The following is a 72,089-nucleotide window of genomic DNA, read 5'->3' as shown; positions in this document are numbered from 1 at the left end:
TGTGGGATCTAGTGTTTGAGGGTTGCCAATGTCTGTGTTCCAAACTTCCCTGATAATGCATTCCATGGCCATGCAGATCAGGCTCGTCACACTGATGTGACAGTAGTTCCAGAGATCCAAGGTGGATCTCCCCTTGTGGAGTGGGATAACTGCAGCTGTGCACCACCCAGTCGGCACCAGGCCTGATGCGAATTTATGATTACACATGACAGTCTGGTCCCATGGATGATGTATTCTTGGCTGTGGATAGTGCGGTTTCTGCCTGTATGGCCATGATTACTGGCCAGTGGAACTCTGTTTATATTGCCATTGGCCCTTTTGTGGGTGAGAGGGGGTGACTGTGGCACTAAACCAATCCACCATGGGAGCAATCTATGTAATGCCATTCTGTCATAGCTCAGAGCACATCTCAGCATTGCCTGTTAGATTCAGGACATGACTATAGAATGGTGTGTGGTTGTCTGTGGAATATGTGGTGATTTTAGTTACATGGCCAGCTTTGGAGGATTCCATGGGGGATCTCAACATCTTACTGTGACTGGTAAGGGAGTTGTTTGCATACTTGGAGTATCCTTTTTGCTTCAACAGTGTCTACCTTCTGTTGTATACTCTGTTAATGGCAAGAGACCACCAGAGTCTTTTATGGACAACTGTATATACATTCCTTTCACATGTTCACTTTGGTTAGCATATACTGGGATTATTGTAGTGAAACCTCAGTCTCATGTACTGTTGTGATGGCTTAGTGGTTAGTTACTGTGACTATAATGTACAGTCCTCGGTTCATGACCTGCAAAGGTGGGGTATTTTTGTTCGGCCAGGACAGCGATTAATGCATACAGACTAATTGTGGAAATTAGGTTAGTCACACTTAATATAATTCAAATGCCCAACACTGGCAATCCTGCTGATGTTAATCACTGGGGAGTACACATTTGGGGAAAAGAGTACTCCAGCAATCTCTGCGATGCATGCTATAACAGTGTAATGCTGTAGTGTGACGTAGATCTCTGGTATGGGTTCTTGTCTCATACATGGGAGTTGTGGATTCTTTGGTGTCTGTTCCTATGCCTGTGTAGAGAGTGCTGCATGTTTGGCTAGTCACACTCACTATGATTCATTGGCCCTACTTTGGCAATCTTGCTGATGTCTCCCACCTAGAAATACACCTCTGGGAATGCTGTAACCCAGTAATCTCTGCAGTGCATCCTGTAACTGTGTAATGCTGTAGTGTGATAAACTAGTTTGGTAGGTGTTCTAATCCCAGACTTGCCAACTGTGTGTATGTCTGCCTGCCTGAAAAGGGAACAATGCTTTTTAGAGTACTCACACTCCTTACAATTTATATACTCAACTTTGGCAAGGCTGCTGATGTCACCCACCTAGCAATACACCTCTGGGAATGCTGTGACTCAGTAATCTCTGTAGCGTGTCAAGTAACTGCATACTGCTGTAGTGTGATTTAGAACTGTGATAGGTTTCCATCCACATCCATGGCAGTTATTTATGTTTTGTGTGTGTTTCAATGTCTGTGTAGGGAGCAATGCATTATAGCCTACTCACTCGCAGGACATTTACAATGCCCTACTTTAGTAATCCTGCTGATGTCATTCCTTGTCAAATGCCCCTTTGGGGAAGTCCATTACCTAGTAATCCCCATGGTGCATCCTATAACATGTCCATGCAGTAGTGTAATATAGATCTTGGTCATGGGTTCGATATCCACACATGTCAGTTGTGGATGTTTTGTGTGTGTCTCACTGTCCGTTTTGTGAGCAATGCATTTTAGGTTACTCACTTGCAGGAAATTTGAAATGTCCTACTTTGGTAAACCTGCTGATGTCATTCCTTGTGAAATACACATTTGGAGATGGGGTAGCCCAGTAATCACCGTAGTGTGTGCTATAATTGTGTAATGCTGTAGTGTGATAAACTAGTTAGATAGGAGCTCTATTCCAGGACATGGCAGGTTTGTGTGTTTGTCAGTTATATCCTGTGGGGAGGAGGCTGTGAGTGTCTAACCACTGGACATGTTGAAGAGCAGGTTTTGTTGTTTTCCTGTATGGTGGCCATATTATATGTCACAATGTCCACCCCATGAGGATTACAGATTTAAATCAGCCAAGAGACTGGGTTGGCAAGCCATACCCCTACATCTGGCAAAAGGCCTGGAGAACAAAGTAAGCAACCCTACTTCTTCTTCTTTTGGCTTTTCCCGGTTAGGGGTCACCACAGCAGATCACCTGTCTGCTCATGATTGACAGTAGAGTTTTACAATGTCAAGTTGCCTGCCCAGCACCCAACCTTCCACAGAAGGCACACACACTCACACGCATGCACTCACACCTAGGACCATTTTAGAGTGTCCAATCCACCTGCAGCATGTCTTTGGGATGAAACTGGAGCACCCAGAGGAAACCCACATGACCACAGGGAGGACATGCAGACTCCGCACAGAAGGCACCCCAGCCATGGATCAAACTGGAGAACCTCTTGCTGTGAGGCGATAATGCTAACCACTGCACCACCATGGCCACCCTAAAGTAAGCAACCATAGAATTACCCAGAATACGGTCTGAACCCATGTGTCATACACAAACACACTTGCCTAGAAAATACCTGCTATGTTGCTAGTACCCTGCACATTGCTGACAGATAGTAAGCATGGTGTGATTGCAGTGGGCTGCAGATGGCATGGCACCCTGTCCACCAGCACAATAGGCCATACCTCTCAACCTGGAAACATCAAAAATCTGGACAAGGGGCATGAAAAATAGGTACAAATCTGTACACTGATTAACATATAATTTGCATACATAATTATGCAACCCCACCCACTCTAGTGGAATTGTGGGATACCAACGTTCGAACACAAACCGGAGAACAGGCAACCAAAATATGGCACCAGAGTCCCCTTGCAGCCATTCCAATGTCCCATTACCTGGCTATTTCGCCCCATTTACCATAAACACTAATGTGTGCATACTGCTTTACTTCTACAATGATTATTTGGATTTTATTTTTACATTTTGCAGCACATCAATGCACAAACACTAACAGACATCTGATAAACAAAGCAATACTGTCTCACAATGAAAATAGACTTGGCATTAACATTTCTCTGCCCTTGAAACACACATTCAATGAAACAGCATTGAAACCTACACCACATCCAAAGAAAATGCATCTGGTCAGTGGTGCATAAAGATTACCTTTGGGCTGTTTTCAAATCATTGGCCCCTTGCACACAAAACAAGAAACATACACGTGTTCTTTTCTTTGATACACCTTCCTGACTTTATTAAGTTATATTCCTTGTATAATATAGCATACTTGTTAGACAGAGCACATTTTCTTTATTAAGTTATATTCCTTGTGTAATATAGCATACTTGTTAGACAGAGCACATTTTAAATTTATTGTTTGAACATTTTTCCAGTAGGCTGTACTGTAGGCAATGAAAGAAAATGCATGACCCAATAATTACAAAACTGCTTAATTCAGAACATTTCCATCATAAAAGTCTACTTCGACACCCAAACTATAAACAGAATGACAGTAGTGTAAGCCATAGGCATCTTGCACAGCTTCTCACACTTATTTTCAATTTCAGATTTTTTTTTTGGGGGGGGGACAAAAGGTCAAAAAACAGGGACACATTTTAAACATTGCTTGTATAATTTTGGAGAGTTGTTAGAATAAAATGTTGTTTTACCACCATGTAAGTTACTGGTAAGTCTTGAACCCAGAACACTATACACTACAGTCAGTGCAACATACCACTATGCTATGTTTTACCACCATGCAAGTTGCTGGCAAGTCTTGAACCCAGAACACTATACACTATGGTCAGTGCAACATACCACTATGCTAAATCAGCAGTTTAAAGCAATGGAAACTGGCCAGCTATTCCACTATAACAGAGCACAGTGCCTAGAAGAGGTATATTTGTTGTTCCCAAGCCACTGAGGGAAGCTGTAGGGCAGTGTTTGTGTGTAGGAGCATGTATGTCCAGTGGAGGGGGTAGATTGCCCCCAAAATGATGCAGTTGCTGACTTCAACCACTAGGAGGTGATGTTAAGGCCATAATAATTACAATTCATCCACCGCTGCCACTCAGAATGAAGTGAGCTGTTGACTGGAGAGGCAGGGATTACTTAGTTCTGTTGAGGGACAGAAACTGGTCACAGTTAGCCATCTTCTGGGTTGGTGAGCCACACTTTCCTACATGGGTCAAGAATTCTTCTCTCTAGATAGAGTAATAGAGGAGTTATGAGCAGGTCTCATAACTATCTGAATGATGACCCATGCATCTGGCTCTCACCCCAGTGGATATGCCAGACCCCTAGCATAAGGGAATATGTGTGGGATCAGACAGAACAGAACATAAAAAATAACCAAAAGTAGCACAAACATGATAACAGAAGCAGCTATGTTGATTTACTTTGTTTTCTGTAATACAAGCACTTAATACATATTAGTATTAATGCAATGTCCATGGCAAAGAAAAACATCAGTGTTCTATCACCTTAACAACCAAGGTCCCAAATTACAGCTGCAACCAAACTTTATCATGTCCCTTAGTGCAAAGGAGCAATGGTTCTCAGTGTCACATTTCCGTTAACACACAACTGGTTACACTATATTATCACAATTATATAATTACTGTATTCACAGTTCTTATTAATAAAGGCAGATTAATCACATCACAAATAAAGAACAAATTGTCAAGAAAAGTCAGAAATGGATGTTGTAAGAACATTATTATCTCACACTCTGCCTGACATCTTTATACCTCTACTGAGAGTGGGCATTTCAGAACATTGGTTTTAACAAGCCAGTCTTTTCAGTCAAGAATATAGCACCTTGCTACACTTTGGAAAGCATATTATGCAAATGAAATGTCTGTTTCACAGGCACTTTTCTCCATGATGGCACATGTGTGCACTACATAAATGTGCTGCTTAATCCTTAAGCACAATATTCTAACGCTCGTTTCTTCATTTTATTCATTTCCTTTCCATGACTAAATGTGGCCATTTTGGAATCATAATCCTAGCCTGACAAAGGACACTGTAGTGTGATTAAGCTTACAAGGACCTAGACCTGTTAAATGTCTGGAAACGTGTTTCTCCATCAGCACAAATGACTTTTTATGGGACTTAGCTTCTCTGTAATCAAGCCAATGTTTCGAAGTGCACTTTTCTTACAATAGGCAGACTTCCACATTTTATTAAAATGTTAAACTGAAACAAGGTGTTCATTTTAGCACTTAATTTAATTTTACAAAAAGTAACGAAGCAGTATTTTTGTAATAATAACTACACCAAAAGGTATTACATTTATAGAGCTATTAAGTTCCTAGAAATATCATTGAAATCAAACATAATATAAAAACAGTACTCCTGCCAATGAATAAAAAATAAGTATTTAAATACCCTTTAAAACAAGCAGGTTCTGTTATCTTATTCAGAACATTATGTCAGCTGTACTTACTAGATCTAGCTTATTTTAAGCAAACAATTGACATCTATTTAGTTTAGTCTGAAGATGCCCGATAGATTTATCTTCATCAACCAAAAAATCTGCATCAACCAAAAGTGAAACATGCTATGTACAGCCTCACTTTCAATGAAAAACAGTCTTAAAAACATGTACCTCAAGCAAAATTTTTTCTTCCCCCAATTAGAGCAACAACTAATTCATTTTATGATGCATAATTTATGCATTTCAGGCTCACAGGAAAACTGGAGCCTATTCCAGCAATCAGTTGGTGTAAAGCAGAGAAACTAATCTTAAGATGACACTGTCTTGCATGATAGAGTAGACACACAAATACACACACATGTATGCAAGCACACACGCATATAGATATATGCACATGCACCTGCACTCGCACATATGCACACACATGCTCAATGTACGTACACACACACACGCACACACACACACACACACACACACACACACACACACACACACACACACACACACACAAAGTTTAGATATGGAATAGGCAATAGTGGTTCTGGCTAGTGGGCTAGTGAAGGGTTTTTATCCTATAGCCTAGGCTATAGTTGTCTGTGGGTTTTTTATTTATATGTTGGGTTTGGTTAGGTTCAGTAGTTTTGGGTTGTTATCAATGGTTTGTTATAGTTTAGTTGTTGGATCGAGATATGAGTGTACCATTATTGGATAAGACTGAAAAGTTCATTGGGAAGTGTGATTGGTGAGTAGGAAGAAGAGGAGTTTGTTTTTTTTGGGGGTTCAGAAGGAAGAGGAGGGTGTTTTTTTTTTTTTTCTGTTTATTGAACATTGAGTTAGTAGAGTTGTTAGAGTGATTTATTGATTTATTGAGTGTATTTATGTCTGCACAATTGAGCATTGGAGTTAAGTTTATTGTCGAAGTAGCAGGCACATTGTGCATGAGGAGTTAAAGGAATATATGCCCTAGAAAGGACCTAGGATAGAGGAAAAGGGAAGGGAGATGGGGGTTGTAAAGGAACACCCTAAGGTGTCTGGGAGATTATCAAGGTAGACATAAGGACTGGAACCATTCCTTTCTATAGTCTTCCAGTCCAGAGAGAAGCATTAGAAGTTTGTGGTGTGTGGTGGTTGACCATGTCAAATGCTTTTGAAAAAAGAGTGAAGAGAGATTATTGAGAGAAGATTTTCGTTTTCGCTTTTTTGAGAGGAGTAGGATAGGTTACTGTGGAAAGGCCTGAAGATGCCTTAGTGTGCATTGACCAGATGATCTGGGCTAACTAGGGTGTTGTAACTGTGTGAGTACTGTGTTCTTATTTTAGCTAATGGGAAAAAGCTATAATGGGATGATTAATGTTATGATATTCTGGAATTTGAGTTTTTTCCATGGATGATAGGGAGTAGATATTCTGGAATATTTCATACTATATATATATATATATATATATATATATATATATATATATATATATATATATATATATATATACACACACACACACACACACACACACACACACACACACACACACACACACACACACACACACACACACACACACACACACACACACACACACACACACACACACACACCTTACCTAAGGCAAAGTCCCAACCCAAACTTGGATTTAAACTTGACTTCCAAACGGCAAAGCAGCATTCGTCCCTACTTCCGAAATGGCAGCAAAGTGCAAAGCTGTCCGCAAAGCAGTTTATGTCTGAGCCAGTGAGCCAGCATTCTTAATCCCAAGTCCCTTGTAAATGCCCACAAAACGGCAACAAAAAGTATAATTAAAGCCAATCGGCAAAGCAGTTCCCTTGTAAAACGTCTGAATTTGGAAACAGCATTCTTCCTTCAAATTCACTTCCAGCCTGCTCCCAGCCAGCCAGAAATGATGACGTGAGCTCCTTGAGGCTTGAGCTCAATTCCATCTGGCTGGTAGTGCTGACAGAGCTGACGTCATCTTGCACGTGATGACATCAGCTCTGACAGCGGGAAAATTAAAAAATAAAAAAAAACAAAAGCAAAGAAATCGGAAATAAAGGAGTGCCACTCGGGAATTGTGGCACCCCTTCATTTTCACCTCAAAACTCGGTAAAAACTGAGTAAATCGGGATGGTTGGGAGGTCTGCAATAGGCACATAATTGCGGACAATACACCTTCACTATGTTCCCCACTGGACGCCTGCAACATATGTGTTGCCATCAAATGTGATCCACAAAGGAAATACAATGCCTTACACTCATACCTTGTATGGACAGATGCCACTGACACCAGGGAATATCTGTATCATGCTATCAATGTAGGTGCAGGATCAACCTGCTGTCTATTAGCAGGTCCTGCCACACCAGGCCAAGATTGGCACATCTAATGATAACAGTCTGTGTACATAACATGTGCCAGGCAAACCAGATACACTTAAACATGTCACTGTACATTAATGTGGGACGTGCACATCCCAGGCAACGTCCATGTCAAGGACTATCAAACACAGACATGGCATGCATTGCAAAGCAATGGCCACACACAATAGTAACCAGGATGACAGGATGGTTAATACAGTACCCATCTGTGTGGGACATTGCAGACACTACACCCCTGAACCACACTGCAGACTATTGTCAGTTGGCCTGCTGCTAAGGATTACCCCTAACCCAGTCTTGTACAGCCATATTGCACAGCCAACCACTACACACCCATGAAGCAATGCACACATGCATGTCAGTATTGGCACCGTGTGTCTGAGTGTGGGGTATGATGTTCCCAACCACAGTCACACCCAGTATAACTCCCATTGGCATACTGACTGATGTCAGACACATTCACATGCCCTAGCCCATAGAACTTCAAGATAACCCCTGTCATACATGTAATACCTGTGCATTACTGTAGTGTGGCAAACTAAGTAGTTATGAAGTGTATTTGTGAGCCTGCCAAAATGTGCCAATGTATCTGAGTCCCTTAGAAAGTGTGGCTGTGTTGACAATGACATCTGTTCATGTGGACAGCCATGTGTGCTACACCTCATGTATGTCTACTATATCTCTGTTGCAGATGTCGCTCACCAGCACACATATATGTTCTTACAGCACACCAACATGTCAGCTATGTGGCACATGGAGTAACTGCATGCACTTGCAATAGTAATGGCTAGTCCATCAGGGGTATGAACCCCTGTACTGGTTGGTATGTGACAAAAGATGCTTAAGTTTTAGTCTTCCAGCCCTTATCTGATGTACTTTGCCTCTGTCTGTCCCTCCCACATACTCTCTGGTGGATGTGGAGATGTAAACATGCTCAGCTGCAGCTTGTGTTTGTAAGTGATGGTCATGATCAGGTGATGGCCTCTGCACCTATTGCAGTCTTCCTCTAGCTGATTGCATGTGGAACAGCTGTGGTGACATTCCCATAGCAAATTGCATGGAAACACAGCACAATATCTAGGGACATCATGTTGGTGTTTGCCCATAACAGTTGCTGTGAGTGGAACCTGGATCTGTTGTTTGGTAAACAGCATCACAGATGAAATCTGGATATTCCTCAAATAACATACACTGTGGAAAATGGCCTAAAGACAGGAGGGTGATGTGCCAGATATGACTACAGCATGTAAGTGTAGCTATGCTTCATTCAGACTACTGCCAGTTTAACAGGTTGTGTGTGGTAATGGCTAGTATGCATGTTTTAATAACTGACAACACAGTGCTCTGTTTGTGAGGAAACCCCCATCTGTAGGGTCATCTGTGGACTGGTCAGTGTGTGGAACCATTTGTTTCTTGAGTTACTCACAGAACACCCATCTGTGAACTGCAAAAGCATAGTGTTAGGATTGCAGTCAGTACACGGTGACAGTGATGAGAGTTACTGACATTGCATTCCTGATTGGACATACGTCACATGAAACAGTGGTATGACAGTCACTGTCTGAGGTTATCACAGTGACATGCCAATAATGGGCCACTGTTCATAGCTGCAGTCACAAGTCATCTACTCTTTGGACAGATGTCATGCATTATATATGCATGTGTTGTTCTTCTCTGCAAATGTATGACATCTGTTGTCTTGGGTTAATGGTAATATCTATGCATGCTGTTTTAAGTAATCCTGAATGCTGTTGAGCATTACTAAGCCTTATCTGTGTTAAAACTGCAACACCGTAAGCTGTATGGGATTGGAGGTCCAGGCGGAACCACCTGTCCCACTTCAGCTGGCCATGGCACCAGGCATCAGCACGTCTGGGGCCCAGCCTTGGACCTCCACCTCTGTTGGCTCTGAACCACCTTTAGGTGGAACCACCACTGAGGATGGGGCTTGCCCCCCTGGGAGCAGGTCCAGACAGGAACATGTCAGCCTTCATCCGGTCCAGGCCATGGTGCATAGGGAGCTTAATAAGGGGTTTCGAGGACAGCTACACCAGCTCAAGGGCAGAGAGGCACAATTAGAGGGTGAGCCTGCCCCTCCTAGACAGCCCCCAGCACAGCCACCTTTGGGGTGTGAAGGTGCAGTAGTGGCTGCCCCTGGGTGGGGACATACGTCCCACTGTTTGCATTTGGGGGATCATGGGCTTGTGAATGCCAAACACCCCCCCACATGTGTCATATACCACTCCTGTATGCTGTCTTGTCTGTCTTGTCTGTTATCCTACCCAACCTATCCTCCACGAGCATACCTACTCTCCTTCTCCAACATCCAACTCTCACCTTACAAAAATGGAAACAAAAGGCCAATCTGTTCCCAGAACAATTTTTGCCCCATACATAGCTGTCCGTTTCACACACGTGTCCACTGGACACATGTAACCTTTTTAATTTGCATCACAATATACTACTGTTGTCCTCACCCCTCTTTCAGGCACATGATCCTGGTATGCACATGACTCCTAAAGGTTCCAGGTACACATGATGCAGATGACCCCAGTGTACACACGACACTACCGGTCCCGCTATGGTTACCCCATTTAACTTTTTAATGATGATGATGTTGCACACAGCACCTTGCAAGAGTACAGTTCTCACATAATGATTGGACAGGAACTGTTTTGCTAATGTAAATAAAATGCTCAAAGTAATGTATTTGGGCAATGTACAAATGTTTGTGTGTATTAATGACACATGTCTGTCTGCGGGTGTCTTGATATTACATAGGACAACACCATTACATAATACAGGTGTTGCTGGTGTTTTCCTTTTCATTCTTTTTTAATGCTTTGTTGTCACATGGTATGTTCTTGATATATCTATATATATATATATATATATATATATATATATATATATATATCTATATCTATGTATGTATGTATATATATCTGGACATAAACACACACACATACAGCTACATAATGAAATACATTTCCTATATTGTTGAATGACTGTGCGAATATTTTATCATGCAATTTGGTGTCAGATAATATAGGTCTATAGTTTGGTGCTGCACATGGACTCTTATTCAGTCAACAAAGAACGGCAATAACTAAATGTACAAAGAAGAGGAGCATCTGATTGTCTCAAATATGTCTTAGGGGTAATAAATTAGGAAGGGGGATTGCACATCTTATATGCAATTAAACATGTATACAGCAATCCATTCTACACCAAAGGTTTTCCTTGCTATTTTGCAGAAACCTTTGGCAGGTGCATGCTCTTCAGATATGGCTCAGTGATTTTATCTGTTTGGCATATTATTATAGACAGGCTCTCATGCTACCTTATTTATCCTTAAGCCCTTGGAAATTACTGTGGAATGATATAAATAAATATATAAGCCAACCAGGGAGCAATTCTCCTAGTTGTTTTCCTTGTGCCCTTAAGCAGAGGTTTTTTGAAGTTGGGGATTTCTGGATTTATATAAGAAATTGTTGAAGTGCTTATTCAGTGAAGTATATTGTCTGATTATCTTTTTTACTTTGGAATTTAGATTTTATACTAAGGTCATACAGATATTTAGCAGTAGGCTCGGTTGCAGGTAACCTAACATTCATTTTTTTTTCATGTTACCCAAAGATAAGCACCAAAAACTACATCAAAAGTATGCATTTTCACACTCCAAAGCAAATACAACACAAAAATCCAAAAGTGAATCCCTGTGGTGGAACCCAAATATAAGCAAGCTACATAATAAAAGAACAAAAATGACTACAAATAAAATAACTGTTACTCTTGAGATACAAAAAAGCTCTTGTTAAACTTAAGATGGAACTGTGGATCATATCAACCAAAGTCAGATATGAGACAGAAGTTGCCACCCAGGCAGAAGACAACAGCAAAGCCTTTTTTATGAAGTCTTGGGGACAATGATCAGCATTGTAAATGATATCACATACTCAGAGGGCATAGCCAACCCTCTTATGGAAAAATTTAGCTCTAACTTCACCCATGCCCACCATGCTACATTCCCAGATCTCATACACTTGTCTACACCAATCCCTCAAATATCTTATGAACGAGTCTTCAGGCACTATCCAAGGCCAAGAACACTGTAGTTATGGAGCTGAACAACATAACGGGCTGTTTACTGGATTCAACAGATGCCTGACAAAGGCTATTCAATGTCAGCTTCCAAAGAGGCTTTGAGCTAGATGAATAGAGGACAACAACTGTCATTTTACAAACTTTGGCATAAACAGACCTAGGAAATTATAGACAAGACTCATCTGTAAGGCTCGGGAAAGGATCATTATGGAATTAATAAATAAGGACATAGGTAACCTACAAACTCTTGACCAAAGCAAATTTACATTTATAAGGGGAACGTCATACCTTCTTAACCTGTTTGACTTCATTGAGAAGATTACTGAAACATTGGATGAGGGTATATAACTATACACTACATATCTAGACCTTGCAAAAGTATTCAGCATCATCCCACACATGGGTAGCATAGATAATCTAATTCAAATAAATATAAATCCCTATGTAACTCATTGAATATCAAACTGATTCACAAATAAAATCTAGGAAATTAGAGTGGGCTGCTCTATTTCCTCCAAAAGACCTGGGACTAGTGGCATACCCCAGGGTTTAGTCCATGGGACATTCCTCTTTTGCATTTACTTATTGGAGGTCAAAGCTACTGTTAATGATTTACAGCTGACAGTTTGCAGACGGCTGTAAAACTGGTGCATTCATAAACTTTCCAGAAGATGCCAAGCACCTCCATGAGAACCTTTTACAAACCAATAGCAAATATCAAAACCATGGACAAGAACTGAATACCAACAAATGTATAGTGGCTTCTTGTAACAAATTAAAAAGACAGCCATGAAAAATGATTAGGTAGTTGGGGACCTGGGAACATATGTAGATAACAAACTGTCCTTCCCTCACCATGTACCCTCTATTGCAAGAAAGTGCTTTTTCATTGCATAGCTTACTGCGACGGCTATGGCATTCAGCTGCAAGAAAATGGTCATTCCACTGTATTCTGCACTCATCAGGCCAGTCATTGAGTATAATGCTCCCTTTTGTATGCACTTGTCCAAATGTTTGACCCAATTCAAATGCCCACTATGCTTTCTTACTAAGAAAATAAATCAAGGGCCTAAATCATAAAGACTATGCCAACCTTCTCAAACTCTCTTTTCAGTTTCATACAGGCTACTGAGTGGTGATCTCTGCCTTATGTACAGTGCCTCAACAAAACCTATGTTGTCAACCCTACTGCACCTTTGCAAGTCCAATGGGGACATAAACATTTACTCAAGAGAGCTAAATGTCTTTTGCAGCATACATGGAATGGAAACACTGTATATAATCAAATATTTGTAATCTTGATTGTGTTTAACACCAGTAGAAATTATCAAAACTCATTTGAATGCTTTTTTCTGGAGTTAAGTCCATGCAAGATTGTGCACAGTAGGGATCTGGGAATTTACCTTTCCTCACTGCAGTGCAATCTCGGAGTTGTTATATATAATTATCAGGAAGGTGGGAGTGCATGGGGACTTGCAACCCTACAAAAAAAGTATGTTTTTTTTTTTTTCCGTGGTTTGGCTTTCAGTCTTTCAGTATCAATTGTTAGCCATTCAAGTTTTGTGGACTTAAGTCCATGCAAGATTGTGCACAGCAAAGATCTGGAAATGTACCTTTCCTCACTGCAGTGCAATCTTGGAGTTGTTATATATAATTATCAGGAAGGTGGGGGTGCAAGGGGACTTGCAACCATACAAAAAAAAGTTTCTTTTTTTCCCATAGTTTGGCTTTAAATCTTTCAGTATCAATTGTTAGCCATTCAAGTTCTGTGTATTTTGAGGTTTAGAAGTACATCCCAAAGAACAAGGTGAAGAGATAGTTATACTTCACAGAGAATGCCACTTATTCATAATTATCCTCCTCTCCATATAAAGCAAATTACTTCCCTGACAGTATTCAATGTAATCTATATGAATTGATGTGTAACTACAAATTCACCCCATGTTTAGCATTTTTAATCCTCATGGACAGGGGCAACATGTAACTATTCTGCTCATCTCTGAGTTATTCATACTTAAAATATAAGGGTTAAAAACTTCATGGGAATGTTTGCCTAAGTTTCTAAAGATCCTCACTGAACCTCCTGGTTGATGAATGCTTCCAGCCATGCTACTCATGCAGGTGTATGAAAAGATGTGTACACCTGCAGGTCGCACACATTGGAGTGTGTGTGTGTGTGTGTGTGTGTGTGTGTGTGTGTGTGTGTGTGTGTGTGTGTGTGTGTGTGTGTGTGTATGTGGGTGTCTCTGAGTTTGCCTCAGTCCACCACCTGTGTCTCAGCCTGATTCTGGATTTGGTGGCCACTCTGTTGTTCTGCTTTGACTGTTCCAGCCTTAACAAATACTTTGCTTCTCTCCTCACTGTGTATACATATCCATGCTTTGACCTACGTATGAGGTCCATTTATATTCAGAGTGCATTTGCAACAGTATATCTCCCAAATGGACATTTATTTGTCATGCATTTATGCTGTGTCCTCTGACATAGTGAGTTCTCCCTTCATCAGGGCATTTACCTGTCATGGCCTTGTGCTATCTGACCTCACTTTCATCCTCTCTGTCCATGTTTCTCCCACCCATCATTGATACTCAGTGAAGTGCAGTGGTGCAATACTAGGCATCTTGTTTAACTTCACTATGATTATATCATAGTTCAATGTCTTCCCCAATAAACGCCTGCTTTTTTAATTGCATATATCAATGCAGTGTTCCATAATATGGTGACCAAGTTTTTTATTCAGCTAAGTAGTGCCTTGTAGAATGGTGGCTATGATGGTGACATATTATGAACTGCTGCCATAATAATTCTGATATCAAACCCAGGCAGTGAGAGCATACTTGTCCCTGCCCTTCCCTGGGCTAAGGAGACACGTACAACATGCTCATGCACATAGCCATAACTGCCAGTATCAGCATGACTCTTTGCTACTGAATAATTAGTTTACACACATTTGCTGCCAAGACATAGATACCAAAATGGACAGGACCCAGCACTTAGCACTGAGGGACTCTACTAGTGACCAGTCTCTCTGTGGAGGTAGACTCCCCTATCCTAACTTCCTGGGTCTTATCTGAGCGCCATCTGTCAATCCAGTGTATAACATAGGAGTTTATGCTTAATTCCATGAGTTTATTTACAATGCCCAAGTGGAATATTGCAACAAATGCCTTGGCCAGGTAAAGGTAGACAGTATGCACCATTATGTCCTCATCCAGTGCCTTGGTGATCTTCTCAAAGAAGTCTATCAGACTGAGTAGGAATTATCTTCCCTTGAAAAAACTGAACTGGTTTGGATCCAATATCTGGAATTTTTCAATGTCATTATTAATCATTTACATGATAATTAATTATATGGGTTTGTATATGAGAACAGTCAGGCTAATAGGTCTGTAGTTTTTGGGATCCATAGAAGGCCTGCCCACCTTTATGCAGATGAATGACTAGTGCAGTTCTCCATTTGTGTGGCACTAAGCCTGACTGGATGCTATGGTTAAATAATGACTACAATGGTCCTGATAGATCATATTTCATGTTAACTTAGAGTCATCCTGGGCTCATACATGCAGTGTTCTTGGCCTTGGAGAGTGCATTCATGACCTTTTCCCTAGTGATGGCTGGGAAGGATTATGTTCAGTGGTATTCCTTGAGAGGTGACTGGGGTGGGAGAGGGGGTACCATTGGAGGACAACTTGTCAACCAGTAGATTTGCCATATCTTCCATCTCCATGTATATAGCTCCATTCACAATTAGCTCTACACATGGTTTTGTACTGCCTTTGAGGTTACAGACATAGCTAAAGAAAACCTTGTGGTAGTCCTTTGCCTGGGCGGCTATTTTTACCTCAAATTGGGTTGATAGACCTGATTTTCCCCCTGTGTTTTTATGCTGCTGGGCATTGTATTTCCTGACATTTGCTATGAGTTTCTTCCTTATGGATTTCACCAAGGTGACTTGTTTTTTGAGTTTATTCTGAGCTTATTTCTGGAAGACACAGCCAGTTGTCTCGGTGCATTTATTAACATGAATATATAGAATATATGTGAATAATTCCACATAGGCAACTGTATTCTCAGGATTTGGAAGGGCTTGAAATTTTGTCAGGTTGTTAATAATAGGAAGTTTGCCTTATAATAGCTTGTAAATGCTACATGATTACCTGGAGTCAGAGGTTTTATTTTTATTTTAAAGAAGACAGCTTTATGGTCTTAGCTTACCAGATTGGACATTATACTTGGAGGAAGTGGAGGGTGCAGCATTCTCCCATATGAATGAGGATCAGGTCCAGCATGTTTGCTCCACTAGTGGATGTATGGACTGTCTGTTTGAGGGTGTTTCTGTTTGCAAAGTTCAGGAATGTCTGGGATTGCATGTTTGGAGTTGTAAAACGTGAAAACACAAAAGTGGAAAAGGTGAAACTAAAACCAAAGCACCACTGTAGCACGCCACTAAATCAACAATAATGAACAATGATTCTCGGTTTATAGTGGTGTAGTTAAAGTTGTCCATGAATATGGTATTGGACTGAATGGTGAGTATCTCCTGTAAGTTTAAGTACGAGTTATTGTTTTCCTGGTTCATAGAAGGGATATATGCAAATGACCCTTATGAACATCAAGTGGCAGAGGTGGATACTTGGATCTGTGCCAACTGAAGTATCTCATTCTGAGTCAACAACACTGTCAGGGCTACTTGTTAATAGGGGAATTGAGGCAACCTTGCTAAAGGTAATCTAGAGGGCTCATTAGTGTTCTCTATGGTTACCTCTCAGGAAGGGGGAAGTGACTCCTCTGAGAGTGATGAAAAGGTCCCTTTTGGTTATCCTATATCAGGTGTGGCAGCTAGTTATATACAAACCAATATTTATCTTATATGTTCCCAGAAACAATCAGCCTGATGGACATAACAAGTGCAAGTATGTCTAGAGCATTAAAGTTGCCCCCGTGGAGTCCATGTTCACCTACTCAGTATACTTCATGGATCAAATAAAATAAAATAGCTTTGTTTAAAATGCTCTGCTATGCTCAGCACTGCTCATGCATTTTAGCTAGCTTACATGTAGAATCTAACAGTCACAGACATTACAAGCCTTTCTTTTATTTTGAAATAAAATCAAAAGTATTTCAATGCTTCCACTAATGTTTCGTTATTCTCTGCACCCATTAGTTCACAGCACAGGGTACTTTGACCGTGATGTGATACATGGCTAAATGGTATATCCCAGCAGCTCAGAAGGAGCTCATGCGGGGCGTGGCCAAGGATGAACACAGGATAGCAGCAGATTTCTTCAGCTCCACCAATTTCATTACATTGACAGGAATTAATTACTTAAAAAAATTAATTCTTGAAGTAATTTTCTTTCTAAATATGTTTGTTTTATATAGTTCTTGAACTATATCTAAAAAAGAAAGGAAATCTTAATAATATTCCTGTCAGAAATTACTTTGGAAATTTTCCTGTCAGTTTATCAGTCTGAAATGAGTTCCAGTAAGACAAATTCTCAAGACTCCAGCATCAAGAAAGAACTTCAGTCTCTGATAATTATAGTCCAGCAACTTACTGCTAAGATGGATAAAATGGATACTAAAATAGACACTTTCATAGAAAAAACTACAAAACAAATAGACTTGTTACATATGGACCTGCAACAACAGAAGATCCAGATGACAGGCATAGAAGAAGCTGTGAATGACATGGAAAATAAAATACAAGAACAGGAAATCAACATTGAGTTTCTGCTGAAACAAAATACACATTTACAAACAAAGCTGGATGACCTGGAAAATAGATCTAGGCGCAATAACATTAGGATTTTTGGACTGCCAGAAAATATTGAAGGTAACAATATTACTTCTTTTTTAACAACATGGCTCCCTAAAACTTTAGATTTACCAGAAGCATTCTCTTTTGGTATCGAAGAGCACATAGATCTATAGCTAATACTAACTCTAACAAAAACTATCCTAGATCAATTATAGTTAGATTTCTATCATCTTTTGATAAAGAGATGGTTCTTAAATCTGCTTGGGCTAAAGCTCCTGTTAAGTTTAATGAGACAACTGTGCGTTTTGACAATGACTATTCTTCCATGGTAATTGCTAAAAGAAAAGTTTTTCTGCCACTAATAAGGGAGCTTAAAAGCACAGTTTAAAACATACCTTCTGTTTCCTGCCAAGCTTAAAATCTTCCTTCCTGATGGTCCTAAGGTCTTCGATGATTTAGACTCTGCTTTACTGTTTGTCAAAGAAAAAAGGATTTTGGATAAAATAGAAGAAATGGAATGGGCTAGTTCTTCATTAAAGAGATTGGCAACTGAAGCTTCCTGGAAGACTTCAGAGAAGAAGAATAGACTAAAAACAAATGATTTGTTATATGTTTTTTTCTCTCTCATCATTTTAGTTCATTATTAATCTTTTGAATATAGTTCCTGCATTTCCAGAAAGCCACAAATATTTTGGAAAAGATTTAATCAAAGTTATTCTCTATGTGCAAAGAAATGTTTTGTTTCATAACCAGTCAAAATGCCTGAGGATTTAATGGCAGGCTGTGACTCGATTTGTTTTCTTTCTGAAAAAGTAAGGTTAGTAATTTGATACATTTTTTATCTTTACCTTTTTTTTCCTTCTTCTTTTATTATTTTCTTTGTTTAAACAATGACATTCTATTTAGATTATGTAGTGGGTAAAGGCTGGGGGAGGGCAGGGAGAGAACAGTAATGAAAATATCATTAATAGAATAATAACATATTTATTTCTTGTAAAAGTTTATAAGTTCTTCAAATGCTATTTCTAATTATACTTTCTTGATTATACTGCTTATGCTTGTTTGTAAATAATATGTCATGCTTTAACTAATAATAATCAGAACTAAATAAGAGTAAATAATATGTTTTATTTTAACTCTATTAATATAAACAGTAAGTAACATTCCATTGTATATACTTCTTACAGCTTTCTCTTACATTTTTTATTTCTGCCTCACTCCTTTTATTTTCTACTCTCTTTTCTTTTCTTTATTAATATATAGAAATGCTTTAGACTGTGTGGGCACAGTGAATAATAGTATTTGTATGAAAATTGAGTTGGGAGAAGAATGCTGAGTTTTATTGCTTGTTGGTAATTTTGAGTTTAATTTCACTTGCATAGAGGCTGTGATGATCTGTGGAATACATTGTGGAGGTTCTGTCATGTTTAGATGCATTTACACTGCTAAATGAATGTTTGTCACTAGTTTTTAATAAGTTTCCCACCAAAATGTTAAGAGAGACAATCTGGGATGTGGGCTGTCTTATGCACAATGTCCTTGAGTTACCTCAGAATCTTCAAATCACAGAATTCTCACAGAGAAACTGAAAGCAGTTAGTATAAACATTGACAAGGTTATCACACTGACACACCACAGATTCAGGAAAAATACTCTGTTCATAAAATATGTCAGTTATAATGAGTTTAAATGATGTAGTTTCTTGTAGTAAGTAAATGTCTTATTTTAGAAGGCATAAAAATGAAACATTTATTTAAATGTTTTTGAAAATCTACTTAACAGCAGCATAATAATCTGTATTAAAAATTTGTGTTCCAAACATATACTTTACTATAACTCATTTAATTCATCTGATTGACAAACATAAATAATCTTATAACTCTATTCTGGAAGAAATGTCATGTGATATATTTTAAAGCAGTAGGTTAGCATGATTGTAAAATCTGGTTACCAATATGTGTTTGCTGTGCATTATTTTGTATAAAGCAGACAGATTTATTCTAGGGACAGCAAGTAGGATAGTGCTCTACTAACACACAACTCAGTGAAATCAGATATATATATATATATATATATGTGTGTGTGTGTGTGTGTGTGTGTGTGTGTGTGTGTGTGTGATGGCTTTTTTTCTGAGAATCTGCATAACTATCCAATATGATTTATAATAATTTCTATGAATACAATATTTTACTCTATTGACAAAATGAATGTTTGCCACAAGTTTTAATAAGTTTCCCGCCAAAATGTTAAGGGAGACAATCTGGGATGTGGGCTGTCTCATGCATAGTGTCCATGAGTTTCCTCAGAAGCTTCACTCACAGAATTTTCACAGAGAAACTGAAAGCAGTTAGTATAAACATTGACAAGGTTATCACACTGACACACCACAGATTCAGGAAAAATACTCTATTCATAAAATATGTCAGTTATGATGAGTTTGGATGATGTAGTTTCTTGTAGCAAGTAAATATCTTATTTTAGAAGGCATAGAAAATGAAACATTTATTTAAATGTTTTTGAAAATCTACTTAACAGTAGCATAATAATCTGTGTTAAAAACTTGTGTCCCAAACATATACTTTACTATAACTCATTTAATTCATCTGATTGGCAAGCATAAATAATCTTATAACTCTATTCTGGAAGAAATGTCATGTGATATATTTTAAAGCAGTAGGTTAGCATGATTGTAAAATCTGGTTACTAATATGTGTTTGCTGTGCATTATTTTGTATAAAGCAGACAGATTTATTCTAGGGACAGGAAGTAGGATAGTGCTCTACTAACACACAACTCAGTGAGATCAGATATATATATATATATATGTGTGTGTGTGTGTGTGTGTGTGTGTGTGTGTGTGTGTGTGTGTGTGTGTGTGTGTATATGTGTATGTGTATATGTGTGTGTGTGTGTGTGTGTGTGTGTGTGTGTGTATATGTATATGTGTGTGTCTGTGTTTATGTGTGTGATGGTTTTTTTTTTTTTTTTTTTTTAGGTAATAGCACTAGGTGTTTCTGAGAATCGGCATAACTATGCAATATGATTTATAATAATTTTATGAATACAATATTTTACTCTATTGACAATAATGAGTTTAAGTAAATGCTCATATACAAACAATTCAAGATTTTTTGGAAGTTGTTGATAGAATTCACATGACAGAAAATAGATGCATCTTAATGCATGTAATGTCTGAATCATATTAGCCAAAGTTTTTGATTTAAATGAATGTTAGAACATAATTTTCTCTCCTCTTGATTTCTAACATTAAGATTATTTGAATGCTATTAGAATTCAAGTGTTATATATTACATAGATCTATATAATAGTATGAACAGTTTTAAAAAAAAAAAAAAAAAAAAAAAAAAAAGTTTATTTTAGTTTATATGATGCTGTTTTACCAAATGTGTAGTTTTGTCTTGATAGATAATTGAATTGAAAACTGTTAACCTCAGTTAAATATAACTAGTATTAAATTGATAAGGTGGTAGCTGAAGTACTGCTGCTTAGGGTAGGGGGTTAACTTGAGTAGTAAATACTGCTCTAAGTTGGAGTTTTCAACTCCAGGCGGGATGCAAGGTTTAATCCTTACATTATTTTCACTTGTTCATTGTTATATGTATATAGTTTTGACATCCACAATATATTTTGTACACTCATTGTCACGACAGACAAAATTGAATCCTATACAAAATCCCATAAGAGATTTAATAAATACAGCTATATTTAAAGGTACACCTAAAAGAGGAGATGTAACATTATTTATCTTGTTATTTGTTATTTCGATCATAAGATTCTTGAGTTTTAAAAATGCCAAATGACATCTTTAAAAGGAATTTCTTTAAACATTAATGGATTGAATAATCCGTGTAAAAGGGCAAGCCTAATAAGATACATTAATCTACACAAGGCCAATCTAGTCTTCCTGCAAGAAACCCATCTCTTGAAAAAGATATTGATAAACTAGCCACTAATAAGTATGCAGTATTGGTTAGTTCAGAGCACACTCAGAAAAAGAGGAGTGGCTATTTTATGGAATAAAAGTATGCCCATTCCTAAAACCATTAAGTCTTATCAGGATGACAAAGGAATGTTTTGTATGGTTACAATACAAATTAATGGGAAGACTTACACTTTAATTAATGTATACTGGATACCTGGAATTGGTATTAATACAGTGAAACATCATATTGATAAGATCATATCATTCTCTATAGGGGATATTATTTTAGCTGGTGATTTTAATTTTATACTACATGAAAGTGATACTACCACTATAAAGAAAAGAAGAATTACATCTAATGCAAAACATTTAAATGATTTTGCTAATTCTTATCATTTGAATGATATTAATAATCAGATAGAGTCAAAATCATTACCATACACCTTTTTTCTAACAGATACAAAACTTATTCAAAAATAGATAGGGTCTTTATTTCTAACCAGATGGTAACAGATTTAATTAATTCCAAAATCATTTCATGTCCTATATCTGATCATAACTCAATTGTTTTTGAATTCATGATAAAAATACTCATAATGTTCAGATCAAAAGGATACCAGCATACTTAACTCAGCTAAAAGACTATAAAGAATATGTACTTTCAGAAGTACAACATTTTCTAGACATAAATAATACTCCTGAAGTCTCCATTGTCTATGTTTGGGATGCCTTAAAATCATATCTATATGGACAAAGTATCAGATGGTATAATAACAAAAGGAAATCTTGGGATAAGGAATTGTTAGATATTCAAAGTAAACTAGACTCTTATAAACATAATAATAAAGAAAATATTATGGACAAGAAAGTTATTGAAGAAATAAACAAACTAAATGAGAAATACAAAGAAATTTTAACTCATAAAGTTAAAATAACTTTAGAGAAATACAAGTTTTTGTCTTATTCAATAAGCCCCAAATACTTACATAGACTTAAAAATAAAACAAAAGATTGAATAAACAAAACCATATCAAAGAAATCTTTCTCTAAGGAAAAAGAAGAATGTTTCTAGTATACCAGAAATACTGGATGAATTTAGAAATCACTTTCACAAGATTAACCATAACAACATTAACATGGAACCTAAAGATAAAATAAAGGAGTTTATAACCACAAACATGAATAAAAAGCTTAATAAACAACAGATTAAACTATTGGACAAGAGTATTTCATATACAGAAGTTATTACACAAATAAATAAGCTTAAATCAAACAAAGCACTGGGTAATGATGGTATTATACCAGAGATATATAAAATCCTTTCTAAAACTACATATTCATTAATACATAAGGTTTTATTCTGGCCCAAACTGAGTTAATAACCCCCATCTTGGCAATATACATTTATTTCACCAATTTTAAAACCTAATAAAGATCCAACTAGATGTTCTTCATATCGACCCATCTCATTACTTAATGTTGATTATAAAATGTTTATGAGTATTTTTGCTGATAGATTGAAGACAATTATCCATTATAGACATAGATCAGACGGGCTTCATTGTAAATAGAAATACTTTTGATAATATAAGAAGAACTTTAACATTAATTGATTTTGCAAAAGGAAAAGAAAGATTTAACACTTATTAGTTTTGATATAGGTTCAGCATTTGATTCAGTAAGTTGGGACTATCTGTTTACCTTACTGAAGTGCACAAATTTCTCTGATGCATTTGTAAATTTAATTGAGCATTTATACAAAGGAACGCTGGCTTATATTAAGGTAGGAACATATGTTTCACAAAAATACCCATTCTTAAAGGTACAAAGCAAGGATGTCCACTTTCTCCACTATTATTCACTTTAGTAATGGAGCCTTGGGCTAATTTGATTAGAAACAGTACTGACATAGAGGGTTTTGAAATAGAAGAAAATACAACATCAAAATTCAACTTTTTGCAGATGATGTTCTAATTACATCAGCAGGATCTAATTCTTCTATGCAGTCTTTATTTGATAAAATGATGAATTTTAAAAGTATTTCTGGTTTAATATTCAATGAAGAAAAACTAAAATACTACCTATATATCATTAGTGATTTAACTAAATATGTACCCAACTCAGGTCAGATAACTTATTTAGGTATAATACTATCTAAAGATATTAAATCTATTATATATAATAACTATAATACCTGTTTTCTTAATATACAAAATCTTTTTAATACCTGGAATAATATGTTTTTACTATGGAGGAGAGACTTACAATTATTAAAATGATAATATTCCCCAAGATTTTATACTTAATACAATCAATAATACTTTCACCTACAAAAATAACTATCAAGAAACTGAATACACTAATGTTAAATTTCTTATGGGCACCTAATAGACCTAGGATTGCATTAAAGAAACATACTAATAGCTGGTCTCAAGGGGTATTTTTTTCCAGACTTTAATTTATATTATCTCTTCTATTATAAAAGTTATTACTTTATTAATAGATCGGTCATATGTCGCAAAATGGAAAGATTATTGGGAGCTAATTAGTATGCACTTCATGAAAATCTAACACATAAAAATATGATTATAAATAACTCCATGAAAGGAATTTTGTACTTCACCTATTACACCTAAACATATGGTCTGCTACCCATTAAATATTTATGTCATCTACTTCTGAAGGAGCTCATTTAGCTATAGATAATAATCTAAAGTACTGGTATCAGCTGATATCTGATAATAAAGTTAAAAATCTAGATTTCTTAAAACAAGAATTTGATCTAAGAGAAACTTGCTGGTTAGAGGTTCAGATCTTTAGACAACATCTCATTGATAGAATAGATCTAATGTCTATAACAGTTAAAGAATCTATTCCAAACTGATTGATTACTTGATAATAAATTTACAGCATAAAGTTTCTGATAAAGGTAAACTTTCATATATACATAAAATTATCAGACAAGAAACTTTTTACAATGTAGATTCATACTGGAATTATTTCACCTCTATTAATGGGGACCCACCAACTCAACAAGATAAACAATATATATTGGAATCTGCTTATAGAACTACATCTTCCATTGTCTGGAGACTTTATACATGGACATTTTTACATAGATCTTTTATACACCTTTGATGATGAATAAAATTAATAATAAAGATAATCTATGTAAGAGATGTAATGTAGAAATTAATGCTGACTGGGCTCATATGTTTTATGACTGTATGAAGTTGAAAGAATACTGGAAGTCAATTAATGAATTTTTGCAGGCTCTTTTTACAGATAATTTCATTATTTCTAAGTCTCTTATATTATTCAACACACCTGTACCTCAATGTGTTAAAAAGATTAAGCTTCCCTTGTTATAGTCTATCCTAGCAGTGGCTAGGAAAATAATAACTAGAAATTGGATTTATAGGTTCATAGGTTCATAGGTTAGTACTAGGCTAACTGCCCTTGTGAGCCATTTTAAGCCTAGCCAGTTATCCCCTGTGAGATTCAAACCCTGTACCTTGTGTTTGTAAGGCAAACACCTTAACCATTAGGCCACCCTCCCAACCCATTTCAGATACACCTCCTTCTTTCAATGAATTTAAAAATGTTATGAATATAATGTGTCATATGGAAATAAGCACAATTAGAATGAGAACAACTAGAAAAACATCACATTTTATTGTATGGGATAATTTACAAAATTTGTTAAAAAAATTCTAATTTCAATAGCACAGTATTTTAGTTTAATTAATTGATCTGATTGTAGTGGATGTCTTTGTAAATACTTTAGTTGTTTTGTTGAATATTATAATAATACCTATTTTTAATTATTTGTATAAAATTGTTATGATATTTCTCTTATATGTTAAAACAATAAATTTGTTTTAAAAAAAAAGAAGGAGCTCATGCATACTGAGCGCATGTGAACAGCATGGCTGCCAAAGTCGGATGTCACGAGCTGAGTATTCAATATATATATATATATATATATATATATATATATATATATATATATTCTTCTGCTATTATAAACTACTAGACATAAAATATAATGTCTGCTTTACTACTGAACACAATTGGATTATCATTATGAGATGTTTCTACTTGCTGCAAGAAAATTGGAAGTGTGATGACTATAGATTATTTAACTCAACTAAAGCATATGGAACTGCACTTCTGAGTAGAGTTATGAGGACTGCTAAAAATGGTAAGATAGGCATCATTTGATAGTGTATGCATTATCATATACAAGGAACATGTACAGCTGCACTTAAATATTCCTGAGACCTGTGTGTACCTCTGAGATCTCAAAGGGGTGATAGTTCCCAGGGTCTGCATTCATTCCTCCTTTGTGCAGAGGGGTGAGTGTAGCAGTGCATCCAGGAAGAAAGAGGTCATCATTTCCCTCTACACCATCATTAGACCAATCATTGAGTACAATGCCCCATTTGGCATGTACCTCACTAAACACCTGCAACAACTGGAGAGGTCGCAAAAGTACCTCACAAAGAGGATCCTAGGCCTTAAACATGCTCAAAGTGGTCAAATTCTTTGAGTCAGTCACCAGAGCAGTGGATGAAGGCAAGGTGGTTCATACAGCCTACCTTGATCTGGCCAGTGCCTTTGATACCATTCCCCACTCAGGAATCATAGAAAAACTCACTAAACTAGGCATCGACCCTTTTTTTGTCTGCAGAAACAGCAATGGAGAAATGAAGATCTCCGTTGCTTTTTTTAACATATCTCACTATGTGGTACGAGTTGAAGAACTCATATAACATAGCAAGATATCATAAAAAATGCAATGGAAATCCTCCTGTCAACAGAGAAAGGAAGATCTCTGTTGCTTTCTTAGTATATCTCACTATGTTATACGAGTTCTTCAACTCATATAACATACTGAGATAAGTTAAAAAAGCAATGGAGATCTCCCAATCTCTGTTGCTACCTCTGCACAGCACTGATGTACTGCATAAGTGTGGGAACATGTCCCTTATGCATGTGCAGTACATCAGAAATGCTCCAGGATACCGTAAAAGTATGAAGGCTAGAACAGAGGTATGATACAATGACATTATAGGTTCATAGGTTCATAGCTTCATAGGTAGGTACTAGGCTATTGGCCCTAGGGCTTATATAAGCCTAGCCAAAAGTTACCCTGGCTTTCGCCACCCAAGAAAATCTATATAAGAAAGGTAAGTATTGTTTTTCTTAAATAATGTCATTGTATAATAGCAATAACCCATGGCTGGGTGTGTGCAATGCTGGATTTACCCATGGTTGGCATTGTTTGGTCACAAGGGCGGAGCACTCTTGACCAAACCACACCAACTGTGGGTAAATCCAACATTACCCACACCCACTCCTGGGTTATTGCTTAAATATAACATCATAAGTATAATATGCATAAATGTGCCATACTCAGTCTGTATTCATTAGACCTTGTTCTGCTTAGCAAAAAAATAGTCAGCCCTGCCAAGTCTCAAAACCACGATGCTGTCCTCTACAATCACAGCAACATACCACTAAACCATCCGAGCTGTGAGAATGTGTAGTGCTGTAACGGACATACCCTGCATTCAGGTTATTTAACATTAATAAAATCAAAACAGCAGTCTCAAGTGTTGAGCCCATGACCCTGAACACTATAGTCAGAGGAATGTACCACTACACCAGCTGAGCCATAAGAATTAATGTCGCGTTTTCAAACATATCATGCAATAGAGGCATACAACATTAGGGAGAAAGCGTTGTGGAACCTTTCTTGCATTGTATATAGTCATACACACACACACCCACACACACACACACACACACACACACACACACACACACACACACACACACACACACACACATATATATATGTGTGTGTGTGTGTGTGTGTGTGTGTGTGTGTGTGTGTGTGTATATATATATATATATATATATATATATATATATATATATATATATATATATATACTATTCCCACCATCTGGAAAATCTCCTACATTATCCCCCTACTCAAGGGTGGAAACTCCAGAGAATATTCTAACTATCATCCCATTGCTTTACTTTCCCCATTAGCTAAAATAATGGAAAAGTGCATTCACAGTTACTAGACCACCTAGTCCAGAACAATTTACTGGTCAAATCTCAACATGGCTTCAGGCCTTTCCACAGTACAACCGCTGCACTCCTATCCTTCACTGATAGCATCAATAAAAAACGTAATAACAATCTTCTCTCTTCAGCACTTTTCACTGACCTTTCAAAAGCATTTGACATGGTCAACCACCACTTACTTCTCAATATTCTAAAATGCTTCTCTCTGGACACAAAGACTATAGAATGGTTCCAGTCCTACCTTGATAATAGACAGCAGGCAGTGCTATGGGACAACAACCTCTCATCCCATCTCCCAGTTACCCTAGGTGTTCCTCGGGGCTCTATATTGGGCCCCCTCCTTTTCTCAATATTTATCAATGACCTCAACCTAGCTATTCCTTTAACTAACTGTGCACAATGTGCAGATGATTCGACAATAATGTGCTCAGCTAAATCTCAATCCCAACTACAGACTCTAACTCAATGTTCAATAAAACAGAAAATTGGTTTCTACAACGCTGCCTCCTCTTGAACCCCAAAAAAAAACTCCTCCTCTTCACTCCTACCCGTAAATCACTCCCAATGAACTTTTCAGTCTTATCCAATAATGGTACACTCATATCTCCTGATCCAACAACTAAACTTCTAGGGGTAACCATTCATAACAACCTGAACTTTGAAACCCATATCAACAATACCATAAAAACTGTCAACAGGAAACTAGGCTCCCTCTATAGGATAAAACCCTTTCTCTCCCCACTAGCCAGAACCACTATTGCCTATTCCCACCTTATCTCCACACTTCTCTATGCTTCTTCCATATATACTAACTTGTCAAAAAATAACCTTAACAAGCTAGCCAGTGCTTACAATAGCATTGCCAGATTTGCTACTGCTTCCTCCTTTAGGACCCATCACTGCCATAATCTGAAACAATTAGGCTGGTTAGAGCTTCTGAATCAGATTCACTTTAAACAACTCACCATTGCGCACAAAACCCTTTTCCAACCTACCAATACCCCAATACTTGCTAGTCTCATTACCCAATATAAGAACCTTTCAACTTTACGCTCATCTAATAAACTACTTGTATCAACATGTAAATCTAATAACATGGCAGGAGATGCTCTGTTCTCAAATGCAGTTGGAAAGTATTGGAACCAACTCCCCCATGAACTTACATCACTGTCTTCATTTACACTTTTTAAACACAATCTGAAACTCTATCTTAAAACTCATTGGTTATGTCCCTATACAAATCCAGACTAATCTCATACTATGTCCCAAATACCCTCTCTTAAGACCTAATTCCTGCTCTATCTGTGTCTTTTTATATCAAGGCCTATCATTGGCAAAAACATATCTTATCCTAATAGAGATAATTTAAAATACCTAGTTAAATTCTTCTGCATATAATTCTAAAGCATCCTACCTAAGGCAGGCAACAAGTATTGTTTAAACTGTGAGCATTGCTGAACTGTTGAAACTTGAAGTATGCATTTGTTTAACAATTACTTTCTAGTTACTAATGAAGTCTTGTACATAAAGTCTAAAATATCTTATCTAATGCTTGCAACATGTTTTTGTATAAACTGTGAAGATTCCTGAACTGTTTAAAATTTGTAGTATTTAACTGTATAACAACTAGTACCTGTATGTTAGTAGTCTAGTAATCTCTTGGAGCTTATCTCCCCGGGACTCTACTGAAAATGGACATAAATCCAGTTAGACTATCCCGGTCAACAAATGTAAAATAAAATAAAATAAAATAAAATATATAGATATTATTTTTGGAATTATGAAAGGTGAATATGAAGTCAATTATGTGGTTTATATGTTTTTCTTCTCTATTTTTATATTTATTAGCATATATATATATATATATATATATATATATATATATATATATATATATAAGGTATATTAAAATACATGTTATATGTGTTTATTAGACTATATTATAGGAAAATTGTGGTTGCTTGCTATTATTTTTCTATTTATAATGTATGTGTATGTATAATTATTTGTATGTCCCTTGGTGTTTATAAGTATGCACATATTTTTATTTATTTATATATCAGCAAGCATATTTAATATTTAGTATTTTGAGTGAACTGCAATGCACTTTGTCTCTTTAACTAAAGCTCCAATCTCGTTTGGCTCTGTATATAACTGAAGAGGGATGTTTTGCTATTACACACTGAGGATGCCAGAGGGTGAAACCTTGTTTTTGGTGTTGTTTTCCGCATTTTTTGTTTCACTTGTTCCACTGCTGTGAGGTGATGCAACAGTAAAAATATTATGGAGCTATTTATCTCACTCAAAAGTGTTTCCAGACTCAGTTTATTTGCCTATATGCAGGTTATTATTGAAGAATCTTTGTTGGGTAGAATGCTGATTATTCGTTTTTGGTGTGATGTGTATTGAACTGTGCACCCCCTTTAATACGTGCACCGCTGATTTTAGATTTCTGTGTTATTGGTCATGTGCTGTGTTTCAAAGCATATCATTCTGTGGATGTTGATTCATCTTTTATAAATGAGGGTGGAACGAGTTCGAGTCATGGCAGTTGGTTATGGTGACTTGCGGACATTTATTGGGAATCTTTCTTCAGACAAGGATGACAATTTGTAGTATGAGGGCCAGAGAACACGGGAAACCATTGGGACAGTAACTGCGGTGAATACTGATAATGAAATGGAGCGTGCATTTAAAGATTTGAATTTGTGTTCTAAAAAATTTCGATCTACAATGTGGCTTATTAAATTGCTGAAAGCATATTTAGGGGCTAAGTTAGCTCCATGGGGCTTACGGTCCTACGTTGAACCTGGTGTTGGAAAAGAGGACATTGAATTTATGTCAAAATGGCGGTTGGTACAGAATACCGCTTCTAGAATATTTATAGAGCTTTTGATTTTGCATTATGACAAAACGTTAATAGAGATTAATGTAAAGCTTGATTCTGCCCTGTTGAATGTTCAGCAATATGAAAAACATGGTGGATATAATAAGTTGTATGATAAGTATGTAGAACAAATGAATGCTTTTGATAGTGACCTTAAAATGCGTAAACTTAAAAAATTTAATAGGGACATGAATGATTTTAAAAATGACACAGCATATACATGGAAACAAACAAAAAGGGCGGTTAGATTTTTTTGAACTGTAAATCAATCTAGTCGTCAAAAATGGAAGAGGGGAAATCCATATTAAAAACTAATCGCACTATGTGTTATACAGATTCTAGTGCTTCAGAGATTTCCTCTAATCCACCAAGTATAAACACTGAAAATAACTTTGGGGACACTTTTAAGCAAACTTCACCTGTACCTAAGAGAACTAAAGGGAGAGAGGGCCCTTCAGGACAGGGGGGGGTGCAAACATAGGAAAGCAATTAGATTTCAGAATGGAAGTGGTGAAAAAGGTTTTCAGGGACATGTTAAAAACACCAGTATAATTGAAACGTCTCAGGTTGATTTTATTGTTAATTTAACTGATGTGGAGTAAACAACAAATGAGAAAAGTGTGCTAAATAAAGGGTTGAATTATGTACCCTCTGCTTTTGTCTCTGAGTATATTAATGTTGATGTCAAGAGATTTTGTAGGCTGTTAAATTTGAAACACTTTTTTGCCAAAATAGATGGAAGTGGTGTTCCACTCTCTGAATTTAAAGTTAAACAATATACTTTTAATCCGCCTTATGAAACTAAAGTTAAATTGTTTGAGGAGCTAGTCCTGAGGGACTTACATAGTCAACAAACTACCACTTTTAAAGATCATGGCTCTAACCTTAGCTCTGATGAGAGACAAGCACTTAAAAACCTTAGGGATAATAAGGATGTAGTAGTTGTCAGTGCTGATAAGGGGGGAGCTATCGTCATTTGGAGTACCGTAGAATATACTAATGAAATAGTGAGACAATTAAGTGAAATCAAGTTCTATTGTAAATTAACCCATGATCCCACTAAAGAATTTAAAAGAAAGATAGATGGGATACTTTCTTTTTATAAAGAAAAGAAAGTTATTACTGATGGTTTATGCAAAGAACTTTGGGTGGTTGACCCTAAAAGTCAGAATTTTTATATTCTACCTAAGATCCACAAGACAATAGATTCCCCATCTGGTAGACCTATAGTTTCTGGTAGGGGTTCTTTGACTGAGTCTATTTCTAAATATTTGGAATTCAAGTTAAAGCCTCTACTAGTTTTGGTAAGAGCCAGGTTGAAGGACACTAATGAGTTCCTCCAATTGATGGATAATCTACAGGTTCCAGTCAATTCCTATTTCTGTACCTTAGACATACAATCACTGTATACCAATATCCCACATGCAGGTGGTATTTTGGCAGTTTGGTACTGGCTTAAGGAATATGGGAAATATACTGAAGAATATTGTGAGTTTTTGGTTATGATGGTGAGGTTGGTACTAGAAGACAATGTGTTTTATTTTGGAAATGACTGCTATTTGCAGTTAAGTGGTACAGCAATAGGTACTGTATTTGTCCCTATCTATGCTGATCTTTTTATGGGCTACATTGAATGTGGTTTGATTTATGGAGATCAGAATGTACATATTAAACATCTAAATATGCAACGCCGTTTTCTGGATGATTGCTGGGGAATATGGACTTGAACGTTGGAAGATTGGCATATTTTTGTTAAATATCTGAAATCTAATGAGTTCGGTATGAAGTTCACAGATAGAATTGAACCATGTACTATTGACTTTCTTGATGTAAACGTGACGAAAGTGTTGGAGGGTACTATGGTAACAACATTATATAGGAAACCCTTCACTAAAAATGCCCTTCTTGAAGCCAGCAGTTGACATCATAGACATATGATTACTAACATACCGATTGCCCAGTTCCAGAGATTGCGCCACATTTATAGTAATGATGAGAATTATATAAATGAGGCACATTTAATGAAGGATAGGTTTATTGATAGGGGTTATCATAAAGCCCATATTAATTCTATATGTGATAGGGCCATCCTGTTTAAAAGGGAACCATTGCTGTACACTATACGAACAAATGATACCAATACAAGTACTCATGATGTTCCAAAAATTAGATTTGTGACCACTTATGGTGCCAATATATTTAAAATTAAAGAGGTCATTAACAGACATTGGCACATGTTAAAATCAGATGATTTGTTAGAGAAGTGTCTTGATAATGTATGTTCCTTTTGTACAGACGTGGTAAAAACATTGGTGAACTTTTGTCTTGGTACAAAAAAATGGACAAGGGTTTTGATCATAGACAAGATGGGCCTAAGGGAAGCATCTATTGTGGCAACTGTGTATATTGTAAGGTTATTTCGAAAGTGAAAGTTTTTACCTCAATAAATGCACCCAGAGTATTTGAAATTAGACATCTGATTACATGTTAAACAGAATGGGTGATATACATGGCTATATGCCAATGTGTTGCTTTCTATGTAGGTCAGACGTCTAGAATTGCAACTCATTTGAGTGACATTAATTGTAAGAGACCTAGAAGTGCCCTTTTTAAACACAAACTTGAACATGATACAGCCCATTTTGTATATTTAGGAATTGACATGGTTGTGGGGTTATACCTATCTGATAATACCAAATATAAGATATTGGACAAAAAAGAAAGATTGTGGATTACCAATTTGGGAGCCTTATATAAACCCAGTTTGAATGGGTACTGGGGATGAATTATTATGCTTAAATGTCCTTAACTTTTCATGATTTATAATGATTTAAAATAATTACTTTTAGAAATTAATTTTGGAATTATGAAAGGTGAATATGAAGTCCCTTATGTGGTTTATATGTCTTTTCTTCTCTATTTTTATATTTATTAGCATATATAGAAGGTTTATTAAAATACATGTTATATGTGTTTATTATACTATAATATAGGAAAATTGTGGTTGGTTGCAATTGTTTTTCTATTTATAATGTATGTGTATATATATAATTATTTCTGTGTCCCTTGGTGTTTATAAGTATGCACGTATATTTATTTATTTATATACGAGCAAGCATATTTAAAATTTAGTATTTTGAGTGAACTACAATGCACTTTAACTGAAGCTCCAATCTCGTTTGGTTCTGTATATAACTGAAGGAGGATGTTGTGCTATTACACACTGAGGATGCCAGAGGGTGAAACTGGACACCGGTCTGTGTTGTTGTCCGCATTTTTTGTTTCACTTGTTCCACTGCTGTGAGGTGATGCAACAGCAAAAATATTATGGAGCTATTTAGCTCACTCAAAAGTGTTTCCAGACTCGTTTTTTTTTTTTTTTTTTGCCTATATGCAGGTTATTATTGAAGAAGCTTTGTTGGGTAGAGTGCTGGTTATTCGTTTTTGGTGTCATGTGTATTGACCTGAGCACCCCCTTTAATACGTGCACTGCTGATTTTGGATTTATATATATATATATATATATATATATATATATATATATATATATATATATATATTTGTGTATATCATATATATATATATATATATATATATCTATATATATATATATATATATATATATATATATATATATATGTGTGTGTGTGTGTGTGTGTGTGTGTGTCTGATGAAACATATATATGAAAACAGAGCCATAATATAGATATACATATATATATAAAGGAAGGAAAATTAAACAAAAAAAAAATATATATATATATATATATATATATATATATATATATATATATATATAGGGTGTATATTACGTTATCGAACTTTTAAAAGTTCGAAAGTCAAATGGTCGAAGCTATATGATCAATCTTTTAAAAGTTCAAAAAGCTAAAAAAAAATAAATAAACAACAGAGAAAACCTACCTGACCCTTTTAAGCAGATGGGCAAGCCCCCCTGCATCCCCTACGTGAGGGACTGCACCCCCAACACCCCCCACTCTTTAAATATACCAACTCAGAGATCGCACTACAGTGCAGGAAAGTGAAATCTTCCCATTCTGCACTCTACAGAGATCTCCATTGAAACGTTGGAACTTTTAATAGTTTAATCATATGGTGTCGACCATATGACTTTCGAACTTTTAAAAGTTCGATAATGTAATATACACCCATATATATATATATATATATATATATATATATATATATATATATATATATATATATATATATATATATATATGGTTCCCCTTGAAAACATCGAAATTCTAAAACATCAAAATTCATATGGACAACACCATATCATCGAGTGTTTAGAACATCAATGTTGGCAATGGGAAGAAAAAGGTAAGTAAAAAAGGAAAAAAGCTAGTGTTTCTGCAGGACAGCAAGGTGCCCTGCACACTGTGTCTGTGAATGTGCCATCTCTGTGATGGTACTGCAGACAGGGTACGGGAAATCTCCTGTTTAGCACTTCTGCATATAGCGCTAAAACAGAGATTTTCCTTTACCCCACTGTAGTGTGATCTCAGAGTTGGTATATTAAAGTGGGGGCGTGTGGGGGCATAGCCCCCAACATGATACACTTGTTTTAAAAATTTTTTTTTTTTTTTTTGGTTTAACTTGAAAGCTTCGATGTTCTGAAATATCAATGATATGGTTTCAACCATATGACATTCGATGTTTTGGAATTTCGATGTTTTCAAGTGGAACTATATATATATATATATATATATATATATATATATATATATATATATATATATATATGTGTGTGTGTGTGTGTGTGTGTGTGTGTGTGTGTGTGTGTATGTGTGTGTGTGTGAGTATGTATAACATGCAGAGCAGTTATATCTCAGAACCATCCCTCCCAACCTGTTAGTGCAAGGAACTTGTACAAAGACTGTAAAAGGGTGGGGGGCACAAATACGGACATATTTCAAAAATTGATGTTACAAATGAAGACATGTTACAGCAACAGTGTGTGTTTTAGTGGGCAATTACTGAAGGATATAATGAGGGAAACTGAAATGTCATATCATTTATTTACTGACATAAATCCTTGGATCATCAATGTGATTTACCACACAAATAAAAATACATTGTGGAACTGAACAAAAGTATGGTCCAAACATCTGGACATTCTGTGAAAATTCTGGCAGTGGAGAGGTATGCTCAGAACCCCTTTGTGCAGTGAATCTGGACCAAGCCTGACAAAGTGGGGGGACAAATGCCTGAAAATAGGGACATGTCCAAAATACGTCAGCAGATAAGCTGAGAAAGTTCATGTAGTAACAGTGTATGTCCTAACATATATCGACTGGAATATCATAATTCCAGGACTCAGTTGCTTCTCATTAGTTACTGACCTCAATCCCCACATCATCCCATTGATGTGTCATGCATACATAACAGTCATGGGGACCAGACCAAAGATATTGGCCAGACAACTGGACATCCTATGAATATGTGGACATAACACATTAGGGAAAGTACAATGAGCTTCTGAGCAATGTCCAAACTACAATCAGACTAGCATAACACTACCCAGGTCCAGCTCTGGAGCATTAGAAAATATAACAGGCACTGCAGGGATGTAACACTGGTGGAAAACAGACACTGGTGTGCATGTGCATATCCCTAAATAAGTGCACCACAGTCACAGTGACATACCAGTAAACAAACTGAACATGACAGTATAATACTGTGTGAGCAACCACATACCATTTACCACTCACACATTACCCCTACATATACTGCCCCAAGTCACAGTGTACTGGGAATCCTGAGGTGTTACAGGACATGCCACAGTCAGCCCCCACAAACATATAGACCTGACAGACCACCAGAAGATGTAGCAGCATGAAAAGTCAGACAGGTAAAGGATGTATGGCACTCACATCTGATACTCTCCCTACCCAGCCCAAAAAACATATACACACAACACTGCTACACAATCTTGGCAGTCTGTTCACAATAGCCAGACATACATAACTGTCATATGTGCAGATTTCCACAGAATTACCAGGGTGTGGACCCATAATCATGGCTACTGCTGCATACCATGGACAGGAGTCTGCCAGGTCATTGACATGATAACTGAAGTGCAGTTGGTAATTAATGATATACCATACCTCTGCACCTCATAGTGCAGGACATCTGGACAATGCATGGCATACTTGTAGGACAGGGGGCTGGAAAGAGGGAGATATCACACATAATGGTGTTACAAACTGAAACAGTAGCTGGTGTTACATGCATTGTTGTAACAGAGCATTCCTAAAGGATATGATGTCAGGAACACCAATGGATGTCAGCACTTACTGACTACAATCCTCAAATTATCCTACCGACCCCACAAAAACAGATGTTGTTCGAGGAACAGACCAAGCATAATAAGCAAACATCTGTCCGGTCTGTGGACAACATGACAGTTGAGAAGCATGTCAGAGGCATATCACTGTCAGATGTCAAGTCACCCAGTAAATGCATGTCCCGACAAACCCTGTTAATGTAGCAACCCTCCATGTGTATAACAGCACTAATGACATACAATCTGTACCAAAATCTGGAGTTTTGTCCACCATGTTGTTGGGCTGTCTCCACATGTGCTGTCCTGTAAGGTATTTCCACCTACCGTCTGTGAATCTATAGCCACCACACCTCTGTAATGTCCCCTACACAGCCAAAGAAAATGGCCAAGGTCCACATGAAGGGCATCCCATATGTTGGAACTAGCAGCTGTGTCCAGGCCCACACCACAATACTATGTGGGCACCTACATAGCTTTATGGCCTCAGCAATACTTGACTGGTCAACATCAACCCCCTCAAGGTAGGCTGAACACCTGTGATGGACAGCAGCAATACACAAACCACAAACTTGGTCCCCATATTGGCTGCACAGGGAAAATCAGGAGCACGCACCAACTTGGCAACAAGTCAGCCTTTGTCTAATCAAGCATATAAGGCCACAGGTGGAGTACTGTAAGGCTAACTATGAGAACAAATTGGACACATCCACCAAGGCCAATCAGAAGGCCATCTTCACAAATGTCTGCAATCTCTGAGGCAACAAACCAACCCACCCTGTAATGGTGGCCAATCAGACAACATACACACACAACATAGCTATAGCTAACCTGCTGCAGATAGGATTAGGGCAAACACCACTCACTGGCTCAGCATCACTACACGTGGATATGCATAGCATCTACACCCCTCCGCTCATTACCAGTGAGCAGGTACATATTGCCTACTGAAAGGCAACAAACATAAGTATCCATGGGATGTGATACTATCCCTGTCTGCATCCTACATGAACTCAGGCATGTTCTCCCAGCTCCATTACACACTGTAGTCACACCAAGCATTGGCACCATCCACACCCCATCCACATGGAAGATGGCCAATGTCATCCCTCTACATAGACATGAATGAGGAGTACAGGATTACAGAATCAACTAGCCCTCATTGGGGGGAATGTGACACTCCAGGACCAGCAGTGCAATGCAAGCAGATACAGCACTGATACATTACAGGGGTATGGTGTGGTTGTGAGTGGTGGCTACTGGTATGCAACGTAGCTGTGCAGGTTCTGTACATACTGTTGCCAAATGTATGAGGTCCTGTGATGTGTCTCCCTTTTTATGTCTTCCAGGTGCAATGTTGCATCAGCAAAGGTCAACTTTTTCAGCATCTGAGACAAATATAATCATAGAAGCCATACGACAGAACCATGCTGTAATGTTTGGCTGGAGCCAGTGACATCTGCAGGAGAGGCCCAGCCTGTGGGATGACCTTATCCACAGGGTAAATTATGTCGGCCTACACACATGTACATACAAGCAGGTCCAGCATTGTGAAAGTTACCTCATACACCATGCCTGGAAAAAGGCTGCTGCAGTGGCCAGGGACAGCCCAGCCACAAGTGTGGGTGTCAGAAAAATGTGTATTAATGTGTGTGCTTAATGCTAATTAGAAACTAAATAAGTTAACATGTTTTTCATTCTATTTTATATGCACTGTTTTATATACAGTTGAGTTTCATATGAGACTAAAAGATGCTTTTTGAAACTGCAGTGTGCTTTCTGAAACTTGCAAGATGCCATCTGACTTAGTAATTGCTAGCACAGCAATATTCATGTTTATGCCTTTTGGAAATGTACTTGAGAAGCAGGTGATTATCTGCTAGGTCAGGAAGAAATGAATGAACAATGCTATATTCTGTAAAGTAATGATTTTAAACAATCAGCTCTGTTCGAAGTATGAGAACATGCACAGCTGCAGAAGTTAGAGATAACATAGACAAAGGACTGTTAGAGAAATGAACTGCAATCTATACTTGCTTTGTGCTCGAATTAGCCGTAGTACCTTGAATGGCAACATTGCATATATCTAACCGGTGGTAGCCAAGGCCACGTTGTTTTTCTTAGGAAGTTTCTCACAAAAATTGATAGTACCAGCAGAATATTGTAAAAACAATCACTACAAAATGATGATGACAAAACTTGTGATTTACTACGTCAGCTTGGTAGGCAATGTCTTATTAGAAAATGTATAAAAATGCCTGCATTTCCTGATTCTAGTTAGACAAACTCTGTATTACCATGTTTTTGTCTCCTTGCTGCAAGATTAAAGTGCCTTAACCTGAACCTACCGTGTTTTGATCATTTTTAAAGTATATTTTTCCTTTGACAGTTTGGTCCTTCGGACCGGAAAGTATCTCTCACTCTAGGCTCAGGTCAGAATTGGGCCCAGTGGCATGTACCCATACGGAGAAGTGGCCACATTGGCTCTTCTGTTTTGAAAGACCTCCGACTGAATTGTCGTTCGAAAGTGGCCAGCCACTGTTTCTGATCTGGGATTGGAGGACTAGTCAATGTTCTGGTGGATCAACACATGGAGGGTCAGATAAGGAGGAATTTACCTTATTTCTGTTTTAGATCAGGGACTTGTTACAGTATTGTTTTGTCAGGGAGATTTGCATGTGCAGATCAGGGACAAAAAGATTGCTGTCTTGTCATAGATCAGGGAAACAGAATAGGTAAGCAGTTATTCTAGATAAACTGTGAAAAGGTGTAAAATTGTGGTACCACGTGATAAAAAGGGTTACGTAACAATTTCTAACTTAGCTAAGGCAACATGGGAAATCAGTGCACGAAAAGTTCCCAAGACCCACCCTTAACATAAGACGTGAAATATATGCAATTACAGCATGCCGATAATGTTAAGTATTATACAAAATGGGTTGTTAAATACAAATTTGATGGTAATTTAGATAAACCTTCACTTATTAAACTTGTTAGACAACTTAAAACAGACGAAAAAGGTCAGCTAAAAAAGCAACGACAATTAGGAGTCCCTCAGGCACACAGGTGATTTGAGGAAGCAAACCGCAGGGAACAAAAGATTAAAAATTCAAAAGCAATGTTCTTAGACAAAGAAGACAATAACTTGGTAATAGCGACAGCCCCTCCTCCACCCCCTCCGCTTCCCTTACCAGAATATGAGGCGAGTGGACAAGCTGATCCACCTCCGCTATACCCAGCTGTTCCTGCAAAACCAAAACCGTTTGTCAGAGATCCTATCGAGACCAGGTCTCGAACACGCAACTTAAGAGGAGATATTGAATTATATGAAATGAATAAAAATTCACAAGCTATGAGTGAGGAAGAGATATGTCCACTCATAGAAGTACCAAATCCGCAGGCAGGACAGGCAGGACAGGATCCAACTCTTCTAGTATATAGACCGTGGACACCGGAAGACATCCGGAAAGCCACAGAGGGAATTCCCCATCCAAAAGTTAATTTTAGAAAATTCTTAGAAGACTTACAGGGCATGAGGTTAAGTTACCATTTAAATGGAGAGGAAGTAGAGAAAGTAGTTAGACAAATCATAGGTCCAGATTGGCACATGATCAGTGGCAACTGGAATCCCAGTGACACAGAGCTTGGACCACTCCCACATAGTAATGCAGAACTGGACAACAGAGTGAAAGGTCTGACAGACCAAATCTCTGAGAAATGGAAGCCTAGGGCTGATTGGACTTGCATTAATCAGTGCATACAAGAAGAAGGTGAAACTGTTGATAGATATTATGGCAGATTATTAGAATGTTTTAATAACCATTGTGGAATGCAGGTACCTGAAGACCAAACACGATTCCCCATATGAACAACAGTTAAAGAATGCATTTTTAAAAGGCAGTATTGCACCCATTAGCAGCTTTATTACAAAGCACATGGTAGATCATCGTACAAGTAGATTACAGTCATTACTTGAATATGCAAGACATGCCGAAAGGCATTTTAATAGCAAAAAGAAAAAGAAAACTCAAGTATTTGCAGTAGAAGACGGATCAGAAGTCTTTGTAGTACAAACTGGGAAGAAGGGTAAGAAAAATGCCCAGGGAAACAAACAATCTGATAAACGATCAGAGGACTTTGAAGTAAGAAAGAAAAGGGGTGAATGTTTCAAATGCGGGAAAAAGGGACATTTAGCAAGGGATTACAGGCAAAATAAGAAGGTAACCACAGAAGACAAGGAGGGTGAGGAATGACTATATGATAGTCAAGAATCACTGGATAGGAATAAACAAGAAAAGACAAATGCAAATGTGATAGAAAGGGTAGAGGATGTGATGGAAGAAATAGAGGATGTAAATTAAATCACAGATAATGAAGAAAATGAAATTTTGGACTTAGCATTATTGAGCGTAGAGCTCTACTTAGTAGACACAAAACCGGAAGTTACACTTCTGGTAGAGGGGAGGGAAGTTAAATTCCTGTGTGACTCAGGGGCTTCACGGACCCTGATACATCCTTCCAAACTACCAGACAATTCAGAATCACTTGACTACATATTAGTGAAAGCAGCTAATGGACAGCTGTATCGGGAGCCACTTTCCCACAACATAGCGATAACTGACCCAGTTATAGGGATGACCCAGAAAAGCAAAACTGTTGTTTCTGCAAAATGCCCAGTGAATCTCTTGGGCAGAGACCTAATGCAGATATTTGGCATAGCCGTAGTTCCAACTATGCAGGGTATGGAGGCACAGTGACAAATGGATACTTTTGTAGTGCGACCGGAGGGTGAAACATTTTATTGGTACAGCCAGGACTTAGTTACGACTGGTCCAGGGGCAGTAACCGAAGAACTGATGAACGTAGCCATCAGTAAATCCCCCTCCCTTGACACTGATAAACAGCATTTGTTGCATTGTACTCTATATTACTGTAACAGACCAGGACCTGATAAAGGATATGAGCAAGAACTGTTTAGAAACCATGCTAATAGATTAGTATTACGAAACTTGTACTGGGACACAGAAGGAAACAGTGTAGTAAGCTGTTCATTGCCCCAGGAATTTCTAGCACTTTACAAATCTAATCGATTACCACATGTGAGTTTAACTAAAGATAGAAATTTAAAGTGGGCAGACCTAGGAGAAAAAGTCACAAGGTGGGAAAAGCAGACAGAGTTAGAACTTTCCGAACAGGGAGTACAAAAGCAAAAATTAAATTGGATAATGCAGACACACCCAGCTGTGCACTCACAGGCAAGTGAGGATAGCTGAGTAGCACTCTTACTAGAGGAAGAGGAAAAAGCCTTACGAGACATACCAGAGACTCTCTGGTCAACAGGGAAATCAGATGTAGGACTTATTTGTACAGCAGGACCAGTTATTATCATGCCAAAATCAGCATTTAGACCTCAAAAGAGACAGTATCCCTTAAGAAAGGATGCAGAAATAGGAATCAAACCTATAATAGCAGCCTTACTTAAGGAAGGAGTCTTAATAGAATCTCCTGATTCGCCATGTAAAACACCCTTATTTTCTGTTAGGAAAGCAAACGGAGAATGGCGTATGGTGAAAGATTTACAAGCTGTAAGTGATGCATTTATATCCAGGGCACCTACGGTGCCAGATCCACACACTTTATTGAATGATTTGAAACCTCAACAAAAGTATTTTTTCTGTGGTAGACATTAGCAATGCATATACACCCTGACAGCCAATATTGGTTTGCATTCACATTTCAGGGGAAACGGTATACATATACGAGACTACCACAGGGATATTGTGAAAGTCCAACAATATTTGCACAAGAAATGGCAAGTAACCTGGCGGGATTTATCCCACTGAAAGGCAGTCAGATTTTACTTTATGTAGACGACATTCTGCTGGCAGCCCCCACCCAGCAAGAATGCAGAGAGGATACCATAGCATTATTACAATTTTTAGCCACTCAAGGACACAAGGTAAACAAAAACAAACTGCAACTTTGGAAAAAACAGGTCAAATACCTGGGATATGTAATATCCAAAGAAGGCAGAATATTAGATGAAGACAGAAAAACAGCAATATTACAAGCACCTAAACCAACTACCAAGAAGGAAATGATGTCCTTCCTGGGTACTTCTAACTTTTGTCGGAGTTGGATTCCAAACTATGCTTTGGAATCTGCTCCACTGACTAACCTAATATTCAAAAAGCCGATGGCAGCACAAGATTTATTACAGTGGACACCAGAAGCAGAATCAGCTTTCTGCAAACTGAAACAACTGATAGCTTCTTCCTTAGCTTTAGGATTACCAAACTATCATAAACGATTCTTCCAAACTGTAGATTGTAAGCAAGGTTATAAGACATCAGTGTTAACACAACAGCATGGGGACAAACAACGCCCCATAGCTTACTATTCATCACAGCTAGACCCAGTGGCACAATCCTTGCCCCACTGTGCACAAGCAGTAGTCGCAGCTGCAATGGCAGTGCAGGCTTCAGCCTCAGTAGTATTGTTCCACCCTCTCACATTGAGAGTGCCTCATGCAGTCATGATTATTTTACTGCAAGAAAAAGTAGCATATCTTTCTCCTGCTAGACATCTTTCCTGTATGACTATACTGTTGAGCCAACCTCATATGACAATTGAACGATGTACAACTTTGAATCCGTCAACCTTGCTCCCAACCCCTGCAGATGGCAAACCGCACTGCTGCCTGCAGGAGATTGAGCAAAAGACACTACCTAGAAAAGATCTCACAGATGTTCCCTTGGATGATGCCGAGGTGACATACTATGTGGATGGCTCATGCAAGAGAGGTCCTACTGGACAGAATCTAGTGGGGTATGCAGTAGTTTCTGATACTGAGATTTTAGAAGCAAAGTCTTTACCACACAACTTATCTGCACAAGCAGCAGAATTGATTGCTTTGACAAGGGCATGTACCTTGGCAAAAGGTAAGAGAGTGAACATTTTTACTGACAGTCAGTATGCTTTTTCTACTGTACATGTTTTTGTGCAGCAGTGGAAAAATAGAGGAATGATAACATCTACTGGTAAACCAATTAACCATGCGCAATTTATTTTAGACTTGTTAGACTCTATTCAGTTACCTCAGAAAGTAGCTATTTGCAAATGCGTAGCTCATACCAAGCAACAGGATAGGATTTCAAAAGGTAATGCGAGGGCTGATACAGCTGCAAAACAAGCAGCTTCAGCTTCAGAAGTTTTTCTTTTGAGTGGGGAATTACAACCATCTGAGATCTTTGACCTAGAAATGTTAAAAACAATGCAGACACTTACTACAAATGTAGAAAAACAGAAGTGGATAAAACGAGGAGCAATCCTTGAGAAGGGACTGTACATCTCCAAAGAAAAGAAACCGATTTTGCCATCTAACTTGTTTAGATATGCAGCTTTGTTGAGCCATGGGCAGTGCCATGTCTCAACAGGGGGGATGGTACAGTTAGTGAATCGAGTGTTTATGACGTATGGATTTACAAACTACACAAAAAAATTTTGTGCAGCATGCCATGTTTGTAACAAGCATCATGCACAAGGGGCATTGAAACCTAAGCAAGGGAGTTTCCCTATACCACCGTATCCATTCCATACTATTTGTATGGATTTTATAGAGCTAAACAAATGCGAAAATAAGAAGTACTGCCTTGTCATTATAGATATGTTTTCCAAATGGGTGGAAGCTTTTCCAACTAAAAATCCAGATGCAGCTACTGTTGCAAAAGTCCTTGTTAAAGAAATTATTCCTAGATTTGGCATACCAGAAAAGATTTATAGTGACAATGGCACATACTTTGTAAATCAAACTATACAACAACTTAGCTGTTATTTCAGGATTTCTCTGAAAAATCATTGTGCATACCACCCCCAATCTGCAGGATTAGTAGAGAGGCATAATGGGGTTTTGAAAAATAAGCTTAGAAAATGAATTAGTGAGACACAAAAGAACTGGGTGCACTGTTTACCTCTGGCACTGTTGAGCATGAGAACTGTTCCAAATGCAAGAGGGTTAACTCCTTTTGAAGTTCTGTTTGGGAGGGCATATTATACACCTCAATGGAAACTTCTCATGCCTGCAGAGCAGGAGGCTGACAGTTCACTTGCAGGGTATATGAGGCGATTTTTGAATAACAAACTTTAGCAGTTAAATTCTGTTTCAGATAAAGAGCAAACCAGACCATCGGAAGCAGCAGTAGCCCCAGGCGCGTGGGTCTGGGTGAAGGTGGTGAAAAGAAAAAACTGGAGTTCTCCGAAGTGGGAAGAGCCATACCAGGTACTACTGTCGACACCCACTGCAGTCAAGATCACAGAGCGAGCGTCCTGGATTCATTTGACACACTGTAAACTGGTTAAGAACTTTGAACTGGACAAAAACCTTGTTACTGTTGTACAACGAGAACAAAATGACCAGGTATAGAGCAAACAGAGATGCAGAACAACCTCAGAAAACTTGCATAATTATTTTGATAGCTATACTGATAACATTGATATTTTTGTTGTGGCCTTTCCTTTTCCCAGCCACAAAAGTTGAACTGATTAAACGTGATGAGCCGACCATAGACTGGCACCCGAACTTTAACACTTATCAGGCAATTACACTTGTGTATGCTGGGACTTTTAATGTTTCGAATTGCTGGATTTGCACAGCCATACCAACAGCATACGGGGGGGTTATTAATGACTGCAGTCCCCCTAGGGGTCAATGAGACCTGGGAAAATTTGGTTTATGACACCATAGCTATCAAAGCATATGATAAAGTAGCACTGTATTTGCCTGTGACACAAAAGGGAATTGTATGTTTTTATAAGAATGACACAATTCAAGTGGGTTGGAGCAGGTGCAATGTGACTGTACATTACAAATGTTATACCAAAGCAAACAAAATGGGTACAGTTTGTAATTTGAATTATGACTCATTTCTTGAGTCCATGCATAAGACTGTTGATCAAGTGCAATGTAATCCTGTACTTTTTAAACAACTATCTGTAATAGCTAGGAAAATGTTTCATGCAGAGCAGCCATTTCGTAGCAAAATAACTACTAAAGTAGAGGATTGTTATTTTGTGTGTGGTAAGAAAGCATATAAATGGTTACCTGAGAATTGGTCCAGCAGTTGTTTTTGGGGTACCTGGTTCCGGCCATACGACACACTGCAGTTTTGCGTCAGGGAAATATTCGAAATACCTGAGATGTAGCCAAGAAAGCTGTCAGGAAGCCTAAAAATCCAGTGGGACAGATCGAGGCGGGCTGGAAAGACCATCATACCGTGGGTACCAAGCTGACGCACATGGACTTGAGTGATGCTGTCATATCATGGGCAGGCATATTACCTGCATATGGCGCAGTGAAATCAATTTGGGAGCTGTGAAAACTCTCTAAACTTCTCAAAGTAATGAGTAATGCAACTTTTTCTGCTCTTGAATTGATAACTGATGAACTGAATGCTACGAGAACTGTAGTGCTCCAGAACCGAATGGCTCTTGACTTCACCCTAGCGGCGAGAGGTGGTACGTGCGCTTTAATCAAAGAAGAGTGCTGTGCGTATATATACCTGATCATCAACATGAGATAAACGACCACCTTGTGGTGATACAGCAAGTGTCGGCTATGACCAAACCAGGCCCAAACCCTCTGATGGACTTTTTCCAGAATTTATTTGGGGGGGTGGGGTTCCATCCTAATGAACATCCTGATTGCCATTTCTGTGGGATTACTCCTATTAGGAGCATGTATTTGTTGTGGTATTCCCTGCATGAAAAAGTTAATCAAAGAATTTATAGATATATCAGTTTCTGAAACTTTGTATCAAAGTACTGAAATTGAAGAATTGTTAGAATGTGAAACACTTTCATAAGTTTAAACTGAATGACTCTCTTAACTGCAAATCCTGAATGGAAGAGGTTAGGAGAACAAGCAAACTGTTTATTCTTTTGAAAATAGAATTAAAAAGAATTAACGGGGGGAAATGTCAGAAAAATGTGTATTAATGTGTGTGCTTAATGCTAATTAGAAACTAAATAAGTTAACACCTTTTTCATTCTATTTTATATGCACTGTTTTATATACAGTTGAGTTTCATATTTATTTATTTTTTTTTATATTTTTTATTTATTTATCATTTGTTGACCGGAAAAGTCCGACTAGGTTCCACAGAGCCTGTTTTCAGCGGAGGCCCGGGAAGAAATGCTCCAGATGAGACTCATTTTCCATATGAGACTAAAAGATGCTTTTTGAAACTGCAGTGTGCTTTCTGAAACTTGCAAGATGCCCTCTGACCTAGTAATTGCTAGCACAGCAATATTCATGTTTATGCCTTTTGGAAATGTACTTGAGAAGCAGGTGATTATCTGCTAGGTCAGGAAGAAATGAATGAACAATGCTATATTCTGTAATGTAATGATTTTAAACAATCAGCTCTCTTCGAAGTATGAGAACATGCACAGCTGCAGAAGTTAGAGATAACATAGACAAAGGACTGTTAGAGAAATGAACTGCAATCTATACTTGCTTTGTGCTCGAATTAGCCGTAGTACCTTAAATGGTAACATTGCATATATCTAACCGGTGGTAGCCAAGTCCACGTTGTTTTTCTTAGGAAGTTTCTCACAAAAATTGATAGTACCAGCAGAATATTGTAAAAACAATCACTACAAAATGATGATGACAAAACTTGTGATTTACTACATCAGCTTGGTAGGCAATGTCTTATTAGAAAATGTATAAAAATGCCTGCATTTCCTGATTCTAGTTAGACAAACTCTGGATTAGCACGTTTTTGTCTCCTTGCTGCAAGATTAAAGTGCCTTAACCTGAACCTACCGTGTTTTGATCATTTTTAAAGTATATTTTTCCTTTGACTGTGGGCCTGGCCATGCAGCCCCACTGACAACCACCGGGGAGCCCCTTGGGTAACTTGAGGCACCCATCCCACTACAACATCACAGGACAGACCCCTCCCCACATAATAGCAGTGGGTGGCACCCAGACAATGGATGAGGAGTGTGCAGAGAAGACCCCAGTGTAGATTACTAGACTAGTGTATCAGAGATACTAGTAATTGTAGAGTATCTACGTGCATGTGTCGGGTCAGATTGGAGTTCTTGATGGGGTTTCCTAATGCATTGGCATGCACATCTATGGTGAAGGACAGCAAATTGTGTAGTATTGGGAGTTGTACTGTAAATGTGCAGACATGTTGCATCCATCCTGTACCAATGCCACATGTTTGTCTGCTGATAATGCTTCCATACCACAACTACCTAGGTCCCTCTGGTCTGCATGTGGGATGGCAGCCTGCTGCTAGTGAGTATGCAGTTGTTCTTTTGTGGTTTGCCATTACCCCACGCATGTGAAGGCCATGCAATGTACCATGCACACAACTGTTACTCATATTCATATTGCTTTATGTGCATGTCCACTTGTGTTGTGGTTAACTGCATTGAACCACAGTGGTCACCACAAGGGCCTATCTAATGAGAATGTAACATACCTCATGACCTGTCAGTGCAAGACTTCTGGACAGAGACCAGTAAAATAGGGGGAATAAAAGGCCTAAGGTAGGGACATGTGTGAAACATTACTGTCACATAGTGGCTATAAACAGTGTACATACCCCTGTTAAGATGCCAGGTGTTTGTGATATATATACAAATTGAGACCACAATATGTCAGTCCACATCTTTTCCAAACTTTAATGTGACCTATGACATGAACAATTCACCTGTAAAACCAAACAATCTATTGGGCACCAAATATGGAGTATACAAACCTGACAATAAGCTGGATTCATATGTGTGCACACCAAATGACAGAATTGATCCAAGAAGAACGAGCCAAGAACCAGCAAAGCAATAATACACCTCTTTATTGTGAAAACAACAAATAATCCAATCCACTCGAAAAAAATACTAAATCCAATAGTACAAGGACAAAATTAAGCGCTTTCATCCACTGTAGCATGGACTTCCTCAGAATCAATTTAATTAATTAGATGGTTCATTTTATAGCATTTTTGGCACCAACTTATTGTGGTATTTAAAGACATATTCCTCATACTTTTTCTAAAAGCTATTTTTTAGCTATGAACATAGTTTTAAAAAACAAGTTAGTATACAATACAAATCAAACAATCATAGTCTATGTAATGAAAATATTTAAAATATTGAACATATTAAATGTTAAAATACCCTTATTTTTGTATCTAAAATGTATTCCTTTTCATATCAAACATAGTTCCTAAAAATATGTTGATGTATATAATATATAATGAAATACCAAGCAAGCAATGCCTATGGAAACCTATCACACTAGTTGTGGATATATCGATTTGAAAGAACCAAAGCTTCTAAATAGTCTAAAAGAATATATATAAAATGTATATCAAAACCTAACAAAAGAACTGCATTGATTTAAATAGCCTGTTGTTTGGGCTGAATATAAAAGTGCATTTGTGCATAAAAAATGCAAAATATATAGAGAAATATAAGTAAATTAAATAAAAAAATGTATAAAAATTGAAATTTAAGTGTATTATATAAAAATGGCAAGGTATAAAAGTACATAAATACGAAAAATTTCATAAATAGGAAAACATTTCCAATATATATAACTTCCTATCTAAAATGTGTGTAAAAGTAGTGTAATCAATTTATTATAAATATTAAATTTCCAGTATTTCATAAAAATGAGAAATAATATATAATGATTGAATAATCCATAATATCATATGGAAGCAATATATAATGTTGTGTTATCATATAATATTATTATATAAAATGTATAAAATGTGTATGTAATAGTGTAATGAAATAGTGTAGTCAAATTGTGTAATAAAATTCTGTAATAAAATTCTATGGCAGAGTATAATGAACATATTACACTATCTCTTAAGTATATGAAGGAATCATAATCATGATAATAAAAAAAATAATAATAAAAATTAATAGATGAATGGAAAAATCTTAATCATGAAAAACATGAAGAAACTTCAGAATAAAACACGGAAGCTTTACTTTAAAAATGATCTTAGCGATATATGTTCATTTAAACTGGCTTCGTAGATGCATCAGTTAATATTTGCCATTTTGCCTCCCTGACAGCTAAATAAGCCTTAAGGTTACCTCCTCTAATGTTAGATATCACACGTTCTAAAATGGCAAACTTAAAATAATGTGTATTGTCCGTCTCTTGTATATGTCGACATAAAGCATTACTACTATCATTCTTTTTGACTGCATATAAATGTTCATAAATTCGCCTTCTAAATTTCCGTTCAGTTTTACCAATGTAAAAACAACTACATTGATAACATTTGGCTAAATAAACAATATTCGTGGTATTGCAATTGCCTCTAACAAACTTTACTCTAGTTCTATTTATATTTTCTAGGATCAAATTTTCATCTTCATTAATTACCTTGCAATACTGACAAATTCCACACTTCCTAGTTCCTCTGTTATTTCTTATGTCAATAGTCTGATCTTTGTTCTTTTCAAGTAGGGACTTCAAGTTCATACCCATTTTGTATACAAAGGTGGTTGTCTCTCCCAGTACTTCCATTAATTCAGTATCATTAAAAGATACATTCCAATATTTTTTTAACAATTTCTTTAATATAATTTGTCTGTGGAGTGTAATATATAATGCATGCCCTATTATACTTTTTGTCTGCATTCTGTACTGATGTGTTGCTAACACAAGGATTGCCCAAAACTGGAAAATATTTAGTCCCCCATAGTTCAATCGCATACGTTTTGACCTCATTTATTAAATATTCAGGATATCCCATCTAAAAATAATTTACTAATACATTCCATTTCCTTTTTTCATTTCATTTTCATTTGAAGTCATTCTTGCTGCTCATATGCATTGCCCCTTGAAAATGCTCTTTTTAATTTTCATGGGGTGAAAACTCGTATATTCTAAATAGTTGTTTGAGAGTGTAGTTTTTCTGTGAATACGAGAAAGAAACCCATCTTCTGTACTAGACACAAAGGTATCCAAATATGAGATTCCTGCTCTACTGAAATTGTATGTAAATTTCAGGAATGGACTTGTATTATTCAAGTATTGGACAAATTCGTCCAGTGTCTCTTCATTTCCTTCCCATAAAATAAATAGGAATACATTTTAGATACAAAAATAAGGGTATTTTAATATTTAATATTTTCAATATTTTAAATATTTTCATTACATAGACTATGATTGTTTGATTTGTATTGTATACTAACTTGTTTTTTAAAACTATGTTCATAGCTAGGAAATAGCCTTTAGAAAAAGTATGAGGAATATGTCTTTAAATACCACATGAAGTTGGCGCCAAAAATGATATAAAATGAACCATCTAATTAATTAAATTGATTCTGAGGAAGTCCACGCTACAGTGGATGAAAGCGCTTAATCTGGTCCTTGTACTATTGGATTTAGTATTTTTCTGTGGATTGGATTATTGGATCAATTCTGTCATTTGTTTCGTAAAGACCTTTCTTCGTTTAGTTTTGTTGTCATGGATACCCAAGGAGAGCTGGCCACTAACAGAGGGGAGCTCATGACTCAATCGAGCCTAAATGGACTGGCTTTAGTTCTCACAGGGATAGGTGAACTATCCAGTTCGACTAATCAACCACAGTGCAATGGAAAGGATAACAGCAAATTAACTGAGAGAGATTTCACCTTTGACTTCTCATTGTACAACATTGATGATGAATCTAAACGCACAGGTACTAAATTGAAGCGAGTGATGGCAGGTAAAACTTTTTCTGCTGCCATTACTAGCAGTATGAAAGCTACCACTACAAATGTACAACAAAACTTTAGTCCCAAAGCTAATGTGTCAGCAAATAAAGACATTATTAACCACCACTGTCCTAGTGGTATTAGAGAAAAATTGGACGATTTTTTGGCAGTAGACATTTGTTTTGAAAATACCAAAAGTAGTGTCATTTCAAGCAAAGGGCGTGTTGAACATAGCCAAGGAACATTATAGGAAAGTATATATGCATTGGGTAAATATATGGGTATAATTAGAGGCATTAAAATAGATAATGCCTACTTGAATAAATGCATAACTATGAACATTGTCCCTAAGGGACTTAGATTTTTTTAAGAAACCTATGGGCATTGAATTAAATGTGTGTAACTGTAAAGAATTTGAGAACTTGTTTAATTGTTTTGGTATTGATTTCATTAAATTATTAGTGAAAAAGAATGATGAGAAATTATGTAAATACATTGAAATGGCAGAGAAATTGAACAAAAATATAACTGAGGATTTAGTATTTGACCAATGGGAGAATTTATATCAAAAACAGATCTTGGAAGCAGATAAGAGAGCTAATAGTATTGTGGAAAGAAAGTGTAAAGAAATAGAGAGGGATATGAGGGAATATAAGGATGGAAAGGTATATGAGTGGAATCTAGTAAACCAAGAAAAAAGTAACAAATTTGAAATGAATTTTAACAATAAAAATTATAAAAATAATCATAATTTGAATAGGGAACCTTATAAAAATTATGGAAATCAGGATTTTCAGGAGGGCTACGATCAGGATATGAACAAGTATCAACAAGGAAAATGGAAATGGAGAGGGAATGGGAGAAACATAGGATAGAAATATTGGAACAATCAGAACTGGAGACAAAGACAATGGTAGAGAAGGGCATGATCACTGGTACACCACACAGGGGTAGAGAAAAACTACAGTCTAATTTTGAAGGGGAAAAACCTAGAAAAAACAGTGGTACACCAACATAATGGATTTAACATATTCAATTATACTGACATAACAATTGGAAAGGAATTTTTTTCTCTTTTCTCTAAAGGGATGAAATATGTGCCTAATAAGAATTTTAGGATTGTCGATAGTGTAATTGACATTAAAAAATATAGTAGAAAACTAAATTTAGCCATATATTTTAAAGACGGCACTAGCAATATTGTGAGTAGAGACTTAAAGAAAAATAGTACATTTATACCACCCCCTCACCCACAAGTCTCCTTGTTTGAAAAATTAATAAAACAATACAAGTTAAAACACTTATGGGGTATAGTATTATATGATAACAATGCATATGTCAGTAAAATGTATAACATATTAGTAAAATCAGGGAATTATGAAAGCATTTCGCTAAACCAGATAAACATTGGATATAGACAAATTAACATGTATTTAGAAGATATGTTAATGGATGATAGAATCAATACTGATTTGTACAATTTTATGAAAGTGGTTTAAAAATATACTAGACCCACCCTTTAGACCCATTATATCGGGTAGTCGGTCTAAGACATTCCCCATGGGACAAGTCATTGACAACTGGTTGAAGCACATTTTTTCTAGGATCCCCCATATTATAAAAGACTCATGGATATTTTTGGGTTTATTGACAAAAGATATTTGGAAAACCATTGATGTAATAGATTTATTTTCTTGTATTCCTATGGAACAAGGAATGCCATTTATGAGTACTCTACCTTGGATTGGGAGAAAAGTAAGGTAATTTTGGAACTGATGAGCATAGTATTGGACCACAATTACATTTATTATGAAGGAGAGTATTACAGGAAGATTAGAGGAGTAGCTATGGGGATCTTGTTCTTCTGGATTGGGAAAAGGAAAATGTATTTAAAAGTCAATACTATAACCACATTAGATTATACACCAGATTTCTAGATGATATATTTATTTTATGGGAAGGAAATGAAGAGACACTGGACGAATTTGTCCAATATTTGAATAATACAAGTCCATTCCTGAAATTTACATACAATTTCAGTAGAGCAGGAATCTCATATTTGGATACCTTTGTGTCTAGTACAGAAGATGGATTTTCTTCTCATATTCACAGAAAAACTACATTCTCAAACAACTATTTAGATTGAAAATGAAAAGAGCATTTTCAAGGGCAAAGCAAGAATGACTTCAAATGAAAATGAAATGAAAAGGAAATGGAATTTATTAGTAAATTATTTTTAGACAGGGGATATCCTGAATATTTAATAAATTAGGTCAAAACGTATGTGATTGAACTATGGGGGACTAAATATTTTCCAGTTTTGGGCAATCCTTGTGTTAGCAACACATCAGTACAGAATGCAGACAAAAAAGTATAATAGGGCATGCATTATATATTACACTCCACAGACAAATTATATTAAAGAAATTGTTAAAAAATATTGGAATGTATCTTTTAATGATACTGAATTAATGGAAGTACTGGGAGAGACACCCACCTTTGTATACAAAATGGGTATGAACTTGAAGCCCCTACTTGAAAAGAACAAAGATCAGACTATTGACATAAGAAATAACAGAGGAACTAGGAAGTGTGGAAGCTGTCAGTATTGCAAGGTAATTAATGAAGATGAAAATTTGATCCTAGAAAATATAAATAGGACAAGAGTAAAGTTTGTTAGAGGCAATTGCAATACCACGAATATTGTTTATTTAGCCAAATGTTATCAATGTAGTTGTTTTTACATTGGTAAAACTGAACGGAAACTTAGAAGGCGAATTTATGAACATTTATATGCAGTTAAAAAGAATGATAGTAGTAATGCTTCATATACAAGAGACGGACAATACACATTATTTTAAGTTTGCCATTTTATATCTAACATTAGAGGAGGTAACCTTAAGGCTTATTTAGCTGTCAGGGAGGCAAAATGGCAAATATTAACTGATGCATCTACGAAGCCAGGCTTAAATGAACATATATCGCTAAGATTATTTTTAAAGTAAAGCTTCCATGTTTTATTCTGAAGTTTTTTCATGTTTTTCATGATTAAGATTTTTCCATTCATCTATTCATTTTTATTATTATTATTTTTTATTATCATGATTATGATTCCTTCATATACTTAAGAGATGGTGTAATATGTTCATTATACTCTGCCATAGAATTTTATTACAGAATTTTATTACACAATTTTATTACACAATTTTACTACACTATTTCATTACACTATTACATACACATTTTATACATTTTATATAATAATATTATATGATAACACAACATTATATATTGCTTACATATGATATTATGGATTATTCAATCATCATATATTATTTCTCATTTTTATGAATTACTGGAAATTTAATATTTATAATAAATTGATTACACTACTTTTACACACATTTCAGATAGGAAGTTATATATATTGGAAATTTTTCGTATTTATGAAATTTTTTGTATTTATGTACTTTTATACCTTGCCATTTTTATATAATACACTTAAATTTCAATTTTTATACATTTTTTAATTTAATTTACTTATATTTCTCTATATATTTTGCATTTTTTTATGCATGAATGCACTTTCATATTCAGCCCAAACAACAGGCTATTTAAATCAACGCAGTTCTTTTGTTAGGTTTTGATATACATTTTATATATATTCTTTTAGACTATTTAGAAGCTTTGGTTCTTTCAAATCGATATATCCACAACTAGTGTGATAGGTTTCCATAGGCATTGCTTGCTTGGTATTTCATTATATATTATATACATCAACATATTTTTAGGAACTATGTTTGATATGAAAAGGAATACATTTTAGATACAAAAATAAGGGTATTTTAATATTTAATATTTTCAATATTTTAAATATTTTCATTACATAGACTATGATTGTTTGATTTGTATTGTATACTAACTTGTTTTTTAAAACTATGTTCATAGCTAGGAAATAGCTTTTAGAAAAAGTATGAGGAATATGTCTTTAAATACCACAAGAAGTTGGCGCCAAAAATGCTATAAAATGAACCATCTAATTAATTAAATTGATTCTGAGGAAGTCCACGCTACAGTGGATGAAAGCGCTTAATCTTGTCCTTGTACTGTTGGATTTAGTATTTTTTCGAGTGGATTGGATTATTTGTTGTTTTCACAATAAAGAGGTGTATTATTGCTTTGTTGGGTTCTTGGCTCGTTCTTCTTGGATCAATTCTGTCATTTGGTTCGTAAAGACATTTCTCCGTATATGTGTGCATACCCTTGAAATAATATGTTATCTCAGCAGCTTGTGATTTACCAACAGCAGACAGTCTGCTTGGGTACATGCCTGCCATCAAGTAAAGGCACTCCAAGTAACACCAAATAGTCTGCTATCCAAGTGGGATAATCATGAAATTTGCTAATTTGCCTGCAATAGCAACAGCCATGGCATGCATACAGCTGACAAAGCAGTAAAGGGATCTCATATTTGAAAGGTATTAGTCAAGAGTAGGGTACAACAACATTACCACAGCATTGCATACACTATGGAACACAGCAGAGACAGTTGTCAAATGGTGGATTGAATATGGAACAACAGTGCTGTTGAAAAGAACTTGCCGTCCCTCCAAAAATTATGACAAGACATGTCAAAACCTAGTCAGGGAGGCTGCCAGGGGAAATACAGCAACACTGAGGGAGTTGTAGGATTCTCTTGCTAGTACTGGTGTTGTGCACTACCTGTGGGAACACTCTCCAGTATTCTGCATATGTCTAGCCCATGAGGTAGGGTGAGAAGATGGAAACATTTCGCCACACCAGAAAACATCCAGGGGTGGATACAAATTGCAATACATCCCATCATGTCTCCCAAAGGCATGTATGAAAATCTGTCATGGTGTAATGAGACTATGGATCGACCTCACAGCTACAATAACAAAAGGTATGTGGGGTGCACAAGCAAAACCTCTCATAACCTGAAGACCAGCATCCCCATGGTGAATCACACTGTTGGCAGTGGCCTACTGTTGGGATGCTGTTCCAAAGTCAGAACAGGGCCTGTAGTGTCACAGTGGTGGGAATTCTGGCCATGTCCAAATAACACCCACATCTGCCCAAAATCCATCAGCCATCTGCAAGAATGTTGAGGATGGGGAAGTGTGTCAGCCTTCAACATGTCAAAGACCCAAAGCATACATCCAAAGGTACCTAAGAATGGCTCCACCAGAACACACTCATGGTTATGGATTGGCCCAGCCAGAGCCTACACCTACCCCAGATAGTAAAACACCAGTATGACCTGACGAGGGCTGTGCACATGAGCTGCCCATGCAATCTGACAGAGTTGGGTGACCTTTGCATGGAAGAGTGAGCAAATAATGGCAAGTCAAATATGCCGTGCTGATACACACCTTCACAAGAAGAGTGAATGATGTAAGTCACTTACAAGGTGCTTCAATGAAGTATCATTTTAAGGGTGTGCACAATTATGTAATCATCATATTGTACATATTGCAGTCATTATATTTTGCAGATAACATGTTTGTTTATCAACTGGATTGCACAGGTCATATGTCACATGAATGGTGGGTAACATATTTAAATGCATTACTGTGGTCTAATCTTGTATATTACAAGAACATGGCTTGTTAACAGGGTTGTGTACACTTATCATATCCACTGTAAGCTTAGAAGGTTGGTGGGGTAACAGGAATTGTGTGACTGTACATTCACTGCTGGTTTGGAGGTCTGACACTGAAGTGTATGTCATTAATCAGTGATGTCACTCCTCAGATCATCCCAGTTGTGTATCAGATAAACAAAGGGGTTATGAGAAATAGAGCAAACATATGAGCCAGACTTCTACACATCCTGTGAGGATTTGTACAGTTGTGAGGTATGTGCTTTAGTACTTGCCACTGTGCTGTATAGGTGAACAGTAATGATGTGTACATGTGTGTAGTCTGTGCTGATGAATGGCCATCATATACTAACACTAATCACGTATCCCAGAGCTCTATATTGTTAGTTACATGCAGTAAAATTGGCTGCAATGCATGATATTGAGGGCTATGTGTCATGCATGTCACCATGTGGGCAATGCGTGGTCTGTGTAACAGACTTGTGCCACCTCACCTGTAAATGTGTGTGTGTGTGTGTGTGTGTGTGTGTGTGTGTGTGTGTGTGTGTGTGTGTGTGTGTGTGTGTGTGTGTACCAGCCAACGTCAAAGTGCAGGTATTAATGTACATATGTTGTTTTCCCCTCATAGGTGGCAGTGGGGTTTGGGGTCCTCCTTTTGAAAACTGATGTCACTATCTCTGCAGACTCTGGCAATGATGATAGGAATAGTGAGGTACAGGTTGGGTTGTCAGGGGATGAATCTCTGCCATTGGTTGGCATCCCATTCCTGTCCATACCATCCCCGCACACAGTGACAATGATCACACATACCCCGTCATCAGTGACCACAGGACGATGGACAGTTGGCAGATGGTGGCATTGAACAGGCTAGTGTGGTTACTATGGCAGGTGTGAGTGTAGACACTGGCCATTGCCAGAGTGCAGGTGAGGTCCCACACAAGCGGATGGACAGGGCTGCTTGCAGGAGGAATGCTGCTCATCGGGCCACTGTTGCAAGTGCCACAGAAGGAGTCACCAGACACATTTTTTGGGCTGTCATGGATGCACAGGCACATAGTGAACACCACCACATACAAATACTCAGGGTGATGGATGCAACGCTCCATGATTTACGTGGTGACTTACATGACCTTGTTTTGGCCACATGTCAATATAATGAGGTCATGAATAGACAGTAGGGTGAGACCTTCGCAATCCTCAACCGTGGCATGGCTGTGCTAGAGCAAGTGGTGGGAGATACGCATTGGTCACGTGGACATAGGTCATCTCCAATAACAGCTGAGAGTCTATGGGGCCATACACCATCACACTCCCTTAGTGGCAGTGACACCAGCACTACCAAAATGGAGTAGCTATCCACAGTACACCAGAGCAGACCATGGCCAAGTGGTCCTGTCAAGTCCTGTCAGGGGCACAGATCCAGCAGACAGCAGTCATCATCAGGAAGGAGTACTGCATCTAGCCTTGGGCCTGGTGGTGTCAGTGATACCCTTGGCAGGACCAGTTTCCATGTCTGTGCCCAGAGACGGTGACCTGGACACCCTGCCATATACAGTACACAGCTGTCTGACATACCCCTGTGTAGGCCAGCCACATGATGTGACTGTGTGCATACATACACACACACACACACATCTGTATTACAGGCAGGCCAGTTTCAGACACACACACAGCACCTCTGCATAGCCCATCTATCAGATATCCCTCCAAACACACACACATGATGTCAACCGTATGACCCAGCCTAGGCCTCTGGCAAACCCACACCCTGTACATATGATGATACCTCTGCCACATCCCTGTCATCCACACCATCAATGCAGGGACATGCTAATATGGGTCTGATGCACAGGGTGAATGTAGTACAGTGTAGCTATGTAATACTATGTAAGGTGTTGTCTGCTTGCATTTGTTATGGGTACACATACAGATGTATGTACCATATTAGCCAGGAGGAATTATTGCTTTTAGTACCACTGACTGAATGCAGTCTGACATGCTGTATTCTGTTAGTGTTCCGGTTGTCTGTGTGTCTGCAGGCTGTGGCCCTGCAGACATTCCCAAGAGGGAGTATGGCAGACTGAGAATACAACAACCGTGTCATAGGCAAGGTATAGCTTTATATGTCCATGTACCAGGTGTGTATGCATGTAACAGTATGTGAGGGGACTCTGTTGTCAGACAGCATGACCTTGCATATATACCCCTTGTCACAGACAGGTAACCTTCAAACATGTTAGCTCAGTGTTGTGTACTACCACAGGCTCATACATACAGAACAGATAACTGCGGTACTGTCAGCAGGTCCCTCACAAGTGTAGCCATTACATTAACTGCAACAGATTCACCTGTCAATACCTGATGGCCCTGCCATTTCTTTACCATACACTCAATCCTGATGCAGTTGATGAGGGCATGCATGATACTGTGTATGACAGGTCTGTGTTATGTATAACTGAGTCCACTGGCTGGAACAGGGAGATAAAATGGTATATCATTTGCATACACACAGTAAGGACTGATACATAGGATGTGCACACAGTAACATAAACACAGTTGGCAATACACAGATTAGTAAACCTACATTTCCACCATTATGTACTGTACTACTACATACACATGACATGCCCCACATAGAGTATGTGCATGGGACATAACACACTACCTCCTACAACATGTAATGTTCTTAATGCCTCCATGGATGGTGAGTTAACCCACCAGACATAGGACGTGGGGTCATGTAGTGCTCTTACAAGCCTGCACAAGTGATAGTGTAGCAGACATTGTATTAGCATGATGTTTCAGGTGGGTATGATGCATGATGCTGACATGTGTATCACTCCCCTCACTGTGCCCAATTTGGCAACAATATCACATACATGGGCATTGTTAAGGGTCAAAGACCACATATAGTTTGCTACAAAAAAGGTCTAAACTTATTTCCTGCCTTTCCTGTAACTAGTCTAGTCCAGATACAGCTTTGCTATATCCAGGACTATTTGTAAGCATCTGAGTGGTCTAAACATGTCTGCTCTTCAATTGTTCCCTTAGATCTGCTAGTTTTCTCCTCTCCTGCACTTTTACTAGCTTATTAGTCTACCACTTTACCAGCCTTCTTGTAGCAATTATTGTAGCACACAAAAGTGCTACCAGCACTAAATGTTCTACAAGGAAACAGCTCCAGTACTTATTATTAATACCCTTCCCTCCAGTCATGTCTAAAGGTCAGTTCCTTGTGGTTTCTCCTATTAACCTGGTGCACTTGGGCATCTTGAGGCAAGGTAGCAACTGCCGCGTGTACACCGACAACCTCTCCTCTTACCTCCCAACACTGAGACTTGTGAGAGATGCACTTAAATATCCAAATTGGAAGCCACGTACTCTCCAGCCAAGACTGGAATAGCTGGTCAAGAGGAAAAGGTCAACACTTGTACCACACCACATGGAATACATAGCCCTTCAAAATACACACCAGCACTGCCTTCACATAAAAACACAAACCATACACCAACCTTTGCAGAGGCTCCCATTACAAATCTACCCAAGCAGCAGGGGCCTCCAAGGCAGAAACGCACTTGTCCACCACAACACAACACCAATCATGAAACACATAACTATCCTAAACAGTGTGCCACTCAACCAAAGCCCCTATGGCAAAACAGCATACCCAACACAGTAGTCATAGGTAACTGGATAGTGAGGCACACTGATGTCCAACTCACTAGGTTGAATAAGGAGAATGTAACAGTCAGCTGCCTGTCAGGTGCCAGGATCTGCCACATAATGCATGCACTCAGGTTCCTCAACAACAGGTACAAATATGACACTGCCATTGTACATGTGGGTGTGAATGACCTGAGACATACCTCCCTGGACTACATGAAAAGAGACATGGAGTAGCTCTTGGATTATGTAGCCCAGGCAGGTATGACCCTAGCCCTGAGCAGCATCCTACCATCACCCAAAATGATACCACAGTACAAGCAGTAACTAACTGATTTCAACAATTGGCTAGGTTTCTGGTGTCATTCCAAGGGGATACAGTGTCTGTCTGCCTGGGATGATATGATAGACAGACCTTGATGCTTTACCAGAGATGGCCTGCATCTGTCAACCCTGGGCTTCTAAACACTGGCCAAGACTCTTGCCACCTCTATAGTGCCTTTATAGGCTGTGTTCCAAAGCCAAAATTACCACCATGACAGCTACAAACAAATGCAATCTGAGGGTCATGCTGCTCAATGTTAGAAGTGTAAATCTCAAAATGCACTCGCTCAAAGCACCCCTTAAAATGGAGAACATCGACATTTGTGTTGTAACAGAGACCTGGTTCAAAGCAGCAAAAAGCGCCACTGCACTACAAGGATTTAACTCAGTCCACACCTTTTGACCCAAGAACTTGGACCAAAACTCCAAAGGCAGTCATGTTTACATATTCATAAAGGATGTGCACACCTCCAGACTGGTAGCCCAACATAATGCATCAGGGATACTTCAGCTAACATTGGATAAGACAATGATTCAGATCAGGTCATAGCCTGCTATATGTCCCCAACCATATCCCAAGACACGCACTGCATGTTCCTAAGCACCTTGGAGAATATTAAGGTCCAACCTAACACTATCATACTGGGCAATTTCAACTACCCCTCCATTAACTGGGAAAACTACTCATGCAACAATACACTTGCCCAATGTTTCCTGGAATTCATTAATTCCAATGCCCTGGACCAGCTCGTTTGTATCCCAACTAGAGGTAGCAACATCCCTGACCTGGTCATTACTAACATGGGTGACCATTGCTCTACACCAATAGCCAATACCTCCCTGGTTAGATCTGACCACAAACTAATCACCTTGGAAATTCCCACCTCTCCCACCCCTCTGCAAAGGTAACCACCATGAAAACCTTCCCCAAAGCTAACCCTGGGCTCCTAAAACAGAGGTGGCTAACTTCATGGCACCAATACAAATGGAGAATAATTGCATGACCACTGGATCATACACCAACCCACTGTACGAACACGTACACAAATGCATGGATCTCACCATACCCAATAGAATCAAAATGTTCTCCTTCAAAAAAGGAAGCCAATCTGGCGGTCCCCTGCCATAAACGAACTCTACAACAGAAAAAAGAAACTGATGTGGAATACGGTGGAGTCTTAAGGTTGAAAAAACACCCTTATCAGCCTCAACAAAAGGTTGGGATGCTCACCAACTACTCTACAGCTAGCTATGAAAACATAATTGCAGCAGATAGTAAAGACAACCACAAGGCCTTCTATAATTATGTAAAAAATCTCCACGGCAATACCCAGATTTGCTCAGAGCTACTGCACAATGGTACCTCCTATGCCAAGCCAACAGATATTGCCAATATACTGGTAGACAGATTCAGTGCCAACTTTACCCTTCTCTCCCCCACCAAAGGACCAATCACAATATCTGTAGATTGACAGGTTAAAACAGCACTGTTTAAGGCCAGGAATACAGCTTCTATGAGACCTGACAATATCCCTGGCTGTGTTCTACATGAACTACAGAGTGAACTAGCACCACACCTGTGTGCCCTGTTCAATCACAGTCTCACCTCAGGCTTTGTCCCTACCGAATGGTGCACTGCTACAGTCATCCTTCTCCACAAAGGAGGTGTGACTACAGACCCTGGGAGCTATCGCCCCATTAGCCTGACATGTCTGATATGCAAAGCTATGGAATGCATCATCATAGGCCTAATAAACAAGGGTATAGGTAATCTCCAAACTCTAGATCCCACACAGTTTGGTTTTGTGAAGGGCAGATCATGCCTGCTCAATCTGGTCAACTTCTTTGAGTCAGTTACAAGAGCTATGGATGATGGCAAGGTGGTTCATACAGTCTACCTTGATCTGGCCAAGGCCTTTGATACCATTCCCCAAGCAAGAATCATAGAAAAAACACTATATCACTAGGTGGTTTGCAAACTGTCTCACAGACAGAACCCACAGTGTGAAAGTAGCTGACTCCCAGTCAGACTGCTGACCAGTCACGAGTGGAGTCCTACAGGGTTCGGTTCTGGTATCTACTTGTCTGAAGTCCAGACCAACATGAAGGGACTCCGGTTGACAAAGTTCACACATGATTGCAAGTTGGGAGCTATTATTAACTCCCCAAGTGATGCTGACATCCTGTAGAAAGGCCTCACTGAGTCCGACTGGTGTCAGAACCATGGCCTTAATCTCAATACCAAAAAATGTGTCATCATCCCCTTTGAGAAAAACTCCATTCCCATACATTATCACATGAATGGTAGCTCACTGAACACAGAAGGCAATATAACAGATCTGGGAAGACAGGTTGACAGCAACCTCTCTTTTGACCACCACTTTGCCACTGTGGTCAGAAGGTCTTTATATTTGGCACATCTCATTACTAAGGGTTTTGCATCCAGGAAGAAAGAGGTCATTGTCCCCCCCAAATCTTCCCTCATTAGGCCAATCATTGAGTACAATGCCCCATTTGGCATGTACCTCAGTAGACACCTGGAACAACTGGGGAGCCCACAAATGTACATCACAAAGATGATCCTAGGCCTGAAACAGTTGTCCTATATGGACAGACTCAAACAACTCCAACCATTCTCTGTCTCATATTGCCTACTTAAATGTGTTCTCTGCTTGACTTACAAAGCCATGTCTGACCCAGCTCTGTTAGAAATGCTACATCTAATGAAATCCCAATCCCTCCACACCACATGCTCCACAGACCTCAATCTCATTACCACACTGAACAGAACATGCTGGAGGGACAGGTTCATAACCTAGAGACTGCCCATGCTATGGAATAGGCTTCCCATACATGTCAAACAGAGCACCTTACTGGCCATCTTCAAGAGAAATCTTGCTGAATGGATGGGAAATAGAAAACTCTCCCCGGGGATCACTCCAGTGACTCTACTCAACAGAGGCACTGGGAACTAATGTCGGGTGGCATGATGCCAGAGTAATCCAGTGGGCTAGGCTTGTAAATGCTCTAGGTCCATTAGCCTAGTACTCACTTATGAGCCTAAACATCTGGATATTCGATAGACATCTGTACAGAGGACTGGTATGGCCTGCACAATGGTTTAAAATGTTGCATGTAAGGCAGATGCCATTGCCACGCTATATACAGTGATGCCATCAGGAGGTGGTAAACAGGCATGGATGGTACACCAATCAAAATGGTATCAGCCAAACAAGATATGATTTTCACCCAAAGACACACACACCCACACACTGTTGCCAGTAATGTTAGAACCCCTACCTATTTAGTTATTTCTATTATAATGCTATGCAGTTATCAGACATGCCATAAACCTTACATAACTTATCCTAGTCCCAAGATACTTCTAACGTGAATGACATCAGCAGGCCTAGTAAAGTAGGGCGATGGGATGTTAACAGGGTGGTACACAAATCAAAATGATATAACACACACACACAGTATATGATTTTCACACACACGTAAACATTTGCAAGTAAAGAGAGTATAACCCCTACCTATCTAGTAATTTATACTATAGTGTTATACAGTTATCAGATGCCCCACAGGGCTTATACAATTTCACTTAGTCCAAAGATGAAGGTGAATGACATCAACAGGACTAGTAAATTATGGTGAGGGGAAGTGTAAAGGGTGGTACACAACTCAAAATAGTATAACACACACAGTATTTGATTCTCTCTCTCACACACACACACACACACACACACACACACACACACACACACACACACACACACACACACACACACACACACATACACACACCTGCCAGTATTGAGATTAGAACTCCTGCCTATCTAGTTATTTCTACTATAGTGTTACGCAGTTATCCAGGCATCTCTAAAGGACAGTTCCTTACACTTTCTCCTATTTACCTGGTCAACCTTGCCATCCTGAAGCAATGTAGCAACTGACTCATGTACACAGACAACCCTCAACTTCTACTACTAACACATCCACTTGTGAGAGATGCATGCACAAAACCAAACAGGAAGGCATGTTGTCTCAAACCAAGACTGAACTAGACAGTCAAGAGGAGAAGGTTAACACACACTCCACACCTCATAGAACACATAGCTCACCGGATCACACACCATCACACCTCTCACATAGTAACACAAAACACATGCCCACTTTCGCTGAGGTTCTCAATAAGAATCTTTCCAAACAGCAAATACCTCCAAGGCAGAAACGCAAGCAACAATCTCACCCAAACATGACCCCCAAGACACATAGCCCACATAAATCATGTGCCACTCAACCTAAGCCCTTACAGCAAAACAGTCTACCCAATACACTAGTCATTGGTGACTCTATAGTAAGGCACACTGACATCCCACTCACTAGGTTAAATAAGGTGAAAGTTATGGTAAGCTGCCTGTTGGGTGCTAGGAATCAGTACATAACGCATGCACTTGGGTCACTGCACAACAAGTACAAGTATGACTCAGTCATTGTCCATGTTGGTGTGAATGACCTAAGATGTACCTCCCTGGACTGCATGAAAAGAGACATGGAAGAGCTCTGGGATCTTATAGCCCAGGCAGGTATGACCCTAGCCCTGGATAGCATACTATTGTCCCCTAGAATGATACTACAGTACAAGCAGAAAATGATTGACTTCAACAATTGGCTACGTTTCTAGTGTCATTCAAAGGGGATCCAGTATCTGTCTGCCTGGGATTACATGATCAGCAGACCTCGATGCTTTGCCAGAGATGGCCTGCATCTGTCACCCCAGATACTTGCACAGGCTCTTGCCACCCTGGTAGTACCTTTTTTATGCAATGTCCTGAAGACAAAATTACCATCATAACAACTGCAAACAAACACAACCTGAGGGTAATGCTACTCAATGCTAGAAGCCTAAATCTCAAAATGCACTCACTCGAGTCACTCCTAAAACTGGAGAACATCGACCTCTGTGCAGTAACAGAGGTCTGGTTTAAGACTCCAGTGAGCACCCCAGTGCTACCAGTCTACACAGCATATCACACCTTTCGACTCTTAAACCTGGACCAAAGTCCCAAAGGAGGTGGAATATCCATCTTCATAAAGGATTCGCACACCTCCAGACTGGTTGCCCAACATAATGCATCAGAGATACTACAGGTGCAACTAACACTGGATAAAATGGCAATCCAGGCTGTAGGCTGCTATAGATCCTCCACAATGTCCCAAGACTCCCATTCTGCATTCCTGAATACTCTAGAAAGCATTAAGGTACAATCCAATACCCTTATACTGGGAGACTTTAACTACCCCACCATTAGCTGTGAAAATTACTCCTGCTCCAACTCATTTGCTCAATGATTTCTGGAATTCATTAACTCCAGTGCCCTGGACCAACTCATTCTCACCCCCACCAGAGGTAAAAACATTCTCAATCTGGACATCACAAACATGGGGGACCTCTACTTTACACCAGTGATAAACTCCTCTTTGGTCAGATCTGACCATAAGTTAATCACAGTTGATATGCAAATCCCACCCTCACCCCACCCCCATGAAGGAAAGCACAGTGAAAAACTTCTCCAAAGCCAATTTTGTGCTTCTAAAGACAGAAGTGGCAAACTTCACATCATCCCCCACAAACAGGGAATGTATATATGGTCCCTAAATCATACACCAATGTGCTGTATGAGCATTTACACAAGTGCATGGATCAGGCCATATCTAATAGAACCAAAATCATGTCCTCCAAAAAAAGGAAGCCAAACTGATAGTCCCCAGCCATTAACAAACTATAGAACAGAAGAAAAAAACTGTTGCAGAAAAGGGCAAAGACCCAAGACTGGAAAAATCCCCTTGTAAGTCTCAGTAAAACACTGAGATCCCTCATCAAAGCCTCCAAAGCTAGTTATGAAAACAAAATTGCAACAGATGCTAAAGATAACCACAAGGCATTCTTTAGTTATGTCAAGAACCTGCATAACAATATGCAGGGGTGCTCTGAGCTATGGTACAATGGCACCACCTATACTGAACCAACATATATTGCCAACATCTTGGCAAACAGGTTTAGTGCAAACTTTACCTACCCACCCCAAAAGGGCCCATCCCAGTACCAAAGGAATGCCAAATCCCTTATATCATGGCTGCTCAGGTAGAAGCCACACTATCCAAAGCCAAAAATATAGCTTCCATGGGACCTGATGATATACCTTGCATGCTACACAAATTACAAAGGGAACTGACACCTCACCTAAGTGCCCTGTTCAGTCACAGCTTCACATCAGGCTTTGTTCCCACCAAATGGTGCACTGCTGCAGTCATTCCACTCCACAAAGGGGGAGTGACTACTGACCCAGAAAACTAGTGCCCCATCAGCCTGACGAGCCTGATCTGTAAGGCCATGGAGTGCATCATTGTGGACTTTATAAATAGGGATATTGGGAATCTTCAAACCCTGGATCCTTCACAGTTTGGGTTTCTGAAGGGCAGATCATGTCTGCTCAACCTGATAGACTTCTTCAAATCTGTCAGCAAAGCGGTCAATGAAGGCAGGGCAGTGCATAGAGCCTACCTCAATCTGGCCAAGGCCTTCGACACTATCCCCCACTCAGAGATCATTGACAGACTAACCAATTTAGGTATCAACCCCTACATCATAAGATGGGTTGCTAACTGGCTCATGGACAGAACCCACATGGTGAAAGTAGCAGACTCCAAATCCGACTACCAGGCAGTCACAATTGGTGTCCCATAAGGATCGGTCCTGGGTCCTCTACTGTTTGGTATATACTTCTCTGAAGTCCAGGCCAACACCAAAGGGCTCTGGTTGACCAAGTTCACCAATGACTGCAAACTGGAGCCATTATTGACTCTCAGGCTGACATCAATATCCTACAAATAGGCGTCACAGATACCAAAGACTGGTGCCAGAACCATGGTCTTAAGCTCAATGCCAAAAAGTGCATCATCATTCCCTTTGGGAAAAACTTGGTACCCACAAACTACCACATCGATGGTAGCCCTCTGAACTCTCAAGGTATGATAATAGATCTAGGGACACAAGTGGATAGCAACCTCTTCTTTGACAACAATGTGGCCACTGTAGTTAGAAAATCCTTCTATGTAGCACACCTCATTACAAAGGGTTTCTCTTCCAGGAAGAAAGAAGTCATAATCCTTCTGTACTCATCCCTCATTAGATCTATTATAGAGTACAGTGCCCCATTTAGCATGTACCTCACTAGACACCTGCAACAACTGGAGGGCCACAGAAGTTCCTCACAAAGAGGATCCTAGGACTCAAACACATGTCATATACAGACAGACTCAAAAAACTACAGTTATATTCCATCTTGCTGCTTGGCATCCATAGCTATGTCGGACCCAGTGTTACTAGACATGCTTCATCTGAAAAAGACTCAATCCCTCCACACCACATGTTCCAAGGACCTTAACCTCATCACCACAATAAACAGAACCTGCTGAAGGGACAGGTTCCTAACCCAGACACTACCCATAGTCTGGAATAAACTCCCCATTCATGTCAAGCAGAGCATCTCACTGGCCCGCTTCAAGAAAAATCTTGATGAATGGATGGGTAACAGGAAAGTCACCCCGGGGATCATTTCAACAGCTTTGCTTGATAGGGGTACAAGGAACTAATGTCTGGCAATAAGATGACTGGGTATTTTCTTGGGCTAGGCTTGTGTTGGCTTTAGGGCCATTAGCTTAGTACTTACCTATGAACCTATGAACCTAAGAGGAACCTGGATGAGTGGATGAGGGACCATAAATTCTTACTGGAGATAGTGCCCACAGCCCTCCTGGACATGGGCAGTCATCACTAAAGGCAATCTTGGGTATTGAATAGTACCTTTACATTATTACATTGGCTTGAAATAGCTAGACTTAAAATGACCTCCAGGTTGATAGCCTAGTAATCTCCTATGATCCCATGATCATATCAGATGTGCCACAGGGCTTATACAATTTTCACCTAGTCCAAAGGTACTTGTAAGGTGAATGACATCAACAGGACTAGTAATATAGGGTGAGGGGAAGTGTAAAGGGTGGTACACAACTCAATATAGTATGAAACACACAGTATTTGATTCTTACACACACACACACACACACACACACACACACACACACACACACACACACACACACACACACACACACACACACTTGCCAGTATTGACATTAGAACTCCTGCCTACCTAGTTATTTCTATTATAGTATTACATAGTTATCAGGCGCGCCACAAAGTTTATACAATTTCACTTAGTTCAAAGGTACTTGTAAGGTGAATGACATCAACAGGACTAGTAAATTAGGGTGAGGCCAGCAGTGTTGTGCTAGTGACTTATAAAAGTAATAAGTTACTATTACTAGTTACTTTTAAGTGAAAGTAATATATTACTATTACTTATTACTTTTCTAGAAAAGTAATATATTACTATTACTAGTTATAAACTAAAGTAATGAGTTACTTTTGAGTTACTTTTACATAAATATAGTTTTTCAATTCTCATATTCAGATTTACTCAAACAGTACTTGTGTGTGAGGAATACATATTTACTGCACATGAATAAGAGTGTATTAAAGTTATATACACAGTGTTACAATAATGATGAATAGCATTTTACAGTTTACAAAGTCCCACAGACTAGTCTTTATAGTCAGAGAGTCACAATTTAATACTTAAACCAAAGAGGATCCTAGGTCTCAAACACATGCCCTATACAGACACTCAAAAAAACTACAGTTATACTCCATCTCATATCGCCTACTTACAGGCACTCTCTACTTGGCATACAAAGCCATGTCAGACCCAGGGAAGTAAATAGTGTGGGAAGAAATAGCCAGGGAATTGTTATGGCTAGGCTTGTATAGGCCCTAGGGCTGATAGCCTAGTACCAACCTATGAACCTATGAATCTATGAACATACAGCCAGCAACACAAGATGCAAAAATGCTTACAGAAAATGTCATGTAGGTCTAACAAAGTCAACCAAATATCACTTTATTTAGCTATTCACAATGACTACACAACGAACAAGTGGAGAAACAGTTCAGTGATATGAAAGAGAATCTGATGGAAACCTTAGCAAGCATTTCAACTGTTTGCACTACGGCTGACATTTGGACCTATCAGGATTATAGTTTCTTTGGCATCACTGCCCACTGGATCAACTGTGATACACTTCAAAGAAAGTCAGCTGCTTTGTCATGCTGCAGATCACAGGGGAGGCATATATACAATGTCATAGCATCAACTTTTGACAGCATTCACATCATGTACAAGATAGATCAATAGGTGTGTGCGACAATTACTGACAATGGCAGCACTTTTGTAAAGGCTTTCACTTTCTTCTTAGAATGTGAGAGATCTGAGACTAAAGGCATTCTGTCACAAAATGAGGATGATAATGGTGAAGTGATTTACAACAGTGTGACAGCCATTCTGAGTCAGTCAAAGCAAAGCGAGAACACCTATTCTCTGCTTTCCCATCTGAAATGTGCAGCACATGTATTGAATCTAATTGCCGTGCATGATGCTGAATCTGCTGGCAATGATGCACAGTATAAAATGATCATGCAAAGCACCATGGCCAAATGCTATGCTGCTTGGAACAAGGCTATTCGTAGCACCCATGCTGCTGAGGTGGTTTGAAATAAGTGCGATCTGGCATTGATGATTCCCAATGTGACATGATGGAATTCCACTTTCTACGCGATGGAGAGAATTCACCTCATTGCAATTCAGGGTGAAGGCTTGCTGAATGAGATATGTGAACAGATTGGAATTGCCATTTTCAGGCCAGCAGAAATTAACTTTGTTGCTGAGTTTGTGCAGCAATCCAGCCCCTGGCAATGGCTCTGGGCATCCTGCAGTCAGAGCTGAAAAGGTTTATGGGAATCATGATCCCCACCATTACGTGCTTGAAAAACAAATTGTCCAAAGTCAGGCAGTCTGTGAAGCTTGTTGTGCCAAAAGTTGATGCTCTTCTAAAGGCACTGAGGCTTGGTCCAGTCACCTTCTGGAGTGTGAAGAGCCCATTCTGGCTAGCAAAGTGCAGCCACAATTCTGTTTGTGATGGATGGACAGTGAAGGGCAGAAACTCAGACGCAAGGCTCTGCTCCTTCATGCCATGCAGAAACTGGATAAACCTGCACATAGGGCCATCTGAAGCTCATACAATGTCTGGCTTCTGTTAACAATCTTTGCCTTCTGCTGCTGCTGCTGTTGTTGCAGGGTCTGACACCTATTACACTGCAACCATGTACTTGAGATGTCAATCTTCCTTTTGTATTATATTATGATGCATGGAAAATACTACAAACATCGTACTGACCTTCTTAGTGGAGGACTGTCAAGAATAACCTGATATTTGTGTTTTTTCAGCCCCACAACAAATTTAGTTGCATTATGTATCTGGGTTTGAGCAGTATTGCATTGCATTTCTGGAAAGATCACAGTGTAGTACATCATGGTTAAAAATCAACATTTGGGGAGGTATCCAGCAACACCTGCAAAATACAATACATAATTTCAAGGAGAGAGTGGCTATAAGCATAGTTTGTGTCTGTCAGCGTTTATTTTACATGCTCTTCTACAAGTTACCAACTACTACCCATTTCAGCAAATGTCAACCATAAAAGGCCACTCAAACATTTGTCATTTCATTACAATCCACCAATATCAGTCAACAATAAGCACAACCTCTGCAGAAGTAAAAATATTCTGAATATTTCCACATTAAAGAGAACTGT

Source organism: Protopterus annectens, chromosome 2.part1 (assembly GCF_019279795.1).
Source record: "Protopterus annectens isolate FY-2018-M chromosome 2.part1, PAN1.0, whole genome shotgun sequence".
Lineage (NCBI taxonomy): Eukaryota > Metazoa > Chordata > Ceratodontiformes > Protopteridae > Protopterus > Protopterus annectens.
This window is presented reverse-complemented; position numbering follows the sequence as displayed.